The sequence below is a fragment of the Parambassis ranga genome, chromosome 17 (assembly GCF_900634625.1).
Source record: "Parambassis ranga chromosome 17, fParRan2.1, whole genome shotgun sequence".
Lineage (NCBI taxonomy): Eukaryota > Metazoa > Chordata > Actinopteri > Ambassidae > Parambassis > Parambassis ranga.
Window position 1 is genome coordinate 20,118,774 of NC_041037.1, and position 72,089 is coordinate 20,190,862.

A 72,089-nucleotide genomic window follows, 5' to 3' on the forward strand; every position below is an offset into this window, starting at 1 on the left:
CACACTGACAGACTCTGCAGTGAATAATGAGTGTGTACTCCTGTTCATACCAAAGTCACAGCAAAAGTCTTTAGGGTGACATTTTTGAAACATCTTCCATAGAAAATACATTACAGTCATTCAGCATACATAGATCTATATAAAACATTATATAAAATATTTACAATAGTAATAATAATAATAATCAAATAGAGGAATATATAAGGTATGTACAAAATACAATAATTGTGCCAAAATTTGAAAAACGAAACCATGTGCAAAATTTGTTACAAAAATCTGTTCATTCTGTTACCAAGATGAGTCTAAATGCTTGAAGCAGGAAAGATTAGACAAAAAGCTGTCTAATCCTTTTGGAACAGGCGCTTCGTTGTCTGTCTTTTTTTATTTGTTTTTTGACATATTCTGTTTTCTCCTATCCATTTTTTGTTGTTAATGCACCACTGACGTGAAAAGGCACAGCAAGTGGTTTGTGTGAACTGTTGCTCAGTCAAATAAGTCCTGGGTCACTGATCTGATCATGAAACCTTTCAAGAGGGTTTGGTTGCAGCTGCAAATCTTGTTTGTACCAAATTCTTTCAATTTATTTGAAAATTTGAATTGTGTGTGTGTGACAGCTTTTAGCTGCTGGAGATAGAGTAATTTTGTCCTTCTTCACCCAAACAGACTCACTCCTCAACCTCTTTAACCTCTAAACAAACACCACCCTCATAAGAAGATGAAAACACCCCTCCTCTGTTCTTTCTCCTACAAGATGACGGCCATAAACACCACTGAAGTCTGGATTATACTCCCTAAAAATCTTTGAGGGTGCTAGCTGGTTGGCGGGGTTCAGTGTAGGCAGGGTAATTAAATCGTCTGTTGCTGGCTCTAATTGTTTTGGGCATTAATCTGGTGGCTTCAGACCAAGAGCCAGGCTAATAGTTGTGGAGACTGGAGAAAGTCCAGCTCTGCCCGGGGGCTGTTGATGGCTGCAGGGAGGATTGGAGAAGATTAACCAAGATGCGTCCTGCAGGAACAAATCAACTAAACCATTTGTCTCCTTGTCTGTCAAAAAGATAGGGTCAGGGTCTGGGGAAAGTCCTATCTGTGTCTTATAATTGTAATACAGGTGCTATGGTATACTTGTTGTTTATGTGGTTTGTGAAAGCTACAGACTTCCAGTGATAATTCTTTAAGGTCTCCAAACATCCTTCAGTGATTCACACATATAGGTCTTTGCCAGAATTTTAACTGAGGACAAAGGTTTTGACAGTCTTTAAATTGGGTTTTATTTTTTTTATTAAATCATTTTTAAACTTAAAAAACAAAACATTATTAACAATATTATTCTTATTTTCATTAACTCTCTTTATGTTATACATGCCACCTTTCAAAAAAATTGGAACTGCTTGTTGGACAATTACCATGTTATTTTAATGTAGACGTCATCATGCTTCATTTCTGATTATACTACTTTTCTATGCTTTCCAGCTCTTCTGTGGTGCATAGATCCCTCTGGAGGACAGTCAGTGTTAATCCTCCTGCAGACCAAAGCATACTCACAGCACTTGCACTCAGTGCTGCTGCCACCATGTGATCACAGGGGGGAACATAGATGCAGGGTGCACAGTGATGGCTGCATCTTATCCTCCTGGGATGTTATGCCATACGTGATAATAATAATTATTATTTATTTTTTGAAGGAACATTATCATAAATAATTAATAATATATCATACACGAAATTTCCATTTGGAATAAATAAGTCACATTTAGAATATAATGGATATCAAAATACAATGTGTGTTTCTTTAATAGAATCCGAATGTATATCTATCCAGCTGGTCATGCCGGTCACATCTACCACCTCTCTTCACTGTGTGTGTCACTCATTGGTAGTACTACTCTTAGTACTACTCTCCTCTGCTTGCAGCACGAGGATGAAGATGTCAACACATGTTCAACATCTGATTGTGATGTCAATTGCTGATTGATGTTGATGTCAGTCTGTGTGTGCAAAGTTCAGACCTTTCAACAATTCAATTCAATTCAATTCAATTCAATTCAATTCAATTCAATTCAATTGTTGTTCAATTTATACTGAAGCCTGAACCCCCTTAAGAGCAACAGCGGCAAGGAAAAACTCCCTTTAACAGGAAGAAACCTTGAACAGGACCTGGCTCATAAGGAGAACCTTCCTGCTGACAGTCGGCCGGGTAGAGGAGGAGAAGAAGAGGTAGACAGGACAGAGAGGATGAAGGAGAGAGAGAGGAACAAACATGCAGCAAACATCACAGAGCACAAACATGTTGATGTTGGCAAGCAAGCTGAAACAGTGATTATAATATAATGGATATCTATATATATCATCAGTCTATAAATTGTAATAGTAATTGAATAGTAATTAAGACAAAGATGAGCAGCAGATACTGGCATAGTCAATGAGCACTGGAATATTCAGGGGCCGGACTGCAGGTCAGCATGCAGGTCTGGAGGCAGAGAGACCTGCAAAGAGAGAGAGAGAGAGAGGCACAGAGCTACGAGGAAGAGCGCAAACACAGTTTATGACATAAATCACTAGTATGAACCAGACTAATGAGAATAGAGGAGAGGTAAGATTGTAAGAGGGGGATTTGAGGGGACAGGAAACTGCTCAGTGGATCATGTTTGTGTCCCCTGACAGTGTAGGTCTATAGCAGCATAGCTGTGCGGTGCCTGGTAGCTAAAGGCTCGTCCTCCCGTTCTACTTTTATGAATCCTAAGAACTACAAGTAAACCTGCACTCAGAGATCTGAGTGTCCTATTAGGAACGTACGGTACTATCAGGTCCTGCAGATATAATGGAGCTAGTCCATGTAGAGCCTTGTAGGTTAGAAGAAGGATTTTGAAGTTTATTCTTGACCCCACTGGGATGTATTTTTGACCCCACCATGTTGAATGTCTTTCTGCAGCTGTGTCCAAAAGCCCCTTCACATGTGTAGGGTGTTGAACAGCAACCATGTGATCATGAGACAATCCTGAGCACAAACACCGACCATTGAAGAAGACTTGATAGTAATTTTATTATGAGCTGATCAATAGTGATGGACATATAATTATTTTTCTTTACAATACAACATAAGATTAAAAGAGCATGACAGACCACTTCAACAGAATCCCATAGTTTATAAAATCAATAAATAAGAGCATAAATAAACCAGATACATCTTTTTAAACTGAGATATAGATTCATAAGTACTAATATTGTGTCTGCATGCTTCATAAAACACCCTTATCATTGTCTGTACAAACACAAGAGATCGGTCGCAGGTACCAGTGGAGAGTTAATATACAGAATGACTCTAAGAGGCTACTAGACCGTACTGAGGAAAGGCCCAACATAGAAAACAAGGGACTCAGGAAGCACTTTAAAGAGACTTCACACACTCATACACTCACTCCCTCACTCACTCACACTGCATCATTCAAATGGCGATATATATATATACATATGAAACTCATACAAACATTAATGTCTGGGAGACCCTGATTTTATAGACTACATTTCCCATCTTTTCCTGAGGAAAATAAAAGCACACAGAGCCAGCTCAAGCACACCACTGGAGGGGCCTTTAGCAGCATTACATCAAGGTTGTCATCTGTGAATGTCCTGGACTGCCGATATTATACAAAGACATAATTACAGCCAGTAACATGAATCCGAGCTCCTGTCATATAGCATTCATCAGTTCTTGTCAAAATTTGAGAAGTCCTAGTGCAGTTTGATGTTGACATATAAAATGATAATATAAATGATAAAATATGCAAAGTTGCCCTTTTTATAATACTTTAGCAATTGGACATCATGTAGAACTACATCTTACACAAATTTGATATACTTAACTTCCTTTGCAGATTATGAAAATGGTTTTGTCACACATACACAAAGAAATGACTGCAGGATGTTCATTAAATATTCAAATCTCTAAAGCAATTTATATTCATTTATATGAAGTGCAGTTTCTGAATATAACTGAAATTGGAATTTAATGTTAAATGTTAATTTTGTTACAAATCTAAAACATGACATTTGTAGTTATATTGGCAGTCCTACTCTTCACAGATCCTACCATTTGGTGTCTCTCACTTTTGATACCATGAGCCAGAATTACTAATGCTTTGCCCCAGCACAGTGTTCTAGCAGGGTGGTCTCATGGCCATATACATGAAGCTAAGGTAGAAGTTGGTTATCAGTTCTTTTATATATATATATATATACTATAACTGAGAACAAAGCATGAATGTGAGACCACCACTACCTTCTGCCTCTGTGGACTTTGTGGAGGTCGTCTGGTGACCTCTCATGGACAAGAATAAGCACTATTGATTGTGTCAAAGACTGATGTGAAGTGCTACCTTCAGTTTCCCACTGCTGTCACAGCAGCAGGTTGGATACTTTTAACAGCCTTTTTAAGAGATTTTGTACTCACAGTATCCTGCTTATGTTCTGTGACTGTGAGCAGTTGATCCTGGTTGTATGCTATAGGAAGTCCTCTAAAAGGAAACCAGATGCTGGTGCATTAACCAAGTTCTCTTAATTAAATTATTATTATTACAGCTATTTATTTTTTGTTTAATTGTGGCAGCTTATTGGTAAATCTGGACCCATGGTTTTAAAGTTGGAGGTCAGCGTCTCCACTCTAATGTGACCTAATGTCATAATGTCTGTAAGAGTTAAGATTTTAAGTCTAAATACAAGACTAAATATTCACCTTGTGCGTATCTTCCTGTGTCATGTTGTTCCTGCTCTACACTACCTCCCATACTGACAGACACCAAGCTTGCTACTAGAACACATAAGATCCAGTAAATGGTTGCACATACAAAACGTACCCATTCAAAAACTGCATGGCCCTTTCCTCTTGATAAAAAGGTTATTTCACATTGAATATGGCTCACTGTCATTGTCACTATCATTGTCATTTAAACACAGAGGTAATCCTGTACAAAATTACACCCCTTCCTCACACACGCACACAACTAATCTTCACAAAAGAAGAAAATAAATACAGAATACTTTCATCAACAACACCACATCATCATCATCATCATCATCATCATCATCTAATCCTACTTTCCAGGCTGTTGCTCTGGAGTAATGAATGGCAGTTATAAAGGAGGTCTTCACAATATATATTGGCATTATTAGCACAGATAAGGAACATAAAGCGGCTCTTGGCCTCGAACGTGTTTTCTTTGTCAATGTTGAAACAGGTGTGGATTATGAAACCCTGGTGGATTTGGAATGTCTTCTAATGGCACTTTAATTCAGTCATCAGGTTCTGTACTGAGTGTTCAATCACCTCTGTGAAGAGAGTGTTGTCCTATAGTAAGAGCACAGAATGTGATGAATCTGCTGTGCTCTTCATTTGTTTTTACCAGTATATGGTTCCAGCAGTTACTCAAGCTCACAGAAGGCATTTTTGCAAAAGTCAGTGTAGCAGGTTTTAGTGCTCAATTTGATTTGTTTGGCTGTTCATAGTATTTCTTTAAATGTGGCCAGCATCAGTTTCTAATGTGAACTGTTCATTATCCTGAACTGACCTGTGTGTGCAAATATTTTATTATGGCTTTTTTTATGGAGCAAAGGCTGCAACTCCAATACAAAGATGTGTATTTCGAAAACATCCACAATTTAAGGAGGTCTGACTCCAGCTAGCACACACAGAGCTCACATTACCAACATTCCAACATGTGGAATTGACAACCTGCATTGGATTTGCGAGTATGACAAAAAAAAGTCATGCTGTTACTTAAAATCAATATGTTGGCACATAGGAGCAAAAAGGCAGATCCCATTAGCAGACGCTGTTATTTGTACCCAGAAAAAAGGCTTTCTGATCATCATGTAAGAGTCCATTTTAACACAAACCATCATCTTGACCACAGTGTAATGAAGTAAAGATAATTACACAGATATGAAGATGAAAAGTAAACACTGAATCTCTTGGAGAGAGTCCAGTTGCACACTCATATCTACCACAACCCCCACACTTTGTCTCTCCTGAAAGCCTTTCTCCCAGAGAGCCTTTCAGGGTATGCAGCGGGTAATAATATGTCCGACATCATCATATTGCCAGTGATGACTCACTGTATGGTTCAAAGATGCAGTATAGATTAAAAAGCTGTCCTTCTTTCACTCCTGCTGAGAATAAATTATATATATATATATATATATATATATATATATATATATACACACACACATGTATAGAGAAAAAGATGAATGCTTTCTCATTTGCCTGAAATAAGGTTTGTGCTTAACACCAGCTTGCAAGGTCACACTGTGTGAGCTAGTCATGTGCATGTGTTACACATTGTTGTACGTCCCCCACTAACAAGATGAGATTATGAGGTTGACCTAATCTAAGATAGAAAGGATTTTTCTCTTCTCAGAGTATTAACTACCAAGTGAGTATTTATTTATTTATTTTACATTTGACCCCAATATGCCAGGAAGTTTTTGACAGTCAATTGATTCCTACTAAATGCTGAAATAATAACCTTTGTCTTAAAGTAAAGAGCCAAAAGACATCTTCATGTGCATGTGTTACTACCAGATTCAAAGTGATTTAAACCTATAGAATGTAGGCTTGTATGCCTATAATTTATCAAAAGAAAAAAATTGGAAAAGATAAACACAACCACACAAGACTACACTGCATCTTTGGACTCCATTTGGTATAATGAATGACAAGGTCTTGTGTTTTATCTCGTAGCACTTCCATACAAGTCATTATTCCCACTAAATATTGCTTCAGTCTAAATAAATTTGTAAAATACAACAAGGAGAAGGGATGTAAGGGGGAGAGAATGTGTGACCTGTGCACAACATCCATATCAGTTCATTTACAACATTATTAGGCATTGTTTGAATTGCTGAAATGCTATAAGAAAGGTGAGGTGACAAATTTCAAAATCTGTCTGACAGCTCCTGTTTGCAGTGACCTAATAACAGCTGGTAAACCAGTGTGTAAAAATGACTACAAGAAAAAAAATATGACTCCAGAATTATAAAAATACATCTACGTTTGTAAAACAACAGAAATGTTCTTTAAAATGTCTCCCGTTTTCAAAGGGCTCACACTTGGAGGAGGAAAATATTAGCTGAGAGTTACACAAAGTTCCATAAAGAACTAATGTATTGTCAAGTGGAGATGGAGCGGAGGATGAAAGATAAACAGTGATCATGGCATTCTCTTCTGCAGTGGGAAAAGAGACTCCCATTCTATAATACAGCAGTCTGCCAGAGCTGAAAGCATTGAAGTATCAATGTCAACATAAACTACTGAATGGAGTGTTTTCATATAATACAGTTATTCTTGTGTTTGTGTAAGATTGTCCATCACTTGTACTGTACGCATGTTTGTCAAACCATGTCCTGTAAGAGCTGACCAGTTCTGCAGTGCTGTACAGATTTACGTGGACCTCTGACATTACATCAGTGTGCAACTGAAGTTAAAGTGCTTAAAGCAGTTCTGGATGTTTCTTCCTACTCTTCAATGTGGTTATTCATAGTGTAACATATAATAATTCATAAATAAGTAAATAGCATGTTCCCCTTGTTTTAGCTTTTTAATTCAAATAAAATATTACCAACAAAATTATTATAGTCTATGTATTGCATTCCAGAGATATTTTCTAAAATGCTAAACAGCTGCGGCCCTATCCTTGTGTAATCTCACTTTGTAACACTAGATGGTATCATGAGTGTGTAGGAGAAGAAACAGACTGAAGTACAGTGAGAGGCAGATAGCACAGCTATTGATAAGGCAATGCTATAGGATGCAATGACAGCTGAAGCATCGAGCAAGTGATCGGTATTGGCTACAACTCACAACCCGGAAAACAAAAACACAGTCTAGGGCTGAAAAAAGAAATGATAAAGCTAGATCAAAACAGAGAGTAAATAAAATAAACTATAGCGTGCTTTCTACAGCCTTTAGCATACTGTAAACTGTAACCAGCACAGATTCAGTGTAAAGTGAAGGATACAGGCTGCATTTACTGAGTGACCACTAAGAACGGTGGTGGTAGTGCAGCTCCAGGTGGAGAGGTGGAAACATAACTTTTAGTTGAAGTGCTGCCAATACTGTTGATATTTAGTATTCATTCTGACTACATAATTCACATTCACACAAATGTTGCAACACTAAATAGAAGTTACTAAAAGTGACTGTGTTTGATTGCAAAAGGTTGTGAATGTATTTTTTACAAAACAGATCCTTGGTGGCCCACTTGTAGTCCAGTCATCTGGGAGGAGCCCCTTACTTTTATCTTTAATAATCTCACCATATGGTCAGGTAATGCATTTAAGTTTTTAAATGTAAGAATCAGAAAGTCCCAGACTGTAAGAATATACAGTCAAATCTGATGTGACCAGAGCCATGTGTAGGAGGCCCCATCATGTTGGCAGTATCTGTGCCCTAATGTGGTCCTGGTTAGTTGAAATACAGTCAAAGAGGTGGAGCTAATGTAGGCAGGCAGTCAGAAAAAAAGTGGTCACACATCATTTTGCAAAGTCTTAACAAAATTAAACCCTAACCTGAACTGTCAGACAGCTTGTAGATTTGCTGTCCTCTGAATTCTACTCAACACAAAGGCATTATTGTTTCATGTAACTCATTTTAATTATATTGAGACTTAATTAAGACAGTAGGGCTGTGGGCGCCCATCCCTCTCTCTGCTACATTCACGCTTCACCTCTTCTTATTAACTAGGAGTTTAGGCCAACATGGCAACAGTTGGAGCATCTTACACATCAGAACTCTTTCACAGAAACTGTGTGTCATGGAAGATTCATCCATATTTCTATGCAGTCTATGGCATTAACACACACATGGATATCTAGTGGTTTACTGCTGCACTGTGCTCTGGCTTCACTCATTTGAATGTCGTATATATCATATTCTTTATATGATGAAGTTAAATTGAACATTATGAAATAAACATTCGATAAGCACTAAGATAAGTGCTGGTTTAGCAGCTCTTACAGGTCATGGTCAACTGATGCTACCCACTGCAAGGTAGAGTATTTAAAGTATTTAGAGTACTCAACTGCATGTAATTTTGAAGGGATGTAAACACTATAAAGTGTCTTGGTAGGGGTTGAGTTTAGGATTCATTTTTAGGCTGTGCTGATCCACGAAGGAAGCTAACAGAGGATCAGAAAGATGATGACCCATTGTAAGAACATCTTCAGATGTCTGTGAAGTCTCCATGGTCATTACTGTTTAAATGAACTTGTGATTGGTTTGTGATGTTTAGACTGCAAGTCTAAGATCTATTCTATATTGTATTATATGCTCATATTTGGTTAAACATCTATACTTTAGTGTGGACAACCTTACATTTTATTGTTTTCCATAGTGTGTGTATTTGTATACTGCATGTTCACGTCTCTGTTAGTGTCCTCATAGCCTTGTCTGTGCCTCAGGGATGTAGATTTCGATGCTGTCAGCGCTCTCTGTGGCTGAGTTCTGTCGTACGGACGCCGCTCGCTTGGCAGCCATCAGTCGCTTCCTGGCCTCCTGCCGATGTTTCTCTGAGCTCTCCAGTGAGCGGTCTCTGGCCAGAGGTGGGTGGTGGTGGGGGCCCTTGGGTGGCTTTTTTGGCACTGGAGGTGGGAGCCGCCTCTCCTGGAGGGAGAGGGTGGCAGTAAGGGGTGGGGGTGGGGTGGGGTAGGGGGACATTTCAGGAAACAGACCTGTATTTGTGCCTGTGTATATGTGCCTATGACGGCCATCTTTATTTTGGCTGGTCTGCGGGTTTTCTACAGCTAATCTGCAGTAAAGTGAAAAAGTTGTTTGTAGAGATTGTAAAATGCACATCGCTAAATATCTATAACATGTGGAGCTCTCACTCCTACTACTACACGTGGGCATATTACATCATTTTGCCCAAACTGATTCCACTTTATTTACATGTTTGTAGAATCAATACTCAGTAAAACGAAGAAAACATTGGTTAATTTTTTAGGGTACATGTCTGTAAGTGAGTTGTATTGTGAGTTGTCACTACTTTAAGCCTACTTTAATGTGAGATGTGAGGCTATATGTGTGGAGACAAAGTGACACATACTACATACTACAGTCAAGTGTCTAAGGCTTTTACATGCATGCAAGATATTTTAGTTTTATAATATGTCATTTTACTTATATGCGTGTCTATCTTGTGGCAGGGTTTAGCTCTTTACATTTTTGTAACAGAATTCAGCAGCTGAGAAAAGCTGCTATCATGGAGCTTGGGGCCTGCCTTCTATGCATTGTGGTTTCAGCTGGATTACTGTGTCAGTGGTTTAACATGGTTGCTGAATTGGTTGTTATAGCAACATATCTATAACCCAAATGGAAGCAGCTTTCTTCTGACATTATTTCAGGAAAACCACCCAATAACAGCAACAGTACTTAATGCAAGAGAGTGAATTGTGTAATTGCTAAGATCCTTAAATGATTTGTTGTTTAGCTGTACACCTTTGTGGTTTGTTTCTTTTTTCTGTGTCAATTTACAGTGCTTGTTAGATAAACAAAATACTAACCAGATATGCCAGATAGTCTGATACACGGATCCCTCTTGAAACCTGGTAAAACGGATCACACCAACATTTATTTTAATCATATCTGCCAAGCGGGAACAAACCACTAAAGTGTTAATGCTGTAGGTAAGAGAGAGTATCTGAAGACGTTTTGGTGTTATTTTCTAAGAGCTAAGTTTTGATACAAATGTTGACTGATTTTTTTATCCTTTCTACTACAGTTACCTGTTTAACAGTATAAGCTACAGCTGCAGCTCTCTGACCTTGGATTAGAGCTGTGAGACGGATCAGAAGATTACTTCATGTAGTAATATTGTGATCCTGCATGATGTCTGTCAATTTGTTGAGCTCTATTTGCCTCCTAATTTCTTGTTAATTGGTGTTTTATGTTGGCTATTGGTGTGTGTGTGTGATTTTATCTAATGTAAAATGTTGTGTGAATGGTATATGTGGTGATATTAGCCACATACTCTGTCTTTCTATCTTGACATTGGCAGGTATAACATACAAACACAGAGCCACACATGCTGAGGAGGCTGCAGGCAGCAGAAGGAAGCATGGACAGATGGATGGAAAGACAGACATGATGGATCCACGGAGGCCCAGAAGGGTCAAGGCCCTGTGGTGTTGTTGGCATTGCTGTTATGCTGAATGATGCGTGGCTGTTTGCAAGCACCTTCACTGTCAACACAAAAGAAGCACAAGAAAGAAAAAGACATTGAGAGCAAATGAGGAAGCCAGCAGACATTTAGTAAGCACAAAGATGCAGAGAAACAGCAGGTACTGCTAACGGAGCAGACCAAACAAGAGAATCTGAATCACCATATAGACTGACCCAAGCGCCATGCAAAACTGCACCATGAGAAAATAGCTGAGTGACCCTGCAAACTAAAAAATAAGGCTGTCTTGGCTTTTGTCATGGTCATGTATTTGGGGTATGTAGTGCATGTCTCATTAAATGTTTTAAAGTGAAGAACAATCTCTGAATAAACATTTTATATTCACTTACATTCAAACTTTAAATTCTTTAAATTCTACATCACTAAGTAGCCTATCGATAGAGCTGAGGCAGAAGCCGATCAGTGTGTTGACACAGACTGAGCATCACAACACTGCCATTCCTGAGCAAGCGTGAGGAACTGGACACGTTGTGCATGTACAGCAATTGGTTGAAGATGGTTAAAGCCATTTTTACACATTAACCATTTCTGTGCTAACAAGTTATTCTTGTGCAGGCTGGAGTGACTCCATTATAATTAGTCTTAGATTAACATTATGTTAGTATAGCAGAGCTTTGTGAATGCTTGCAGATTAAAGTTTTTATATAATAGACTCTAAAAACACAAATGTATTTATATACTTTGTTTTTTTATCTAGACCTGAAAATTACTCAAATCAAGTTCTGCATGTTTCCATACTTGTAGCAACCTCATATAACCCTCACAGTGCAAAGAAGTGTACCATGGACAAAAGCCATTTGTTTCCAAATGAGACATTCATATAATGAGTCACATTCATAATGGCCACAGAGTGATTATTTTAGCACAGTAACCCAGCTTTTGAGGTAATGGTTTAGAGCTTACCGGCTGATGTAAGGTAGGTCTGATGACTTATTGAAGCCTAAATGTGTGTGTACCTACAGTCTATGCTGAGTACCTTTCTGTCAGGAGGTTCCATGGGTCTCCAGTTGTTGGCCCTGAGCTGGTGAAGCTCATCAAACTTGAGGCTTATGTTTTCGATCGACAGCTGGAGCATATCCCAGAAACCTGCCAGGTCTGAGGCCACAGGACGAGGGTGAGCATTGGGGTTCTGTGACAGGAGCAAAGGAGAAGAAACAGTTGTGGGGAGGAGCAGCAAGATTTAGATAGGCTATCATTGAGACTGTGTTTTATAAAAATATAGAAAGAAAAGGTAATGGAACAATACAAAATGACTATATAAACCTCTATATACGATGTACGTTTTTCAGTCATTATTTAAAATCACCACTGGTGGAAATGACATGAGTCCTTCTGAGACTGTCAAAGTTCAACTGCTCATTGTTATTTTATAGACATGGCATTATTTACTATTTACATATTATAATATATTTTTTCTAATCATTCAGTCAAAATGAGTTCATCATGGTTTACAAGTTATCATTGCAGACAGTAATCCTAATCCAATAGTTACCAATTTAACATATTGAAATTGTATTTCTGTAATGGTTATATGGTTACATTTTTATAAAATGAGCTAATATAGATAAATACAAGTCCATTTTAGAGTCTTATGTAAAAAAATAAACACACACAACAATAAAAGAGGATGTGGTGGGTCATATTACCAGAAAAAAATATTATTTTTTTCTTAGATTTAAGTCATAAATTTAAATTATAATTCACACATTTGTGGAAGTGCAAAAGTGTGGAACATAACAAGAGAACAGATGTTGATGCAGATATACTGAGTCCGACTGACAAAAATCCCATTGGTTAGTATAATATCGACTGGCGTATCCATTCGCTATATCCTTTACAGGGCCATGGGGTTAATGCCAGTTTTCAGCGGGCAAGAGGCAAGGTACACCCCGGACAGGATGCCAGTCTACTGCACTGCTAACACACAGTGGCAGACAACCACACTCACACCTAAAGCCAAATTAGTGTCAACACTTAACCTAACATGTCTTTGGTCTGTAGGAGAAGCCAGAGAAAACCCACGCACATCCTGCAGCAGTAATATCCAGTTAGCGGCTGCTGGGTTTCACCTTCACCTTGCAGAATTGGGGGAAGAATGAAGTTCTTTTTCTTGAAAACTTATAGATCAATCTTTTTTGTAACAATCACCACTAATACACTGATGTAGATAAAGGACACCAAAAAGAATATGTTTGATACATTTGTAAAATGTATTATTTAAAGGCACATGGTGTTTCAGACTCACCAGATTCTCCTCACACAGCTCCCTGAACTGCTGAAACTTCTGGGACATCAGCAGCTGAGCGCTTCCTACCGCACTCCTCATTTTCCCAAGGACTTTGAGCAGAGACACACAGATTAGAGACAGACATAGCTACAGCACACCTATCTGTTCTTTAGAAAAATCTAAATGTATCTAACGTCTAAATGTTATGCTGATAAAGACCAGTCATCCAGGTCATTTTCATTCAGAAGCTTGAATCAAGGCATCTGTAGAGTTTTCTTGAAAAAAAAACATCTTCAAAAAAACATCTTCAGAAAACTCTACAAGTCCAGATGCATTGCTTAAGCCTTCTGAACTGCGAGTCACTTGACAAAATCGTTTATCTAGGCATTGATTCTGCCCCAATAAACACTGCTGAGGCTCCTGAAGCTGCACTCTGAAGCCCAGCCCTCTGTGTATGTGGACCAGTACAAGATGTCATACACAACCTAAACAATGTGTCATTTACCAGAGGCCAAGAGAAAAATACTTCATGAGGATAAGATGTAAAATACAATGTGGATCAGGTTGTTATGTTGTGCTTACTTCATGTCAATTTTTCTTTATTATCACAACTTCATGAATATAATCACTTACTGACAATGGTATGGATGGTATGTTATCTCTGCTGTGTGTTTTATTTTACAAAGCACTACTATACTTCTGTGCTATCCTGTAAAACTTAAACACAACACATGTAAGTACATAGTGTACAATGTGTAACATAAATATCCCAATCGAAGGATCCAAAACCAGACACAGGACACCAGTTTACCTTGTAAAGATGATATTCTGCATAGTGACACACACACACAAACACACACACAGACGTACTGTCTTCAGGCAGGTCATTTTCCTGCTGGTCGAGCTCCATCTGTCGACACCAGCCCTCCATGCGATCAGTCTCGGCCTGTAGCAGCTTCAGAAACCAGCGTCCGTCTCTTTGACACACTGATCGCTGCACCACCTGCCGTTCAAATATTCAGAATTTCACACATTTATACTGGGGATTCACGTCTTAAAAGAAACAAACCGTACTGTTATGTTACATAACACAAATGCAACTCAACTTTGTATTTAATTTTTTATACATAGGAACGTTATTCTTAAGTTTAAGAAAAATTGTTTTGAATTGTGTTGTAAGTTCTTGGCCTGAAATTACACACACACACACACACACACACACACACCTACCTCCAGAATAGCAGAGCTGTTAAAGTTGACATCGAGTGGGTCGTCCATTACACTGTCTATCCAGGGGTCTGGAGGAGGGAGGATGGATGGGTCAAAGCCCACATCTTCGTATTCGTCTGAGGCACAGGCATGGTAGTGGTTCCCTGAGCCCTGGATGCTGACAGTGGAGGTGGCGGCATCGCGGGAATATTGTCGAGAAATGGCACCAGATGACAGGACTTCCATGTCAGTCTCTGGAGAGTCTAGAGGCGTGTCCAGTAGGTCTGGCATGTCAAGATCTGCCTGCATGGAATAATGACTACTTCTCAATAACTTTCATATACAAGCATTTGGTGTTCCATTCCACATGTTTTTCATTCATATAGATGAGTTTATGCTTTTCATGAGCTATAGGTCATATTAAAAATATTCTTAAAGATCTGGGATCCAAATCCACCTCAAAAACTAGTTGGAGACACACTCACAGGGAGCTGTGTGACAATGGCTCAGCTTACCTGTACAGCTGCTGTCACACTGTTAGACCGCTGGAAGCGACGATACCTGACCACCAGAGGGAGACAAACAATCACTAAACATCATTAAATCTAAACACCAAGGGCCCGTTTCAAAGAGCAGGTTCAGTGGTAAGTTCGGGTATGTTGAACCTGAAATGAAGGAAAGTTTTCTGTTTCAGAAAGGCAGGAAACTCAAACTTAAAAAAGGGGTAAATCAAGCCTATTTCAGAGACCTAACTGACCAGTTACTGTGGTTACTTAGTCTGTAAGCATAACCTGGTTGGGCACCTGATAATACCTCCAGGTGGCAATCATTCAATTATTCAATAGTTCTATGCACAATGTGTGACCAACAGTTTAGTTTGAAGAGAAGAGTGTTTGTAAAGCCTGTGACAATGCAAAAACACAGTACATAGTATCTATGGCTTGAGGAACCATACTTTTGCTATTGCTATAAAATTTGGGCACTTAGAAATAAGCTGTATACACTGATTAATTTATATTAGAACAGGACTAGAGCCTTTCTTTGCTGCATAAGTCACTAAATTGAACTGCTTACTGCTTTTATATTTTGCAAGGCATGTTATGTGTTTGGAGTTTTTGTAGAGGTCGACCTTGAACGTGAGTATGTTGGTGTTTGTTTGTGACCACAAAAATATAATCAGACAGGAACTGGATGTGAATCAGTGAGACTTCCAAATGGACTTTTTATCACATTCTGAAGAAAGAGGCACCACATGAAGCATGTTAAGAAGAATGTGTGGCTCACCCTCTGTCATCCTCCACCTGCACACCTACAGAGGTGAACTTGGATGGGTCCTCCGGATCCGGAATCTCCTCTGGTCCATCCACCTACGAGATCATCATACTCTTTATTACTACAACTCTATTCATTAAGCAAGGAGTCTCTGAAGCGCTCTCTCTCTCTGTGTGTGTAGACTGGGTGAATCAACAAAAGTTCATCCAATATGGTTCACATAATGTAAAAAGTGGTGTGTGAAGTCAAATTTGGTACATTTTTTACAGCAAATAGCAAGTTGTTCTGATGAGGTGCAGCAATGTCCTTGTGATCTCAAGGTTGGATAAACAAGTGGGAACAAAAGGCAGTTTTTAACTGCAGCTGTTGGATTTTAGATGTTGTGCTGTTTATGTGAAAGTAACGAACAAACAAACACAGCAATTACATTTAAAATATTAGCAATGGCTGCTTAAGAATGAGTATATGCATGCATGCCAGCATGCAAGTTATAACTGTGGTCAAAGTAGGGCTGGGTGGTATGACCAAAATTCTATATCAGGGTATTTTTATATTATTATTATAACGGGTTCCGGTATTTGGCGGTATTTTTCCTCCTCATGCATGACGTGTTAACTGCATTGATTGTGAGAAGAATTATTAATCTATTCCACAGTCATGAGAATTGTACAAAAAAAATCTACATTAGTATAACATGTAATACAGTAGGGCTGTGGGTTATTATTTAATATCCAGTAGCATCGTGATTACTGAGGCTTATTTCCTCAATTACGATTAATAAACAATCATTTTTATTGTTTTAAAAATAATTACAAATGATGTGTGTGTGTGGGGTGAGGGGTGGGTAAAGTTACGGTATATGCAGCTTCACTCGTGGCTTTGAGTGAACGCAGACTAGATGAAGGAGGCGGAGTGACATAAGCTTGTTAAATACTCCACGAGGACAGAGAAATCTGTTTGTGTTCCTGAGGTGGCAGAAATAAGAACAAGCTCCGTTTGGACCAGACTTTTTTTATACTTCATGAGAAACAAGTGTGTAGAACTGCTCGTACGGCTCTCACTGCAGCGCATGCAGTGTCACACACAGTGGGAGAGCCGTGTGTACCGCCGCGCTGAGTTCCGGACATTTTAGGCCATTTAAACTGGTGTTGCCAGTATGAAAAATTCATATCATAGCGCAAACAAAACACCGGTTTTCGGTAAGAACTGGTATACCGTCCGGCCCTAGGTCAAAGCAGCCATGCCAAGTTAGTCAACTTGAGATCATAGAAGGGTTCTGGTTGTCCCAAACGTCTTCCATTTAAGGATTATGGAGACCAATGTGCTCTTAGGAACATTAAGTGCAGCAGAATGTTTTTGTAACCTTGGTCAGATCTGTGCCTTTCCACAATTCTGTCTCTGAGCTCTTCAGTCAGTTTGACCTTTGACCTCATGATCCTCATGTGCTCTAACATGCACTGTGAGCTGTAAGGTCTTATACAGACAGGTGTGTGGCTTTCTTTAATCAAGTCCAATCAGTATCATCAAACACAGCTGGACTCAGATGAAGGTGTAGAACCATCTGAAGGATGATCAGGAGAAATGGACGCACCTGAGTTCAATATAGAGTATGATACCATGTGATATTTCACTTTTTCTTTTTTCATAAAAAGTGGAAACTCCATTGTGTCCCTGACTTGTACCTCATGTACCTCCGGTGTATCAGCTACCATGGTAACTGCACTGAACCGTAGGGACTTTTCTTACCATGGCATGGTTTAGAACAACAATTTAGAAGAACTTTAAGTTAACAAGAGAAATTCTGATTATACATTAGTTTGTTAGACAGATGCTTTTCAAGTTTTTTTTTTTTACTTGGACAGCTAATTGAATTCAATGAGATAACCATTATCTGTTGGTTGAGTAGAAATAAACAAACAGTTAGTAACTGTTGCCTCATGATTACCTGAATGCCTATTGAGAGACATTTGCCTTTCCTGAGTGCTTCTTTCCTGTAATCATCTTGGTGTTCTCCAACAATGGGCCCTCTGCACAGAACAGGGTGAGGGGGGGTGCTGACTGTCATGGTGCTGTTACTGACATGTTGACTGGCTGGTCCATGAACCTATACAGAGAAAACATCTGTCATACAAATGGTATGTTCACAAACAGAGAGGAGATGCTAACTGACTAACCTGAGCATTAGCAGCTTCTATGGCAGCTGTCAAGGCTTTCATGCTGTCAATGCTTTCTGTTGAGTTGCTGAGCCCTGATTGGATGGTCATATCACCTCTGGGTCCTTCCTCTTCCATGTATGCATCCTGGTAGGTTGATAAAGAAAGATAAAGTGTGAATCTAAGCAGTATTCTCACAAAGCATCTCATCTCTACCTTTCCAAAAAAGGGAAAGGTGAATAAGTATAGGCTTTTCAAATACCATAGTGCAACAGCGTGAAGTTAATGCAGTACAGATATATAGTGAACAGGGCAAAGTACCTGTGCAGACTCTGTACTGCTCTGGGCTGTGATGGAGATGTATGGCTTGGAGGCTGTGGAGCAGGTGGAGGTTCGCGGTGGAACTGGTGGAGGGGTTTTCTTGTAGGTGGTGATGCAGGATGAAACTACAAAGAGAAGAAACAAGAGAATTAATGATTGATAGAATGATTTGCTAAAATTTGACTAGCTGACCTTAAAGCTGATGTATCAGTGACCAGGCAGCTACTGTTCTTAGATATAATATCAACACTGAAGTGACAGAGAAGCTCTTATGAGAGTTCTCTGACAGGCGTCTGCTTGGCAGAACGTTAGGATGTAAGAATGAATAGGAGGTGTGTAAAGCTGGATTTTAGTCAAAAGATGGGAAAACAGAACTCATGTGCACACCTGTGCACATCTTTTCACACACACGCACAAGTTTCCACCAAGAAAATGTTGACGAGTGGATAGATCTGATGAATAATAAAGTCATTTGTTCACCTTTGTTAGTATTTGTAGACATATATTTTTACATGGCAACTCCACATACTGCTGTTCCACACCACCCTCTTGCTAACATGTGCTTGTTATGTCTCACAGTCATCCTATGGCACTGATTATTGCCTGTCTTGTGTAGGTTCTTTTTCAGAAAGACAGACATTGTAAAAGGCATTTTAACTCCGTCTCATAAAAACAGGTAAAGGTAAAGGACTGCTTGATGTTAGAAAAGGATGCAGCAGCAATGTTTTGTACAGAGATCTTTATTGTTTTTTCCCTACAGTCAAGGAACTGAAGTGACACCATGAAAACAGGCACTGAGCACTAGGACCCTGTGGAAGTTAAAGTATTAGCATTTCTGCCGGGTCCATCTATGAACACACAGAAGCTTGGTGACAGCTGAGTAACATCTACTGACAAAGACCTTGAGGTGTGTTCAGGACTGTGCTTCTACCACCACTATATATTGTATGAGGCACTATTCTGGTCCTTAAGTCTTTGCACAAACCTGTCTTGAATGTGTACACATTGCTCATCTGCTGCCTAGCTACCTCAAACTATGACCAATGGTTTTTATACGTCTCTGTCTGGAGAAGTAGAAGTGAATATGAAAGAACAAAATCCAACACCGAAGTCAGTCCACATTAGGTATTCCTCTTAGATGAGTAGAACACATGCCCCAATTTCTTGTGTATTTCTTGTTTTAATAAAAAGGATTTTATTCATGTTAAAAAAAATCAAATTCCATACAGATTAAGGAGTACAGATTGAGTTTAATCCACATTTAGAAGGGAATAAGTGAAAAAACTTAAGACTTCAATTGCTTTTTAACTGGTGTCCTTTTTTCATGTGGCTATGCATGATACATAGCATTGTATCCATATTTTTGTGTATGTTTAGCTACGCTTTGTATTTAGCCGGTGGCTCCAAAAAATCTAAATATAGACATGAAATGACATTTATGCATGCTTGTTTCATAAATCAAATACAGCCCAAGGGAAGGAATAAACCAAGCTATGCAGCTAGGTGCTGATACCACATGTGTAACTATCTATGCTCTGCTGAGCAGGAGACAGCTGGCAAAAAGGACGGGACCACAGAATGCAGCAAAGCACACACAAAGCCTAAACTCTCTCACACACACACACAAATATCAATTCTTTACATAAACAACTGAGAACAAATGTTTTAGAGGAATCACACACCTTGACCTGGAGCTAAAATGTTCTTATTAGAAAGGCAAACTATAGCTGAAGGCTAGTGCTATTTTAATGTCACATGAGTTATAGTGCCAGTTTTACCAGTTGCAGGGTGATGGTGACAGAGTGCAGAGCAACATTTTTAAATGAGACTCTCCCTATTCCAACTTTGCCTACATCGTCAATAAACTGCCCATGAAATCTTAAAATGCAGCCCATACTAATTTTTCCCTGAGGGCTTTTTACCTGCTTCACACCTTGTTTATGATCTGTTCAGTATAGTATGGTTATTTATTATTCCTTAAGCATTTTCTTCCCTGCACTAATGATAGCCTTTATGTTTGCTACACAATTTAATTTTTGTAAGCACTTAATGAGAACGTATAGCCTGGCCAGCCATTCTAATTCTTTTAAAATTAGTTCGTTAAGCAGCAAGTAATTGCACAAAGCAAACAGTTATGATTGGTGCATTTTGTATTAAGTAGAACTGACTGGAGAGAGTGGGAAATGCTGGCCAGGTTAGAGACCATTCCACAAGCCTTTTTGGGTTGAACCCTGGACTGTAATCCACTTTTAAAAAGTTAGAGTTAGAGTTAGAAAATACTTACGTAAATCAGTGACTTTAAACACAAGAGGAAAGGAGACATCCTTTAAATAAAGGAAGGGGGCATTTCAAAATGCAACCGGTACTTGATAGCAAAAATGTAACTAGTGCAACTGTGCAAAAAAAAAAAAAAAAACACAAACAAAAACAAAAAAACAATCATCAAGTATAACTTTATACATTGAGCATTTAGAGTGCATATAAGAACCTTACACTGTACAGGTGTTAATGTTTAGTCTGTCCTCACCAGAATGTGAGAGAGGTCGATCATTTCACACCACTCAAACCACCTGTGCACAAACATCTTGTCCTACTTAAATAAATTGCTCCAACTAATTACATGATTTAACTAATATTACACACAATGCAGTTGAGAAATGTAGACTCCCCATTTAAGTGTTTGGCCCTGAAAGGATGAATAGGACCTTTAGCTACTCTGAAATAGAAATATAATAAAATAATATGGATGAGGGCTTGCAAATCTTTCCATGAGCCACCATAATCTTTAATCTAATATTCATAGAAATGTAAATCTCTGCACTTTAACTTAAAAACAAAAGTTGAGGTAAATGTTAGCGCAGATTATTAATTGTTGCCACAGTAACTGTCCCCAGCTCTTCCATCTCTGTCCCTGGAGTACATTTGCAGAAATGTGCAGAATGCACTTCAAGTGTTGGCTGTGATGATGCCTTAGAGCCAAACATGAAATGTGAAGATAATACTTATATTGGGAGGAAAAGCATTTCCTCTTTCCTGCCAATGTGGAATCAGCCTTCCACAGTGATGAGTCTCCTCTCCCCTGCTTGTCTCTATTCAGAGCAGGCCTGTCGCAATTCAAGTGTTTCAGCAGAATATTCTGGTTGCTTTTGGACAGGGTCAGGGCAACACATCACCTGCTTTTTGATGCATCAGCAGAATGCTATCGCTTCACTGGTAGTTTTAAAAGAGGGATCTTTCGCCTCTTGCTCTTAGAGATTAGCTTCTTTGACTGACACATAATGTATGGAGAAACTACTTGCCTGTTTTATTGTCTTAACGAAGACACGACATGGGCTGAGAAAAGAAGCCCATGCAGATGTCTTAAAAACTGCAATTCATCCTGCAGCCTCTAGACACTGGCTCCATAAGAAGGTCAATCCACATAGACACTGATGTTAAATACATGAATGGATAAATGTCCAACTTTACAGCACCAACATTTACAGCCTGGTGACAACTATACAGGGGCTAATAACATACTTGTTTTAATTATATCACAACTTAAATACAACCATGCATAATTATGGGTGCTGAGTGACAGGTGGGTGCTAAATCACAAATGATTCTGCCACTGCATGCCTGCCTCAGCTCCACTCGTGGTCACCTCCGTGTTTGGAAGCAGACTGTATTGTTGCAGACATGGCAGTGGTCAGAGCCTCCCACAGAGACTAACAACCCCTTTTTAGAAAATTAAAAGTAAAGGGATATGAATACCCAGATTAAACACCATCTACTGGATTATGTGTAAAGTATTGCTTTAACATTTGACCACAACCCCGTAAATAGCAGCTAAAATCAAAGCTAATTTCATTCAATGTCAAATTATGCCAGAACTGTTTTCTTGTTCTTATACTTGTATGAGTCTCACTGCTATGAACATGACCTTGAACAAGTGGGCAGCTACACTTCCTGGTCTCTGTACTGTTTGGCTAAGTGCCATCAGCTCAACCAGCCTGCATGACTATGGTATCAATGTCAGGTCAAGGTCAGTTGCACTGCCACCACCTCCTGTGAATAATGGAGACATCATTAAGAAGCAAAAGGTTTTATCAATGAATCTGTGGTGAGGTAAACATCTTCAGTGACCTGTTATAGGTTTGTCTTAGGGATGGACTGTAGCTGATAACCTACCCCTCGGGTACAGTGCCCTGCTGTATGTGCAGAATCCTTCCCATCTACTGATACTTGGAATAGAGTTTGCAAATGTGAAGCAGAAGCAGGATGCCACTGGCAGATATCCAACTCCCTTTCCAGAAAAGGAAAGTATTCTGAATTTACTGTTATGTTGATAATTTGTTATCTGAAAACATTATTACTAACTACAGATCTTAGCTGCAATTTCAAAATCTGAAATGAAATATTTATGGTCTGCTTTATTTAGCTTTATCACTGTCTATATTGTTCCCTCTCAATGAATGGCAACCTAGCCTAACTAGCAGCAACCTCTCTATGACTAACTAAAAATGCAGGGGTCCAGCATTACATTGAAATTAAAAAAAGCTGCACTTGAGCCTACTGAGCATGCTCACATGGAACTGTGAATAATGCTTGTCAGGTTGTGGAGAAAGTGTAAGGGCTGATTTTTTAGAGGGGGTTGGACATCACTATACACTATATGTGTGATGGACAGAAGAGGAAAGGCAGCATAGCAGGATGTGGCGTCAGCAGCATAAAGACGGTCAGGTGACGGACGCTGAAATGTTTAATGCTGAACAAGTAGGGTGCAGCCACATTTTGTACTGATCACTCTTCCCGAAGGACTTGTCTTTGTATCAGTCAAATAAAATTACCAACTGAAAACAACAGTGCAATGGACTCTTCTCTTCTGCATGCTGCAAATATTAAATTATGCCCCAGGTTGTCAGTTTTTTAGGCACATCTAGTTTGGATTAAAATTATACTATTACAGTAAAAATACCTATCAGTTGTGATGCAAAACTGCAGCCAAGGAATCTCCACACAGGTTGAATATGCATGCAAAAACTCACAGACAGCTGGAGCTGTACAAAACACAGAGACTGGAAGGAGTTCAAGCATATGTAACAAAAATCAGATATCCCACCGAGAAAGCACTCCAAACAGAAGAAACATTTTCGTGCTTATAAAGTTATGTGGCTGATGTCAAGTGCTCCTTCAGCAGCTGAGCACAGAGAGGCTTGCTGGGAAAGTTAGATCTGTGAGAAAGCACAAAGAGGAGGTGATTAACTGGGCTTACATAGCTCATGAGCCAGCTCTGCTTCTTAATTCACACTGACCTCATTAAGTTGCATTATACTACTGAAGCGTCTTTCTCACTTATTCTGTCACACTTATATTCAGCACACCTTCTCTATGCAGTCAGTGCAGTTTGTATCCTCCATGTCCTGTTCTCTGTAAGGCCAGTCTGAATTCACTCCTACTCATTAATCACAGACACTGTGATGCTTCAGTTATCACACTGCTCTCTCCTGTCAGGAACAACCATTCCTTAAAATGCACAGTGACACTGGCTCCACTGATTTAATGGGATCCTCTGTCATCAGTCCATTTAATCATCCAATTTAAAGTTACAATTTGCTTTAACATCTGGTCTCTCAACTGGATATGCTTGGACAATTCTGTTCCTCATTCCTGTCTGATTTGTTAAGGCAGGGTGATTAGTTAGAAGATGAGCTTGAACTGAAGACATTAATAACCATCCTATGATTAAGATTGATGTTTTTTATTCTAGAATTGCAGGCATTTTGCTAGCTGTAGTTGGCATGTAGTAGTAGTTGTTCAGTAGCCATGGCAGCCCAGTACATCTTCCTGTGCACAGCAGTCTTGGAGTGATGTAGACAAAGCTAAACTAAATGTTTTACACTTGGAAGTGTTTACAGTTCTGACTGAAAAATTGGAAGAAAAGGAAGGTCTAAGGCATTCTTTCTATATATTTTAGCACTGTAGTTGTACACAGTGTACAGTACATCTGGATATTCACAGCTCATTCTGCTCATTCTCTTTTTTTTCATGTACTACATGTATGTAGACACAATATGGTCTGGATAATATCCTAAAATGTGACAAAGCCGTTGAGGGGACCATCTACTGTACTGTGTGACTGCAACTGAAAATGACACACGTGTGTGTGTGTGTCCGTGAATCCTCTTGGTTAACTATGCAAGAACTCCCGGAGGAGCATTAAATGTAGGTCATCTCCAGTTGAGCACTTTGAAAATAAAGACAATCCTAATACCAAACAGCCGCCATTAAGTCCCCTGTGGCATTCACTCTGGCATGTTCTCATCTGAATACCACGCATGAGGACAGACTTTTTTTTGGCTTCTACAAGATTATCATTGTGATATTTCTGGTTCATTGTTGCCTCAGTACTAGATTGCACAACAGCATGAACAGCTCTGTTATGCATGTAACTGCATCCTGAAGTGTTTTATAATTCTTCTGTCTGCTCTGTGTGTAACTGCATGATGTGGTAAGATGCCTCTGAGCACACCAGATAGTAGATAAACCAGTGTAAACATGGAGAAAGCTGCTGAACTAAACCATCCAAGCTCTTCTAAACATGTGTAGTATGGTGTTTTATGACAATGGTGCAATCAACAAATTGTTCAATGTGCTGTATTACCACATTTGGAGTGTAGTATAGGCTATATAATTATTAATCTAGCTATCAATAATTTAAAAAAGTTACGTTTTATCTAAAGTGAATCTCTGCAGTAAGCTGTTTATCTAACGTAATCCAACAAACTGTGCAGAGAGAAACAATATTCAGAATCCAGTACAAAATGCTGACAATACTTTTCTCTAGAATAAACTATTGCAGAGATTACAGTAGCAAAGTGCCACAGGAATGGGATGCAACTATGGAATGTGATGTGATGTAACTAACAGAGTATCTCATGAGACTATGCAGAAAGAAGTCACTTGAAAATGGAGGTCAGATAATTGTCAGCTTTCCTGGGAGAACCGCTGAGCTGATTTGTTTTATCACATTATCACACATATGAATAGTACTGCCACACTAAAGCAGCAGCATGGTTGTTACTCACAGTGCACCAGCCAGCCAGTAATCATACAAGCAAAGAGGGGGATGTGAGAAACCAGGAGAAGTGAGAATTGAGTAATAATTTGCATCCTATAGTCTTGTGAGACCATACAGATGTAGCTTTTATAAATATTCCAAATGTGCCACTACCGTGGGATAGGTAACCTCAGCAACACTTTACAAAGATTGCTTCACCAGATGACATGATACATTATGTCAAACTATGTGAATTTCATCCAGAAATAAAAAGAAAATAAGAAAACTACAGAAGTTTAGACAGACATCAGGAACTGTCTGTTGTCTCCTCCTGCTGATGATGTGGACTCACAGTCTGCAGGGGGACTGCGCTGTCTGTCTGTAGTTTTGACATGACAAACTACGCAAGCTAACTAACTAGCCTGCTGTGCTAATATAACATATATGGTGAGAGATAGGACTATATAAAATGTTGTGATGCATCTTATTAGCTTATTAACTCCAAGACAAAGCAGAAAGAGAGAAACAACAGAATACTATATATGAATAAATGACCCTGATTATAAGATGACTGCCCATGATTTTATTTCAATATTGCATATTTTTGAATATTTTAAAATGATAATGATTTCTGCGATGTAGAACAGAACAGAACAGAACAGAACTACTTTATTTTTTCCAAGCTGGGAAATTTCGCTATATGTACTGCTAACCCATTATGCTGCATTATGCTGCTAGTTATAGGTAGCCTTTCTTTTCTTTTAGCTATGTAGTGACTGACATCTGTTCTTTAAAACAGCCTTTTTAAGGACTGTGGTTTTTCATTTCTTTGAATGTTGTGTGTTTGCCTTCTGATATTACTCTCTGTCGCACCTTATTTCTTGGCACCCTGGGAGTTGCTCTCGCCATAAGCTTAGAGTTTGCATCATACCTTCTGGTGCCACATATTGTTGCGATATACTAGTCCAGACCCCGAAGATAACCACAACATTTTTTTTCAAAAAAAAAAAAAATCAAGAAAGTTTTCTACTAGCTTAACTTAGCTCTGTAGAACAGATTGGACTGTTATAAAATATCTTTGGCTGATAATTTGCAAATTATAAACTAGGCAATTTACACAGCAGATCATCGTCTTGTGTTTCAGCTGTAACTATGTACATGACATCTACAACACATATGCAACACAACAACTGTAAGTCAATGACTACCATTCTCAAACACAGAAACATGAGCAACAAGATACTAACTGCATTAATCATACTCAAGTGTTCAATCCATAGTCTCTTGAGATAAGAACTCTGCTCCAGAAGCATGAAAAGTTTCTTCCCTACCTGTGCTGCTCTGAATTGTCCTGACAGTGGTGGCAGATGTTCGTGGTGGGGACGATGGAAGCAGGAGCAGTGGCCTCCCTCCCTCTCCTTCCTCATCCCCAGAACAACCCTGGTCAATCGCCCTCACATAGCTGTGGCTCCGCATCCGGAAACATCCCGGCATAGGCAGGGTGTCCATTGTGTCCATGCTGTCCATGGCTGCCTCCATGGCTTGAGCCTGCATCTCACTGTAGACCTGCTCACATACCTGTTCGATCTGCCCATTCACTTCCACCTCACTCAGCTGCAGGAGAAGAAGACAGCTGATGAGGAGCAAGCAGAGGACTGGGCACATAGGAAAGCAAAAGCATGTGTTGTATTAGATTTGTATTGTTTGGTAAGCTCCAAACTGGCTTGCTGTCATTACTTAAGGAACTGTGGAAATTAGGCCTGAATTGATGAGGATGCTATTTCAGCAGTTTATTCAAATGCAGCTTGCCAGCAAAAGCAATATTCTGTTCTCTGGGATGCAGCATGCTTCGGGCGAATCCTTCAAAGGATATCGCAGGGTTTAATGATGTTTCTCTTTACAGTACAACGGACTCTACAGATAAACTCTAATGGCCAAAGGCTAAACTTTTTAATGCTAGTATCTACTGTAGGTTGCTAGACAACATGGCCAGCATAATAAACATTCTTCCACAGAGTAGTTGGTCCCATTTAACAAACATTCTTTCAAGGTCTACAAAGGTCTCTGTAGGCCTCTGAATACTGCATCCTTTGAAGGACTTCTGAACAGCTACAGTGTTGGGACAGAGACAGGACCATGTTACTGTGTTAACAGCCTGAACCTCAAGCTGTTTTTGGGTGTTTTCTTTCATCACTCCACACAAGCCTGCAGATCATTTTACCATGTGGCTGCCAGTTACAAGTAAGGCTGACTACACATTAGAGGACTTTCAATTCAGAGACAGAGACGGAAACCCATGACAGTCTTTAAATTTTGCCTGTTTTTAGGGTTAATTTCTATACTGGGTTCCATGGATAGAGCCATGCAGAGAAGGAATGGATAATAGAGGTCATTTAGTATGGTAATGGTGATTAGGGACGGGGTCAGGATAAGAATACAAGGTAAGGTTAAGGTAGGAAATGAAGGCTTTTTGGGCACGGCTTTATTCACTTAAACAGAAGCCAAAAAATTAATTTATTACAGAGACAGTAGGAAGGAGGCACTCACAACTGCCACAGCAAAGGTAAGAAAAAAAGCTTTAAGTTATCAAAAAGCGGAAACGTATCTTACCTCAAAACATGATTGACATCATTTGCATTATAATAGTTGATGCTTTCTGGTTATTTTGTATTTTTACTGTCAACATCTTCCACAAAACACTCTCTTTATACTGCCTTGTATTTGGATTTATTTTATATATCATTACATTTCTTTGCTCGCCAATGCATAGTTCAAATCTGAGGTTTTTTCCAAGTCCAAGTCAAGTCTCAAGTCTTTGTAGTCAAGTCCAAGTCAAGTCTCAAGTCTTTGTAGTCAAGTCTAAACGAAGTCTTAAGTCTTTGAGGGCAAGTCCAAGTCAAGTCTCAAGTCTCAAGAATATTCTCTCATTAGATTGAAAGCATTCTGCACCATTATCAATAACCTGCTCATTTTGGTTTTCCTTCAATAGTCTATTGGCTTCAGGCATTGCGCTTGCAGATGAGGAGTGGGCAAATGAGAGGGAGAGAGAGAGAGTTCAGCGGAGTTGAATGAACAGAATGATAGTTCTATCGTAAAATCATGTTGGGGGAACATGGAATCAGTTTGTGGTAGTGGGTGAAGTGGTCTATGTATCGGACCCACTAAATAAACATTGCTCACAATTCACAACACCCAAGTCCAAGTCAAGTCTCAAGTGATTTTAAGTCATATTGTTTTATTGTTTTGTTCGACTGTTTGATTTTATGGATTTCTTTGGTTTTTCTTATTTCATTATTTTTAGGTTGTACTTCCATTTCCTCAATGTCTCCTCACATTGCATAACTTGCTGTAATGACGGAATGTCCTTGGTCTGTATATTTTATCCTGTTCTTAGTGTGTATGTAAGTGTGTATGTGCGTGGGTGCGTGTGTGTGGTGCGAATTCTGGGTGTGTGTGTTTGGGGGTCTTAACCTATTTTATTGCTGGAAAGCAGTTTGTGTTACAACACTCTGTATGAAAGATGCTATATAAATAAATTTGATTTGATGTTCAATGGTTTTATGGAAGCTGACTCAAATAGCACAAAACAACACATTGCAGATTAATTCATATTTAGTTCACTGATCAGTGTTTCTCACATCAAATATATTGACTGATTCAGAATGGCATAGGCATAGCAAGGAGTATCAAAAAGTATTTATATTTTTTTATAATTTTTGTGACACTGTGCAAGATACTTGTTGACAGAAAGAAAAATACAAAATAAATATAGGATATTGCCAGACTTGAAAAAAAAATCTTGAGCCTCAGCATTTCACAGGTGATACTGTAATGCAAATTATTTGAATGGAGGATATCTCTTCAAACAGTGGCAGGTCTCTCTGAGCCTTTGTGTATCTGTGATGGAATGACTCAATGGGGCATAAAAGGCAGCAGTACTGGCAACCAACCTGACTGATGGTGCTCATGGCCCTCATGTAGCTTTCATTGCGTGATCGGTATTGGGGTGAGGACAGCAGCGATTTGGGGTCGAGCAGGGTTTTGGGATCCAGGGTATCCAGGCTTCTATTGATTGAAACCTCACTCACCGCACGCAGGTAACTGTGGCTCCTGATCTGCAGCTTGGGGGAGTGCTCCGTCGAAATCCTGCCAGAGGAACAAAAGGTATGTGAACAGCCTTAAAACTGGTTAAATGCAGTAAGTTCAGCTGCCTTACTTGGCAATGTTATGTATGTGGATATGAGTGGATATGATACTTGGCTACCATGAGATATTAAATTTACACAACCCTTTTGTAAATGACTGTGGTCATGAAGAAGTAATATGTATATATAAGATGTGTGGGATTTTATTATACATACTATTATCCTCATTGCAGGTTTAAAACTTTCCCCACACACATTTTTAGGAGAACTCTGCTGTTTAGTATCACTGTAAAATCATTTGTAGTTTCACCCAGGTCTTTCTAAGCAGCAACAGTGTGATGACAAACACATCTGTATTTTATGGCAGACATGTTATTCTTTGACATCGTAGAGCAGATTGAAGCAAGGCGTCTGGACTTGTAGAGTTTCCAGTCCAGACGCCTTGCTTCAATCTTCTCTACGTATGATGACCTGGATGACTGAGAATCTTCATCAACATTCTTTGACATCATTTAAGAGGTGTACAGTAATTTTAAATTGTATTACTGATATGAAAAGGTTTTGACCGCAAGCTAAAAGCGTGATTTCCTATTTTACATGTCTATTTGCCATATGGACATAACAACGCAATATTGTCTACGAGGGAATAAACCATCATTCTGTGCTACTAAGAGGAGTTTCACAGCTTTATTGAAACAACTAGTAAGCTGGTAGCAAGTCCTGGGTCATTCCTAGGCTTCAGTCACATCAGTAGCTCGGTATTAGACTAAACTCCTTTAACAGAAATAGATATGACATGTTTCCTCATTGTACGCACACTAATAAAAAAACTCTTCACTATAGTCGTATCTCTACCCTAGGATCATTCTACCAGGGTTTACTTCAAACTTCCCTCTAAAGTCAGTGGTTTTCACAGAATTCATTTTTACTCAAGGTTAGGATTAGGTATGAAACATAACTGGTTCAGCTTAGGCATTAAAAACTGAGTAAGGTTGTACACAAGGTCTGTTGTTTACAAATCATGTTGACTGTCACAAAAATCATTCAAGTCTGTTTACACAAAACAATAAATTAAATTACATGACTTTTTCAAAACAATATGCTGCAGGAAATTCCAATAGAAATGCATTTACACTCCCTGTCACCAAAACAAAACTTGTGTCAATGTGCATGAAACAATGTATTTAAAACTACATGTTTCATATTATATGATGACATGGGGTTTGAATCGCACAGTGCTTTAGATGGATATCCAACTTGTGTCAGAATGTGTGCTTTGAAAAGAATGGAGGCCAGAGACAAAGTGAGCATAACACAAAGAACAGAGGCAACAGAAACAGCACTGCAGCCAGCCCTTCCACTGCTCGCTGTAATTATGCCTGCTATTTAGAGAGCAGTGAAAGCTTCATTAGACAAAGGTGATATTTCTGGCCTCCTGCTGGGGAGATTAAACCTCCGAGGCAGACAGCCCACCTTTAGCTGGAGCTTCAAGACTGTACATTCCTTCCACAGAGTTTTACTTAAATATGTAGGTCTTCAATGTCAGACCTGAATCTATCTATCTATCTATCTATCTATCTATCTATCTATCTATCTATCTATCTATCTATCTATCTATCTATCTATCTATCTATCTATCTAGCAAGGGAGAAAGAGAATTAAATAGCTGTATACTGAAAGTGATAAAGAAAGGGTCTTTGGATTAATGGTAAACCAAAATAGACAGTCTATACAAAATAAATACAGTCTAAGTCTTACTGTAATGTGGTCATCTCTGTCAGTGATGGCTGGGTGGCTTTCAGGTAGCTGGCCCGGCGTGCTTGAATCTTGGGTGAAGGTTTGGGACTCCCATCGGAGTCTCCACTGTCATCCTCAGCCATGGCTTTGACGTAGCTCCCACTCCTCATTCTTCGACAGGGGATATCGTCCTCTTTCCCGAGGGGAGAGAAGCCGCTCCATTCATCCTGAGGTACCTGATGACAGGGCGAAGAGGATACAGACACACTGTCAGGATGGTCTGCTCCACTGCTGTCTGAGTCCCAGCCACCAAACTGGCTAACTAAACTGTCCTGGTGATACATGGAATCTACACCAACATAGCTAGCATACAATGCAACAACAACTGCAAGAAAGACAGACTGATGGCTAGCATTTTTCTTGATCCATCCCTCTCTCACACACATACATCCATACACACTGCAGTCTGTTAGCTAATTAGCGCAGAATGGTACGTGTAGGGGCTGCTCTGAAATTTCTCTCTGGCTAATTCATGCATCTGCTTTCCAGGAGTCACATTAGTTCATACACACAAACTGTGCAATCTGTCTTTATACATGCTTGACCAGAGGGTTTGCTTGTTAGGTGAGAAAGACATATATTTACTAGTCATTAAAACTACTTGGTCAGGTTTAGTCATTAAAACTACTTGGCTGTGTTTTGACATTTGACATAATACTTTACATGGAGGTTCATGTATGTGACAGGGGAGTGAGAATCCCCCACCGCCAGGTGGTACAAAGGTTTGTATAGACAGCTGTTTAACAATATAATACCTATTTGCTACATACTTTACAATATCTATTGTAAAGTAATAAAACAGCAGTGAAGGGATCCAGGATATATGGTGATATTGCAATGTCTAATACTCAGGTCTGAGACTGAAAGAAATGATTTGTTTTTTCCTGATTAAAGCTGCATAAATAAACTGCCATAGGCTTAATGTAGTGAATGATTACATGATAATGTACCACACTGGCAACTAACTACTATTAGTGCATTGTTTTTGTCAGCCCTCATTAACATTTCACATTAGAACAAAACAATAAACTGTAATAGTTCTACCAATAATTCCTCATCTGTGTTGGAGTAAGTAGATTATACCCATAAAATAATGCTTACAAAATCATGTGGCTAGCATATCAACTCATAACAGTGTGAAATACCCCCTCCTACAAGAGTAATGTTCCTGTAAACTACACTGTATTGCTTCAAAGAAGGGGTAATGTGCCATGGCTAAGCCATTCTTTCTCATTCTCATTTAAATACTTTGATACTAAAAAGTTGGACTATTGCATGGCTTTACACAGTGACATCACTGTTAGTAACACAACATTGTAGCTATGGCTAATTTTGGCTTAAAGGGGTGGTGTCAGATTTACTAGACTTCTTTGTCCTTCCAGATAACAGCAGTTATTTCTCCACAGAGGTGCTTTGTTTATCGGAAATATGGCAAATGTCATGATTGACCCATTATAGTCGAGTACTTAATACACCAGTGTAATAATAGATGTTAATGCTTTCAGACTAATGTGACATCTAATGCAGTTTTTAGTATGTGAGGTGAAAATGTCATTATGTACTCACTTACAGATTGATCCTAGTCTTATTCCAAAGTGCTTGTTGCAACATCAGTTCTTTGCTAGTTTCTATGCTGATAAATAAGAAGGCAAACCATGGCAGCTCCTGCTTTTTACTTCCACAAACCCCTGCATGGTCTCATCTACATTAAAGCTTCATCTAATACAAGTACAGTGTGTTCAGAAGCAGTGCAACTGATATGAGTATATAGCTGATACATAGAGTAACTAATTAATTTCATTAAATACACCTTTTAAGTGCCAGCTGAAGCCAGTCCAGTGTCAAACTTATGAGCATTTGCCGCCCTCAGACTGGAGGCCAGAGTGTGAGAATTTGACAGACAATAACAGAGACAGCAGGAGAATTGCACCACTACTCTGACTAATTATATATGAATCACCAAGGGAAAGAGGCTGAGCAGATCTGCTGGGCTGAATCTACCTCGCTCTCTCTCTCTCTCTCTGTATGTGTGTGACGTCAAATAGACACAAATGAGCAGTTTGGCTATAAAAAGAGAATGCGGGGAAAGGACCAGCTGCAGTAGCATCAGCAGTGCCTCTCACCCACGCACAGGCCTCACATCCACTGCAGCTCCACACTCACTTTACTGTTCTAGCATTGCTGCTGTCTGCACCTCACACTGTCATTATTACAGAGGCTGTATGTTAGAGATTTTATGCAGTACAATGCAACCACTAATCTATGTGTCCATTTATGTTTGAAGAATTAAGTGCATGTGACATTTACTGTGTATACACTATGTCTTAAGCATCAACTGTGGATTATTCACTACAGAATGTAGTTTCCTTGGCAACACCATCTTGATGGCTTAAGGCGGCAGCATTATAAAATAGGTAGTGTAACAGTCCAGCCAGCAGCCATGCTGGGGAGATGCTGAAGACAATAATAATAATTAGCAAATTTAACATATGGAGCCAAGGGGAGTGTGTCCTAATGACATGACAGATAAAGCCAATCTGACGTTACTGCTATTAATCACACTCACTTAAAAAGACAATGTACTTTTTCCTCAGCTGTCAATTTCAGTGTTTTTTGTTACATGTTTTTGTGCTTCATGTTTATAGTATTTTAGAAGTTTTGTAAATAATCTCCCCCTAATAATATTGTCTCCAACTGTAGGTTAGGATACACTCCCTTTAATTTGCTGGATTCATGTATATCAATTTTAATACCCTAATTCAATATAAACCACAACATCAATACAAAAACTGAACAAAGAACTGAATTTTATTTAGTTAGTATTTTAGTTAGTTTTGTTCAGTTTTGTACATATAGGCTGAACAAAACCTTTCTGCGTTCACTTCTGTCCTGAAATGATTCTCTTTTTTAATTTAATCAATGCCTGTATCACACTACCATTAATGTTACAGTTTGTTTACTTCTTCCTACTGGAAGGCCTACTGGATCCTAAAAACACTTTTTTAATGATTAAAAAAAAACTTTGTTTGTTTGTGTGTTGTGTACTATCAGTATTATTATGAGGCAGCCTACAGGATATTTTTCACCAGACGGTTAGTCTTCAGGGAATTCAGATTTTTCTCTCACTACATAAATATGTATCGAGTTTTTGGGAATGCTTACTCTTATGTTGGTAATTGTGATGTACCACATAATGTGACCACTCAGCAACTCAATCACTCATACACAATAACTCTCAATATTTGCATGTTTAGATAACAAACAACAACACAAGCAGGTGCTGGGGAGGCTATTTAACTTTACTGGTTACTATACACTGGAACCTGAGGGTTGAATATACTTCATTGCATTCCTACATCACCTGGACTCTGGATTCACTAAGGAGTCGTTGAATTAAAGAAATTGTACACAATTGATAGAATAGTGTTGCTTTTTCAAATAAACTATCTTTGGCTGTGTATTTTATTTTATGTTTTTAAGAATGCACCTCAAACCCAACGATGGGGTTCTGATATACAAGCAGTTATATTAAACAATCAGGAACCAGAGCTTTTAGCTGAGTTTATTTGGTTGGCAATAGTAAAAAAAAAAGATTCTGAGAAAAGCGGAGCACAGCAGAAAAAGTTTTTTTTCTTTTTAAATTTAGGGTATTTAGAGTTTTTATTTAGTGGTAGCATCAATGCGTGACTGCCAGGCTCTACTTTATGTCAATTATCTAGTTAAATGCCTTCCCAACATCTTAGCTCAACACAGCACTTCAAAGAACAACACAGCAAAGCAAAAAACAATCAGGACAAAGTGAGAAAAGGTAAGGTAACTGGTACAGAGGCAGAGAGGTAGGTACTACTAAATTAAAAATGAGGTCTACAAACAGGAAAGGATGTCGTTCTTCATGAGTTCATGTCATTACCTAGCATTCAGAGAGTAAGGCTGCTACTGGCTCTGCACTTACTTCTCTCTTCAACTCAAAAGGAGGAAAGAGGAGGAAGAGAAGGAAGAGGGAGGCTTTCCAAACCAAGAGGAAGTAAAGGAAGTGGGGTTGGTGAGGTAGCAAGATGCTGGGTGGATAACAAGAGTGAGGGTGAGTTAGTTGAGTGGAGGAGAGGCAGAGGTGAGTGGGGGGGAGGGGGTTGGTGGAGAAGAGAGGGCAGGTAGCAGTGAAATTCTTGGGAAATCAGAATAATAGGCTGGTGGTAGGGAGCAATGTTCCGCTCAGGATGTGGGCACACTACAACATTTTCAACATTGTCTGACTCAAATCAAGGGCCCTGCCAAGAATTAGGGTACATTTTCTTACAGCGGTACTACTGGTCAAAATCAAAGCTTATTGCAAGGTAGCTAAATGTTTGGGTTGTCAATTGTCACTCAGCATCCATTTTAGTCTTCCAGGCTGGCAACATGTCCTGGCAGGTAACCCTAACCCTCGTATGTTTCCAGATAAGTTAATTTTATGGAGAACTACAAGGCCAAATATGCTTCACTCACCTGAACATTATCATCTACTGAGATTTGTCAAATACAGCTTTCAGATATTTTATTTTAAAAATCAATCTTTTTGTTTTAATTTTTTCGATATATATATTCAGCCTATATGTACACTTTTGTACATATAGGCTGAACAAAACCTTTCTGCTTTCACTTCTGTCCTGAAATGATTCTCTTTTTTAATTTAATCAATGCCTGTATCACACTACCATTAATGTTACATTTTGTTTACTTCTTCCTACTGGAAGGCCTACTGGATCCTAAAAACGCTTTTTTAATGATTAAAAAAAAAACTTTGTTTGTTTGTGTGTTGTGTACTATCAGTATTATTATGAGGCAGCCTACAGGATATTTTTCACCAGACGGTTAGTCTTCAGGGAATTCAGATTTTTCTCTCACTACATAAATATGTATTTAAAAAATGTATTTTAAATTTTGTTCATCCGTTTTACCTGTTAATAGATAAGAGCAAAGTAAGAAATTGGTGCAGTAATTGTTTTTACATTTAGATTATAAGGAACAGTTAAGTCAAAACTGCAGAAGTGTCTTACACCTGACTGTGTAAGCCAGTATTGATTGCAAGATCTAAATACAAGATCTAATTTTAATTTTATTATAATCCTTGCTTGCTGAAGTCAAGCTAAAGTGTGTTTTTTGTTTGGGACACACAAATATTGAAGAGGTAAATTAAAAATGTTGATGAAGATTCTCAGTCATCCAGGTCATCATACGTAGAGAAGATTGAAGCAAGGCGTCTGGACTTGTAGAGTTTTCTTGAAGACGTTTCGCTGCTCATCCAAGCAGCTTCATCAGTTCTAACTGTTTGGTGGGGAAACATGGTGCTATTGTTTTTAAGTTTTTTTAAGTTTTTTTTTTACCCAGACCCACCCACCCACATAGGTCTGTAACCACATATAAACCATGTTTCCCCACCAAACAGTTAGAACTGATGAAGCTGCTTGGATGAGCAGCGAAACGTCTTCTAGAAAACTCTACAAGTCCAGACGCCTTGCTTCAATCTTCTCTACGTAAATTAAAAATATTTTTCATATACTCACATTTATGTATTAACTCTGTTAAGCTGTGCTCTTTCAGGACTATTTTATTAACAGATAAAAAAGCGTTATTTTCACTAGATTCACCAAATGTCTATCTTGTGATTCAGTTAAAAAACAGTTAAAAATTTTGTCTTCTATAAAAGTTCACTCAATTACATCACTGGTACAATGCCAGATCTTATCTACATTTCTCACACAAAAATCCTGCTCTAATTCGTATCTCATGTATTGGGTCTATTACCACTTGTAGTGTGCCCCCAGCCTTAGCCAATGATGTCCACATATACTTTGTAAACATATAAATCCAAACATGTCAGCCCAACCAAACACTACAGTGAAAATCAGCAGGCCTATGATCCGCATGAGCCCTCTCAAACTAGGAAACTAATATTGGATTAGATTTCAGAACATGCAGAGCTGCACTTATAAAAAAGCAATTTATAAATAAAACAAAAATTATGCAAAGTAGGCCCCTGCTGAATAGACAGCTGCACCAACCTAGAAAGAAAGTTGTGGTCAATATGGAGCTATGAGGAATCCATGCTGTTGACCTCCCCTCCACAGAAATTTAGGTCCCCTGACAACCCCTGGGCAACAATAGCAGTCTGCCTACTGTCATTTACCCTAGGAGTGAACTTCTCTCATACTTCCAATTCCATCTAAAAAATATAAAATAAATCTGCTGGGCAACAGCAAAATATCCACTGAAAACCACAGCAACAACCTGAATAATAGGAACAGACAGACCTTGCAGCACCTCATCTCAACTCATGCTAAAGAAAGTGCCAGCTTGTCTTGTACAAGTAGGAGCATCCAGCTGTTTAGGCTGATTTAAATCTCTTAGCTTATTTGGATTTATTATTTAGACAATTTTTAGCAGTCATAAATTGTTCAGTATCTTGTCTCGCTGCCCCACCTGTGACTTACCCAGATTTTTTCTTTTATTTGAACAATCAATACATCTACATTTGTCCTGCTTTTCCTAAACAACTATCTTACTAACTGAATATGAATCATTTTTTAGGACTGATTGACAGAATTCACCAAAACTTGCAGGGCAGCTCTCCTCTTTTGTAATGGATTGTAGTAAATGATCTTCCCTTTTTAGACTGAAACTCTAGGCTGTAGTGTTTGGTAGGACTGAAAACCCAGTCAGGACCGGACACCACTGACTTAAAGGAAACATTGGTGAGAAAAGTAAGTTGTGGAAAAAAGTGTCACAGAGGGGAGAGGGGTGAGAGACTGGATTTGAATGGGAGGTGGGGAGTATTATTTACCTGTAAGAAATGGCAAGAGCGCTCCTGCTGCTGACTGCCCTTAGATTTGACTAGAGCTCTATCTAGGTTTAGGTTACCGGATCCTGCGCTGGCTCGAAGCTGGTTGTGGCTGCTGTTGTTGGTGTAGACCTCTCGGGCCCTGCTCACCGTTAGGCTTGACGACCACGCCCCTTTCTTCACAAGGGGCCCGTCCACATGACCCAGTGGCAGCAAGGGGCCACTTCCTCCACCGATACCGCCAGCGCTGTTATTGCTGCTACCACTAACTGGCACACATGCCGACGATGCTGCATACTTCACATCGTTGTTGCTCCGGGAGGCTTTGAGTGCAGAATGGTGGTGTGTGTGGCCATGGTGTGCATGGGTGTGTGTGTGCTCATTGAGTGTGCCATATGGGTCCATCATGAAGTACTGCTGGGACTGCGAGGAGGAGAGACTGGGGAGGGGAGTCTGGGGGAACTTGTCAGGGTTGTTGCCGGGGTACCGGCCCATTGTCATGGCAATTGGTGAGGGGGAAATGGAGGGACAAGGTGAGGGTGGAGGTTGGTGGTGGTGGGGGTGGTAGAGACACAGCTCCCGTTCCAGGTTGTCATCTGAGCTCCAATATCCGGAGCCCGGAGCAGATGCTGAGCCGTGGAGCTGGTGGTGGTGGTGGTGGTGGCTGCGATGCTTGGGCTCTGCTGATCGACAGCGTTCACGGCTCTTGCTGCGTTTCCGGTGGCGCACTCCCACTGGTGGAGTTTCACCTTCTGGGCTGGCCCTTGAACCACCACCACCACCTCCTCCACCACCACCACCACCACCATTAACACTCCCATTATTGGCCCCCTTGGAGGACTGTGTGTGATGTGGCCCCTCCAATGAATGCGACTTGGTGAAGAGTTTCTGGACTGAATGGACCAGATGGCGAATTCTCCCTGGACTGTCATTATTGTTGTTGTTGGCCCCCATCCCCCCACTTTGGGCCTGTACTCCTCGTTTGTACTGCAGTGTATGGTAGCCATCTCTGGAAAATGATGGCTGACGCTCAAACGGGTCCGCAAAGTTTGCTGGTACCCGAGTGGGTGTTTTACCCCCATAGCCTACTCCACCTCCTCCACCTCCTCCTACTCCTCCTACATATGGTACCATGGCCATGCACTCATCCTTTACCTCAGGATGGTGAGATGAGGAGGTGGAGTGGCACCTCCTTGGAAAGGTTCCATATGGGACGATGCTGTTGCTGTCAGAGGGGTACGAGGAACGCTGAGCATTGTAGTAGGGCAACTCAGCAGGATGTGGCATGGGAATGGGCACAGGCATGTCCATTTGGCTAATCAAATATGGCTTGCGGTCAACATGGTGACCCAGTGGATCATATGATGGTTCGTAGGAAACCACATGATGGTGACTCCGACTACTGGAAAGGCCTTTCATGACGGGAGGAAAGATGAGTGAATGAAAAGAGGAATGATGTGGATGAAAAATGCCAAGCAGGCCTGTGGTCAGAGGAGGGATGCAGAAGACTGTCCCTGAGAGAAGAGCTGCAGACTCTGAAAGACAGAGGGGGAAGCAAGAAAACATCAGTTAAAAATCAGTTAATTCAAGCAATGTACAACATTGTTAAGAGTACTGAGTGAGAATGTAATACACCTTTGGTATATATTAGTGTTGGAAGGTTAAAACTTCTCAACTTTTAAACTTTTAATTGTAGTATATAATGCTGCGCACTGATATAGTTCGGGTGGGTGAGATGTGCACCGTAATATGCTTTAATAATGGCCCTAGTTGGGAAACATTGTGTGTTGCTATGGTGCTTGGACGTTGGGCTGTGAATAAAGGACATGAACGGAGAGCCGCTGGCTGACCTTTATTTGGGGACTCCACGGTCAAGATAAGCAATTATTACAAAATGTCAGAAGTCGGTCTAATTAGTTATCTTGCCTAAAGTAATTAAACGCTAGAGGTTTCCTCGCAGAGGAAGCTGACGCTTAACAGGTAACAGTGACGACAGGAGAGCATTAGCTGAGAAAAAAGCTTGCTAACAATGGAACAGTTCGAACTGACGTAGCCACTGGTATTAACAGGCAACCTGGGAGAAAATTGGCGACGATGGGAACAGCTCTTCCAGATATACATGACCATAAGTGGTGCGGAGGATATTGATGAAAAGATCAAAGTGGGTATTATATTGCATGCACCAGGTGAAGAGGTACTGGAGCTATTTAAAACAGTGTTGATCGGGATGACGATAGTAATAACACAGTCAATGGAATAATAACATCTTCAGAGCATACTGTCTGCCTAAGAAAAACACAGTATTCATCAGAACATATCAGTTCTGTGCCCATCCTATGGTGGAAAACATATCAGAGAAATATGTGACAGAACAGAGGCAGAAAAAGACTGTAAATTTGGCACTTTAGAAAATGACATGATCAGAGACATGATTGTCTTCAGTTTGAGCGACCAGCAGAGACTTTTGAGAGAACCTAATCTTACATTGGAGAAAGTCATTTATACATGTCGTGTTGCTGATACAGTGAAGGCTCAGATACAAGCAATGGGTGCATCTAAACAGGAAAGAGTTGTGCATACACAGAATAAAATAAAGCAGCTGCCTCCACAGTGCACTCATAGCAAAGAACAAAGCAATATATATAATATATATATACACACACATTTTGCTATATTTAGCAGAAGCTAATAGCAACCAACTGTAACAGGCTGTTGTGTATCCAGAGGCCTGATCATATCGATCTCCACATATGTCTACAGTAAAAGTGTTTCCAAGAGTGTCATCGTTATCCATTAAACACAACACAATGCTTCACCACCTGAAGGTTACATCAGCAACTTTGAGACAGCTGCTGAGCAAGGACAGTGTGTGCACAGACACGATGCTGCTGTAAAGAAAATGAAATCGGCCCTCACAAATGCACCAGTGCTCAAGTTGTTTGATCCATAGAAACAGCTTGTCATACAAGCCGATGCATTTAAGGACTGTCTAGGAGCATGTCTACTTCAACAAAAATAGCCAATAGCCTATGCATAAAGAATGCTGACAGAAGCTGAAAGATTTATGCTCGAATAGAAAAGGAGCTATTGGCCATTGTGTTTGCGGTCAGAAAGTTTCATCAGTATACATGTGGTGTGAGAGCTGATGTCCAATCAGCGCCAACGCAGAGGAAACAGATGTTTTTGTGGCTGTATCTCCCACATACTTCATCCTATGTTGATGAAACTTTACAGTCATGATGAACATCTGACTCTGCACGATATGATATGCTGATATACTAGAGTCACTGCGCCACCTACTGGCAGGAGGACCTGTCTTTTGTATATGTGTGTTTTGGTGTCCTCTTCAGCCCTGCAGACCACAGCTCGTGCCAGTAGCGGAGGAGAGAGGACGTGGGACGATAGGGGAGGCGGCGACTGCTGGTCCCATGTACCGCAAGGAGTGCGAGGGCCCATCATCACTGCTTGCAGCTTTAATTTCTTTTTGGAATTATACCATTTTAAATACCATTTTTATTGTCTTATTTTGAAAATATGCTGTGCACCTTTAAAATATTAAATATATAGGCCTATCTTTACCAATCTGGGTCAGAAAGGCGGACACTGCCTTCACCTTTAAGACTAGGCTTAAAACCTTTCTGCTTAGTAAAGTGTATAGTTAGCCTAAAACATAGTGTGTAGAGCTGATAGGTGACATTGACATGGCCTCAGCCACAGGTATAACAGGTATCATAGGGTAGATAAAATCAGCTGTCTTCCTCATAGTTTTGTGCCCCTCGCTTGCTCTCTCTCTCTCTCTCTCTCTCTCCTTGCAGGTCTCCAGACCTGCATGCTGACCCCTTAATATTCCTGTTGTCATTGACTTCACCAGCCTCTGCTGCTCATCTTTGTTTTAATTACTATTACTTACTAAAAAGTTAGAACTGATGAAGCTGCTTGGATGAGCAGCGAAACGTCTTTAAGAAAACATTACAAGTCCAGGCGCCTTGCTTCAATCTTCTCTACGTCTTGAATAATCCATTACTGTTACAAAACGTAATTACCTGCTTAGCCACTATCTTTTCTAGGACCTTAGCTAGGAATGGCAACTTTGAAATGGGTCTATAATGCTCAATCCTAATTGGGACCAGAGAAGGTTTTATCAAGAGTGGTTGGATTATGGGGGTTTTGAAGTCGTCTAGGCCTGTACCAGTTAAAAGATAACTATTGAATAAAACTGTATATATGGACTGACAGATCCATATATTTCTTGCATGGCATGATGTCTAGGGAGCAGTGGGACCTTACATTACATAAAATAGACTTGCGGCAGAATTCGACAAAATTCGGCAGAATTAGACAAAATTCGAATGCTAAAATACAACGCCCTTAATAGCCAATCTCCAATAAACCTCCAGGAACCTCCACTCCCATCATTCCCAAAAAACACTCCAATCCCAGAGTGGAGATCTGCTTGTAGTTCCCAGAATTCATAAAATAGAATGGGAGGAGGAACCTTTAGGTATCAGGCACCCATAATATGGAACCAGCTCCCAATTTGGGGTTGAGCCAGACACCACCTCCACCTTTGAGACCAGACTTAAAATCTTTCTGTTGACAAAGCCTATAACTAGAGTAAGCCATTGTCCAAAAACTTAAACAAAAAACAAGCAATGGTGTAATGGTGAATGTCAGGGTAAAGTGCAATCAATCTTCATGCCTAAGTACAGGTGATATTCAGTAAGAAATACACTCTAGAGAGTGTACAACATTATCCACTTTTATTACAGGTGAGCAGCCATGCTAGGCCACACGGTTGATGTATGCTGCTGTGTGTTTATGTATGTTACCTTTGTCTTACTTGAGCTTAACACAACATGACATCTCCACCAGTAGAATAGCCTCTAACAAGCTCAACTAAATCTCAGAGAGCTGAAATGCACACACACACACCTAGATATCAACATCCACTCTTCCTCTGCAGTTCCATAAGCAATCACCAAGAAGAGTGGGGTTTACATACTTTACTTTACTTTACATACTGTTTGAAAAAACACATTTTTTAAAATCCTTATTATTATTACCAGGCAGGATTTTGCAAGAACAGAGTAGTACTAGAGACAAATGTTGTTTCAAATTATTGTGAGATTCATAAGCATGTGATTGTAAAACAATCAAGGTATGCATTTGAGGTTAAACACACAAATTAAATAATAAAAACAAAAATCAAGAAACCTCTGAGTGTTTGTGTGTGTGTGTGTGTGGGGGGGGGGTGTCTAAGGAAATCACAGCTGACTGCTGGCCTACCAGAAACAACTTTATTATATAAGTGTCAGTTTAACACATCACAACTGGGTATTTGTGTACTAGTGTATTTAATAAGCACAGTTTGTCATTGCAATTTACAGGGATTACAGTTACTTATTTGTTTGTTATACCATTACCATCACTAGCAGTCATCTACTGTCAGGTTGCAGCTAAATTAATATATTTATATTTAAAAGATGTAATATTGATTCACTACTGTTGTCAAAAAATGACAAGCGTGGCCTCAGGGTATAGGCTACGTATATGTTCAGTGTCTAGACTTCTGTAATAAGTCGTGTAATTCAACCATAATTATTTTCTCCTCTTTGAATGTGTCCTTGGATTAAACACTAGATGTCTGTCCCATGGATAATAATGGGTAGGAAGTCCTGAATTACTATGTCTCACTGAAAAGACATTCTACTCACCACACTGTGTCTAAAAATACCACTGAGGGAGGAAGTGATTCACTTGAAATGGTGTGTTAGTGAAGTCAAACATTAATGCGTAACAACCTATATTACAGGCTTAAATAAGCAGCACTCGATTTCTTTGCACTGCAAGCATATGCAGAGTACATCATGATTATATCCAACATGACCCAATATAGCCAATAAAGACTTGAAAGGTCCAGTGTACAGGAGTAATGGTAATCTATTACTCGCTATAGTTCTCAATATAATAAACAGTCAGACCAGGATTGATGATGTTTGAGCAAGCCAATGACATCCCGCAAAAAATGTAGTCTGTAAGTGTTCATGGTGGGTTAAAGAAAAGAGCAAGATCATACCTGCTAAGCTGATCTGTCATTTTTATGGTCTTTTGTCCAATGGCATTTTATCATGTGAAAATATTTTTAAATAGGAAACAATTATTTTGAGAAGACAGTTAAATGGTTGATTACTTTCACTACTCACACTATGATTTTGTCTCACATACAGTGTTATGCAAAAGTGTGGGCACCCCTTAGGAAAATCACAGCATCAGTTTTTCACTTGCAGAGCTTTTGAAGCAGCAACTTCATTTTAATATATGTTATACCTAATGGAAACAGAAACATTTCAGTAGTGGAATAACTTTTATTGGCCCAACAGAAACATTTGTATGTGCATTTAAACAAAATAGGCATGTGCATTAATTTGGGCACCCTTTTGATCACATTCATTGACTGCTTGATTGGCTCGTTAGATCTTCAGTTACAAAGACAGGTGGAATCAATCATGAAAAAGCCTACTGCTGGCTGTGCTTGTCCTAGGTTCTTTCTTAGAGAGTGGAAACATGGGGCCTCTAAACAGCTCTCCACTGACCTAAAAACTAAGATAATTCATTATTATGAATTAGGAGAAGGATACAAGAAATTATCGGGAAGATTTCGTCTGTCTATCTCCACTGTCAGAAATGTAGTGCAGAAATGAAAGAGCACAGGAACAGTCACTTAAAGGAAAGATGTGGTAGACTGAAACAAATACAGGAAAGGCACAATTCAATTGAATTCACTTCAATTCAACTAATTTTATTTAAATCGCACTTTTTACAATCAGCATTGTCTCTAGGCGCTTTACAGAAACCCAGAGCCTGAACCCCCAAGCAAGCAGACAGTGGCAAGGAAAAACTCCCTGTTAACAGGAAGAAACCTTGAACAGGACCTGACACAAAACTACAAGGAAGACTGGACACACAGGTAATGACATAAAATAATCATTGTTCATGTCGATCATATGTCGGCCTGTAGGGGAGAGGAGGGGAGAAGAAGAAGAGAGAAGGTGGAGGAATAGAGGTGGTGTTGAGAAGGTGGGGGAACTGCTTGATGGATCATGTTTTTTTCCCCCGGCAGCATAGGCATAGAGCAGCTTAGCTATGATAACTTTTAAAGACTTAAGAGTTTAAAGATTACAAGTTAGTCAGCCTGTTCTATCTGTGGTTTGATATCAAGAAGTGACTGTAACTATACCTATCAGCCCTACACACTTTGTTTGAGGCTAACTATGTGCTTTACTAAACAGAGAGGTTTTAAGTCTAGTCTTAAAGGTGGAGGTGGTGTCTGCCTCTTGGATCCAGATTGGTAACTGGTTCCAGTAGCGGTGCCTGATAGCTAAAGGCTCATCCTCCCATTTTACTTTTATGAATTCTAGGAACTACAAGTAAACCTGCACTCTGAGATCTGAGTGTTTTATTAGGAACATATGGTTCTATCAGGTCTTGCAGATATAATGGAGTTAGTCCATGTAGAGCCTTGCAGGTTAGAAGAAGGACTTTGAAGTCTATTCTGAATTTTACTGGGAGCCAGTGAAGAGAAGACAGGAGCGATATGATCCCTTTTGCTGATTCCTGTCATAACTCTAGCTGCTGTGTTCTGGATCAGCTGCAGGCCGTTAATGGAGTAATGTGGACATCCTGATAATATTTCCAAGAGTTTAAATCGAGGCAACTGGACTCAAGGATTGTTTTTTGAAGATGTTTTGCCACTCCCCCACACAGACGCATATCTTAATTCTCCAACATCATTTTCCTACACAATGGCAGCCTTGAATGATAAGTTTGGCCAACTACATCAGATTGCACTGAGGCGTATTGTTGCTTTACTGGACTCACCAGACATTAGGCGAGGGGATGTGGTTGCGAGAAGTCTGCACTCCAAGTACAGTCACTGGTGAAGATGTTGAGAACCCTTGGCTCTGAGGGAGGCGCAGAATTACAGTGCAGTACAGTTACATGTTGCTCGCTTGTTAAGCAAGCTACCACCTAAGCAGAGAGCTGAGTTTCGTCTCTGTATTTTCCAACGAGGTATCCAAACTCCCACCTTAACTGATCTGTCAGAGTGGCTGAAGTATGAGTCCTGGTCTAAGGATTCCGAAGGACAGTTAGCTGTGAAAGGGACTAAGGAAAAGTTAGCATTCACACGTGATGGTCCACAGGGTAACCGCCCCACTACTGTACTTCATGGGGGGAATGATACAGATAGGGAACCAGAAGCTCCAACAGCCGGGAACTCTTTTACGGTGAATAAGAGCAAGCCCTACTGTCCATACTGTAACGATGATGAGCACTCAGTGCAGCAGTGACCAGGCTTACCAAAGATCAGCTAATGGCTTGGATAAGAAGCAATATGACATGATGGTGTTGTGGCCTTGGAGATAGAATTAGGTTTTCTGCCACAGGTCACCTTTACAGTCTGCATAGAGAAGTACATATATTCTGGGATGCCTCTGAAGAAGCATATGGCTCGGTGGCATACCTTTGGTCCACTGACAGACATGGTGGAGTTCACCTCTCTTTCCTGATAGCTCGCTCCTGAGTCACTCCCAAGCGGTCGCACTCACTGCCCCGACTAGAACTTTGTGCTGCTCTTACCGGAGCCCAGCTCAAGCAGGTACTGAAAAGAGAACTCACATTCCACATCGACCAGATAATCCTGTGGTATGACTCGACAAGAGTGACGTGGTTGAAGTCTGAATCCTGCCGATTCAAGGTCTTTGTCTGCGCCCGTGTGGCTAAAATTCAGGAGCTGACCAATGGATGCGTATGGAGATATGTTGATTCAGCAAGGAACCCCACCGATGACATGACCAGAGGATTAGAGGGCTAAGAGAGCTGGTCAAGCACAACAGATGGAGTCATGGGCAATTCTTTTCACCTGCGGAGTTCAGTCTCATGGCCAGAAGATCCTATGCTTGATCAAGTACAAGATGGAGCAGAGCTGTGCAAGAGTGCCTTCTGTGGGGTCACCGTAGTTGACCTGCTGCTGAAGTTTCACCCTGCTGCTGAGGACTACTGCCATGCTGAGCGGTTGATCATCCAGAGAGCTCAGAGGGATTCTTTCCCACAAAAGTACAGTTTACTGAGAGTGGGCAAACCCATCTCAAGAAGCAGCCGACTTCTCACCTTGTCACTTGAAATGGATGAGAGTGGAGAGCTCATCCAGGTTGGAGGATGGCTGCGTCATACAGCAGATATAGAACCCACAGCCCTTCATCCAGTCATTCTAGACCTAAGCCATCCAGCAACTAAGCTTCTGATACAAGACTTCCAGCTCTGTCACCCCAACCCAGAATGTGTGTTTGCTGCTCTTTAGCTTTCTTTCTGGATCCTGCGGGGATGTAAAGCTGCCTGGCGTCACCAATACAGCTGTGCTGATTGTCAGCGAGGAGGGCTAAACCAGTGATACCAAAAATCACAGACCTGCCAGCATTCTGCTGGCGATGAGAAAAGAGGTGGGGGATCATATTCAAGTGCCTCACTACCTGGGAACTTGGATCTCCTTACTGCTATTGATACAGATGCCTTCTTGATGACACTCCGTCGGTTTATCGCCCGCACAGGTGCTGAGCTGTATTCTGACCAGGGTACAAACTTCAAGGGAGGAGACCAAGAACTCCAGGAGGCTTTCTCTTAGATATCTCCTGAATTTTATTTTTTTTTGTTTTTATTTTAGATACTTTAATAATCCCAGAGGGAAATTGTTTTAAGGCTGCTGCCAAGCAGTGTCATACAATGACCAGCAAGGCGCCCCACTGAATTGCAACCACTCCTCACCCCTCACCCCACAGAAGATCGTCTGTCTTCTCATGGGGCAGCCAGATGTATCCTTACCCCAGGTGGTCTACCCAGGAAATGAGCTCATTTGTCGCTGCTGCTGGAAGCACTCCCAAGTTCTGGCTGACCACTTCTGGGCCTGTTTCATCAGGCTGTATCTGCCAAGTCTGCAAGGTCACCAGAAATGGCAGGCCAACCCAGCTGACCTCGTTCAGGATTGTGTGGTGATGATCACTGATCCACTAGAGCCCTATGGCTCATAGGGACAGTAATCAAGACTCATCATAGCCCTGATGGACATGTCAGATCTGCTGACGTGAAGGTGAAGGGAAGAGTTTACACCCGACCAGTCGCCAAGCTGGTTGTCCTTTCTGCACTTCCGTCTGGAGAAGATAGGGACGACGCCATTCCTATAACCTCAATCCAACCATAGAACTGTGTTGCCTTTATTGATGAGCAAATGTATTACATACATTTGGGGGAGGCTGTAGAAAAGGACTCAAGCAGTGAGTGTACTGGTGTATTGTGTGATGACATGTTGTTGTTGTAGTGCCGATCAGCCTATCTGAGATGGTTCCCTCTGTTGGTGACATAAGGTAACTGACCTAACCTTTTTCAGTTGCATGTACCTGCAGAGTGGAGGTGTCGGCAGAGTAAAATGCAGCTAGCAGCCAGCAGTGCACGGCAAGTGGTCTATGCGTAGGTGAAATGTAAGTATGTATATATGTATATATGTTGTTAATCTGCTGTATTTACGTTTCTACTACCTTACATTGTTCTGTTAGTTTTGGTGTTTAACTATAGCAATTGCTATGTGAGCACAAGTTAAGCTAGGTGAAGCAGTTAGCTCACTCCCTTTGCTCGAGTGTTCGCAATGCCATGCTATATTTATTGTTGACATTCAAGGTTATTAGTGGAGGATTTCCATGTAACTGTTACCATATGATGTGGTATGTGTGTTAGTGTGCCGTGAAGATGTAGTTCAAGTACTCCTTTGTGTAGTTTGTTGAGCAGTAAGAGATTTAATTCCATTTATCTTTGTTTTGGTTTTACTGTAGAAAACCACATGACCACACAACATTATTGACTGTCAACGACAAAATAAATCATCTGAGTTATCCAGCAACTGCCTACAGAAACTGATACCTCAGGAAGTTCAGCCTAAAGTTAGTGTTCTGGCCGACACACCCGGTGTAAATGTAGTGATACACTGAACTAACATCACGAGTAACAGACACCTTGTATCCCCCCTACACTGTGCTGTATCCCAATAGTAAAATAAACCATTCATTAAGGAATATGATGTGCATTTTTTAGTCAGTGTATAAACAATATTCAGCTTTTATTCTTAAAAACCCTATTCAAATTGAGGCTTTCAGGAAACTTGCTACTCATCAATTAATTGTTAATCGATCATTTAGGACATTTTACTAATGATTAATTAATTAATCAATAATTTGCATCCCTAGGTACTGTTGCTTTTAATTTCTGTATTGTATGCTTGCATCCTTGTGGATCCTATTTATTATCAATTCTCCTTGTTGTAAATTCTGTCTTTAAGCGGTTTGTGGGTACGTGTCTCTCTGTGGTGATATTGTGAATTTGTTGTGATTGCTTGTGTTTCCAATGCCAGCCTCTGGTTTAACATGGCAAAACAAATCTACCTATGGGTCCTTATAAAGTCAAATGAACTGAACTGGAGATACTTTACACTAATAGCAGCTGAATGAAAAAATATATAAAGACAGGTGAGAAAACAGACACCATGAAAGAAATTAAGCAGAACAGATGCAAAGGGCGGATGGAAACAAACTCTACAAGATTATGAAGAAGGGATAAGAAACAGATGAAAGATTGACAGCTATATCCCCCCACTCGTCTTTTACCACCACCTCCTGCTGCAATTTTTCAAAGAGTCATATGTGCCAGGCAGGCTAGGTTGATGCTGTGTGTGGGTGGGAGGAGAAATGAAAATAGGGCTGAGATCAAGTTATTTTGGGCTAAATGGAAGCTGGCAAACAAAAAGCCTTTGAGTCACCCTCTGAGGGTGGATACCAGAACTGAAGGCAGACAGGATACTCATTTGATCTAGCCTGATGGGCATGTACTTCCATACCAGAGTTGTTGATCTGCCTAAACTGCAAAGAGTATTCATCAGTGAGAAAAGCTGTGCATACATGCAGGTGATGTAGTTCTGTAGCCACTGTCTTATCTAGAAACACTGATGTAATAAAATTAGCTTACAATTAATATGTCTGAGTCACCATACACAGATAACTGATCAAGGTCAATGGCAGATACAACATCACATCACAATGTACTGGGAATGCACTGGCAGCACTTATAAAAACTGTAGAGATAAGTCGTGGAATACAGAAAGAGGACCCCTATTATCTAAAACCAAAACTTGGATTGAAAAACCAAACTACATATACATATAAAGAGTAGATATTTCCAAGAATGCAAGCAGCTGCATAGTCAATGTGGTCAGGTTAATAATTCTGGTCACTGACTGTCACATGGACCAGAGCAAACAGTCAGGTGGCTAATCAAATACTTAATTGTTATGTCTCTATGAGCCAAAGAGTGTCATTAGACAGCAATAGTAGCACCTTGTTAGCACCTTAAAAAGTGAAGCACACTTTTATCGCAATATATCACACATATCACATATCTGTCCTGTTGAATTTCCGTTATTTAAATATGCAGGGTCTAAACGTATTATATGTAAGCTATAGGTATAATAAACATGAATCCATTATCAAGGTTGCAATTCAATTCAAATTCTAAGCTGAGTTTATTCAATATACAGAGGTGGTTATGAAAGATTTTCACAAAAATAACTACAAAAATGGAGCTCTTTTTAAAAATCTTGTTTACTTTTTTGACCACAAAGCAGTTCCACAATTACACTAATTTGAACAGCAGTGGGCTTAACACAATCCAAGCAGCAGGCTGAAGCCTGACAGTTGAAGAGAACTACTCTCAATAGGTAAATAAAACCAAGGAGACAGTGCAGCCACAAACACCTAATATCACTATACCTAAATTCTTCAGGAAAGCATGTTCAAAGAGAAAATATTTATTAATAAGCTGACCAGTAAAACTGCAGTATATTCAAAATAGTGCCAGGTTCTTGCACAGCATTTTGAAAACCACCTTCTGAAACGTAAACATTAGTACCTGTATACTCCAAGACTGGGGTCCCAGTAACCTTTGAAATTATGCCAAAAAAATGATGTTTCTTTAGTGATATTATCAAAAACTGCTTTATTTCCTGGAAGATGTTTCTGCATCAAAAACTCTTTTGCAGCTCTTTTGCAGCTCTTTTGAGCAGTAATCATGTTACCAGCAGTTGAGAAAACCCTTTGGTTCCAGGGATACGAAGGTAGTGCTTTGCCAGGCAAGCCAGAAGGTCGGTGGATTTCGAAAGAGAACAGCTGTTATTTTCTTATATCTGTTGATTTCTTCCTGTTCCCGGTCAGCTTGAGTGTTCTGTGGTGCTGCAGCTTTTTGGTGTGTAGGCTGGCCCAAGGTGAGTCATCAGTGCAGAAGATTCCTTTCACCTCTTTGAGGAAGGGGCAGCATTATCCACTTCAACTGGATCAAGGGGGGCTTTTTTCTGCTGCACAAACATAGTTTCCTCAAGGCCATCAACAGGTTAAATAGTTAACTCCACTTGCTCCCTAACAGCAGCTCCCTTCAGTCATTAGCCTGAGGAGGCCTCAGACAAGAAAGTCAGGGCTTTGAAGATGCAACTTAATGCTACATACAGCTTGTCCTTCACAGTCATTTGTCTTAAAAAGAAAACTATAAATCACTTTTATGCCATAGCATTGTGTAAAATGTCACAATACCTTGAAATTAAAGTTATTGTGTACAGCAGTCTTGGGGTCCTTAATCACTATAGAGTTGTTTCATGTCATCCAGCAGCTGTGCATGCAGAGGCACAGTGATGGACAAAGTTAGAGGCATCTCTTCAGACATTACTAGAATTGCTTTCATTACTGTGCAGTTCAGGTAACAGCAGAGCTTCAGAGATCAGAAAGCATTCTAGCACTTCAAGCCACCTGTCCCACCAGGTCACTACATCAATCACTAGCAGCAGCATCTTTTGCTTCCCTTTGAGCCACTAGCTTGCTATACTACTCTGAGGAAAACATGAAGTTATTCATCTCACTTGACTAAGCAAGCACACAACAGCTGAAGCTAGAGAGCTGCTTGTGAAGTTAACCTCAGTGTGTGAGCAAAACAGCCAATGTGCAAAAGCCCCAGACGGCGTCCACTGCAGTGTCCAATACAATGGCCAAGTCTTGTTTGTCTCTCAAACAATGTGAGTACCTCAGTCAAGAGTTCAGCTAGATTATTCACTGTTGAGGGTTTCAATGGCCTTGTTCTGCAGAATATCAGAAGCTAGTTTTCATTTACTGTGAGTATAGTAACAAGTGACAGTCAGGTATGAATCTGTTCGCTTGAAAGTCCAGGTGCTGTGAATACATGTTATAACAATGCATTCACTCATATGTTTGCGAGTAGGCAATACAGGGTGGTTCCAGTAATAATAGGAAATAATAAAAGGAATAATACTTTTTAAAACATCCTTGATCAGTTTTTTTTTCCTGTCATTTTCTAAAGTGAAGATTAATCACTAACACATTAAAACTGTGAAGGAACCCATTTGTAATTATGTAATAAAAAAGAGTTGGACAAACCAGAATATATTTTGAATTTAGAATATTCAAAGTAGCCACCTTGTGCTCATATTATTATTTTTATTAATAAATGTATTCAAACATTTCAAAGATAAAGCGACTGAATTTATACCACTTACCATTTACACCAAGTCAGACACAGGGAAGACTTCCCCATCACTAGAGACCTAGTGTAAAATGTTAAAAATACCCCTCTGTTAAATGGTGATGGTTTTATTATATCAACAGCTGAGATCCCTGGTAGAGGGACTGCCCACACAGAGCTCAGTATTTTCAATTAGCTTTGCTTTCTCAGTCTGGTTACTGCATGCTTCCTACATAATACTGCTGTGTTTTCTGTCCGAACATGCTTGTGTCCCACACCACTGTGATACACAATGTGTTAATTTTACAGGCATTTAAATAATAAAACACCTGTAATAATAATAAGTGTAATAAGTGGAAACATGACTGCATGTGTGTGACATTTACTCTCTCTCCTTCTTGCCTTACACATTACAAAAAGAGAAAGGATGTGTTACTATAGTAACCACAGTAGTATGAGCAACAGAAAGCAGTAAAAACTTCGGATCAAAAAATGGTCACTCTGCCGTCCGCATTCCACATCATTTAGTGTCACGCTTCCAGTTACAGTCACATGGACACACACACAAACACACACACTGCGTTTGGATGCTAAAAATATACAGTACATTCAACCAGCATCATATAATGCTGTGTCTGTAAGCAGCATAGACAGGAGGCCTTCTGTGTTGCAGCCTGACACTGTGTTGCAGCATGATGTTTTTGATGATGATTATGAACCAACGATACTGATGTAGTTTTTATTTTATATGATAAACACAGCTGTTATATACAGGGGGACGCACATTCTCTGCAGCTGTTAACCTGTGTAACAGAGGTGGTTGGAGATAAACAAGAGTTTTCCATTGTCCAGTACTTAAGTAAGAGAGAAAGAGAGATGCTTTGATTAGTATTTTAACACGGTTTATGTTCTCTCAGGACTGTACAACAAACCTCACATCAATAAATGATGGACTGATGTATGGCAGAATGCTTTTCTCTGCAGTGACTAATCACTAGTGCACTGACTCTTGCTCTTGTTTTCTCTGTCCTCTACGTTTACCTCCTCTGGTAAAGCACATGGCCGCCCACCGTCTGCTTCTGTCTGAGGTTTCTTCCTGTTAACAGGTAGAGAAAGCTCTCTGCTGTCACTATGGTCTACTTCAGGAGGAATTGTTGAATTTCACTCTACTAAACAAATGAAATTATTTAGCTTTAAATTGGATGCTTGATAGACCGTGATGATGACATACATGTCAAACTCAATGCCTGTAGGCTAAATCCAGCCTGCTGGCCCATTCTCTCTGTCCTGCACCCGATGTCCAAAACATATATAATTATTTTTGGTAAATATAGGATTTTTATTTTTAATATAAATAGAACACTGAATTAAACAAAAATAATATATTTGCAGCAAAAATATTGGCAAAAAACAAAGGTAGGTGCTCATACTCTTGTTGGCATGATTACTCGACTGAATACAGAGAACAGAAGGATCAGGGAGGTGAGAGGAAAAATGAGGCACACATACAGAGAAGGCTAAGACCAATATCAGCAAAGTGTTATCCATACAGTCAACAAGATGCTTATGCAGCAGTGAAGTAAGCAGTTGAAGTGAGCAGGTCACCAAAAGCGGTCATAGAACAGGGCAGCGATAGTGGGGACATGTCCTTATCATATCCAGGCTCCCCCTTGTACCAACTAATAATAGTGAGTGACAAGTGTGACTTCAAGGAGCTAAAGAGGGGATTAATCAGAATCTACCAGTACATGATGTACAGACTACCCAAGGGGGGAAGCGAGAGAGTCACAGCGGCGAACCCCCCACAGTCTAATACAGTAGTTGCCACGGCAGCAACTTGCTGTGAACACATGTTTTAATAGCTTTTGTAGTGTTAGCCAGAAGGTAGAAAATAAATGATGAGAGTTGACAAATGTTTTACACTGGAAGATCCAACTAGTGAAACAGCAGTCTGTACTGACGACAAGGCTGACAGTGACAAATTTTCAATCTCTTAATTTTGACTTATTCCAGTTTTTAGGCCAGAAATATATGATCTAGGTATATTTTCGTATATATGTATATTTCATTTATACTATACGTGAAGCTATTACTACTACTACTCTGAGTTGTGTCACCTCCAGAAGTACTCCGATGACACAGCCATAGTCGGGTGTGTGGAGAACCTTGTGGAGTGTTTTGACGGGTGGTGTGGGGAGAATCACCTGCAGCAGAATGTAGCCAAGACGAAGGAGATGGTGGTGGACTACAGCAGGAGTAAGCCTCTCTACTGGACAAACTGGTGGTCAACAAAGTTGGACTAAAGCTTCATCACAGGTGCACTTCAAACTCCTCAGTTGCATTACGTTGGGCGGTATCCAAATTGTGATACCGTAAAACACCCTCCATATTTTATCCTGGTATACGGAAATATCGTGCCCTTGCGTGATCCCGTCTCCAGTGTGCATGCTGAGAGAGAGGTGTGTCTGCAGAAGCACGTCAAAACAGCAGCTGATACTAATACGCGTTGCAAGTTGCAGAGACAATCTACTTTTCAATAAAAAGATTCTAATTGATAAGCTTTTATATCATTCTTATATATCCTGTATATCATTGATCAGTTTAAGCTCCATAAATTCTGATAATAAAAACATTTATCCGGTAAACTGAAAACCTGCCGGTCATGTTTTCCGCTGCCAGGTTTTCTAATGGAAACAATGAATTAAAGTTATAAATGTAGGCTCAGACGGGGGCATACCGCCGGTATACCTTAATACCGCCCAACCCTAGTGTGTACGTATTAGTTTTTCCCTGTATATATTGCATTTATTGTTCGTTGATATTTTATTGTTGTTCGTTGCTACTACAACTTAATTTCCCTACAGGGATTAATAAAGTAAATCTTAATCTCAATATTATGAGAAAACATATCACATTGCAAAAGGTTAAGCACATGCCATCATGCATTTGGCATTTAATAGAATATTTTTTTCTACTATTGGAAACAGTTACATAACATTAATACATACTAGAAAAATACTGTACATACTGATTGAAGATTTAAAATATAATATAATTTATATATTTATTATCTGTCTTTCCAAGTGTTATAATCCACAAGGTCATGTTTAAATTCTGTCTATTTGTTTTGATGGAACACAGTGAAATGTAAAATGCAGCAGGTAATACTATTCACATTCATAAAACTCTAAAACCAAACCTCCCTTCTCCTCAGATAAACTTGGTGTGATTGAATTAAATCCGATTTGCACTTACTGCATTTACTTTGCACTGCTGCTTCTCTTATAAACAGCTGCACTAATAAATGCATCTTTTTCTGTGTCAAACTGAATTGAGGACATTATTTCTGCCTCTAAAGTCAGTGTAACCTGCTGCATGTGTTGGTGCAGTGAGTTCTCTTCAGCTGCTCTCAGATATTTATATCACTGCATCTCTCACAGGGTCTGAACATAGTGTGTGCACATCTCTGCCATAATCTACAGTTTAAACAGTGCACAAAACAGAATTGCAAGCAGAACACAGCCCACAAAATTATTCAGTATAAAATCCCTTGTAGCGCGCGAAAATAGGTATTGCGTGTGCACACAGTGACGAGCGCACCCTTGATCCTCCAATAATGCGCACAGGCTCTCTCTCACACCGAGTTTTGCATTAGAGAGGCGGGAACAGTCGCTGATGAATCTGCTCATTTGATTGGTCACTTTCAATACCTAGTTTGTTCCCCACATCCAGTTGCCTCCTGGCAACCCATACTTGCATTTAAATGATCAACAGAACCTAATTAATTGGTGTGATTACGATGTGCTAGCTTTGTTAGCATTCTACTTAATGCTACTCTACTCAAACTTATTTTCGTCGTCATTGAATCAAGTTAAAGAGTTAAGGAGAAATATTCACACTTATGTAAGCAGTGGATAAATCCAGTAAACATAGTGTAAATACTGATAAAATACATTTTATTATAAATAATTATAATTTCATTTTCTATTTTTTTACCCTAGAAAGCCACTTGTGTATGTGTTTGAACAAGGGAATAGTTTTTTTTATTAAATAATATTAACATTACAGTATTTGTGGGTCTTGTGATGAGTCATTCTTTTGAATGATTTATATAAAATGGGCTGCTGATAGAGAAAACCCTCAATGATCATGTGGAACAAATATGAAGGAGCTGGACTACTGTCAACATGGTCAAATATGGCTTTGAGCACATTTTTGTAAAAATTGTAAAAGATGACATAGGAAAATACTACCTGTGACATTTCTTTGCAAGATATAAATATACTGGTGGTATTTCCTGGTAGAGACATATTACCACTGTAACTGTACCAAATATCAACTCTCCATCTTGTATGTTTACAGACCAGTGATGCATAAACTGCGTTTATTGGTTTTTGGTCATTTTTAGGCATTTATCACGCCCAAGCTACTCGAGATTTGATTACATTTTCTGATTCTATGGGAAAAGTTAGCCCTACATGCTACATAGGTCATGCAGTAAAAGCTTGAACTTGGCTAAAGACAAATCCACCAAAAACTAAGAAAAACAACTACAATTTCAAAGAGCTGTATTTTGCAAATGGTTACACTGACAGGCCTGAAACTCTGGATTTCTCCATAATATTGATAGATATACATCAGTGGTTTTTTAAAAAATATCTGAGGGGGTCGTCCGGCTGATCAGCCTGACACTGGATGATTTCACTTGGAATGACCTAGATACAATAAACATAACTGATATCTGCTAGGGATATTTAGATTGCTAAACAAGTGCACAATGCTGACCACAAAAAAACAAAATTGACTCAATCAGAATCGGTGATCAGTTGTAATCAAAAACTGTAAACTGCATGATTTATGGCAGAGATTAAACCCCACAGAAGAAGCCTGAAAGGTACGGTGGATTATCACTTCTACGTCTCACACTGAATAGCAGTAAATGAAGCTGCATTATGCAACGTGTCTATAAAAATACTCGAAGCCTCATTCAAAGTACAGTGCTGGTCAATCTAAATATGCACTCAGTGACTATTCTGTCTCAACTGCATTTAATTAAACTGCTGAAAGAACTGCAGAGTAAACACCACAGAATACTGAACAACACCCTGTCGGTGAGTTGGGAGGAAATCTGCACTTTTGTAAGTGACGTAACTGTCTGCTCTAGCACTCCACACGTGTGCTCAGACTCGTGTCATCTCTCCACTTCTTTAAAATTTGTCAATGTATTGGTAGATGGCACAATGCCTGCTGTTACTTAAGCTGATAACAACCAACAATCAACCTAAGTCAGGTGAGATTTATCACTTATCACTCCAGGGTTTTACATATTTGATAGGTAAAGATGTCTTAGTAGGACAAACAGATGTAAGAGACATTTATGAATGTTGCTGCATACAGCCCACTGTGTCAGTCTATATACTGATGGTATGGTAATGGAAATCAAAACAAGCAGCATTGTGGGGCATTGGTAATGTTTTGTTGCTGGCCTATAAATCTAACTTTATTTGCTCATACAAAGTTGTTTCAACTCCAATTGTTACTAAAAGATGAGAGATAAAATTAATCTTTGTCCACAAGGGCATTTTTCTGTTACTTTTCCCCAGAGAAAACAAATCTGGCAACCTGAGTTATCTTTTACTGCATTCTGATGTGAGCAATGTAAAGCTTTACTGCAGAAGAATGAAGAACCATTTACTAGAAACAGTTATTTCCTTGATGCTAGGTATTTCTGAATTCCATTCCTGCACTAAAAAAAAAAAAAAGTTGTGTCAATTCCATCCAGCTGAATAGGTTTTATGAGAAGACACAACTCCCATAGAGAGAGGAAGAGACTAAGAATTGCTTGAGGCTATTAACAACTCCCTCTCCATCACTTTCTCTCTTCCCTTTCTCGACTAGTGATGTACGTCAGAATCTGTGTGGAAAGGATTTTTTTCGCCCACTGACTGAATGATTCAACTCAACCTTTGAAGAGGGAGAAGAAGAGAAGAGAAGCCCACTCTCTTCTCTAAGAGGGTGGGCTTAGCGTCCTTTTCCTTGTCTATCTCTTCCTCTCGCTGCCTGCTTAATTTTTGTGCAGACCTACAGAGCTGCTCTCTTGCTCACTCTCCAGCAGTACTTAATTCCGTGCCTGCCTATGAAGCCTACAATAGATAGGCAGATAGAAAGGAACAGCTCAGTGGTGGGATGTGTGAAGGAGGTGGGGACGAATACAACCAGCTGACTGTGAAAGAAGCGTGAATCATATCTTTAACACCTATCTTCTTCCTGTCATTTTTCTTATAAACTATATAGACTGATAATTTTAGTCTGCATGTTCAAAGCATTTTTTACAGCGTTTTTTGCACTGATAGATGATTCGCCCAGGAGCAACATGTGTCTCAGATTTACCAATATTTATCCACAGCCAAATAAATTGCTCTGTAGAAAGAATATAGAACAACATTAGCAACAGTTTTTAGTTTTAGTTTTTTTGGTGCACCCACATGGTCTGATTCCAATCGAGTCTGAAACCATGTAACCGATTTCCAATCACGTGATCGGGACATCCCTGCCATCTATCATGAGATGATCCTTTTCTAGCAACAAATGAAATTGTAGAAGAGCAAGAGTGATAACCATGATGATGCTGTTTATAAATCAAATCCATCTCTTTTTTAAAACTTAAATTGTCCAGGGATCACTGCAGGTATTGACATCCCATAGGAGGGCCACGTCATTGTTTGCATACTACAGGAAAATGTTGTTCTTCTTAAACCCACAAAATTGCAGAATGCAAATCACTTGCAGCTGTGATGCCATACATGCATCTAAATAAATTTACTCTATATAGTACTCTATATGGCTGTGACTGTTTCATTCCTTTTGTTATGCTGATGCTTTCACACTGTTCTCTATGTTTAGCTGATTGATAACACTCGTTTCTTTGGACTGTGACTTCATCCAGGGAACTCCAGGGTTCCGTTTTATCAAAGAGGTTCAACAAACTCTGAGTTTATTTACACCCTGCGATGAAAAGAGTTTCTGATTTCAGTACAGCTGATCTACTTATTTTTTTTAATCAAGTCTGAGCCGACTCTGGGTTAAGCGTGTGCACCATGACTATTAACAAGCCCTTATCAACGGAGCCCCGATGCCTCGATTCACCATGGCTAAAGTGAAGCACAGAGGCCCACCTACTTTTCTCTTGAAATGCAGTCATAGAGTGAGTTGGTACCACAGGTTTGCAGCTGCGTTACAACAAAAGTAAAACAGCTGCAGCAACGATTAATGAGGTGATCTGGGAGCAATTTTATTTTCCAGACAGTTGATTTAATTACTCTTAAAAATACCACAGGTAAAAAAGGGTGTAATGTTGAACTTAAATTTCATTTTCATGTACAGTGCTCAGCATAAATGAGTACACCACACTACATTTGTCAAAAAACCTTTAGTTTCCTTTCAGAATCACCATTTTCTATGAGATACTGTACTACAAAATACTCCCAAAAATGTAGGCCATTGATTGCAAACAAGATTTGGTAATTTGCACACACAAAAAGTGATTTTACTAACAAATTAATTCAAACCCACGTTGCAAAAATGAGTACACCCCACAACAAAGACTACTGCATCTAGTATTTTGTATGAGCACTATGACTTTTAAGGACAGCACCAAGTCTTCTAGGCATGGAATGAACAAGTTGGCGACATATTGCGACATCGATCTTTTTCCATTCTTCAAGAATAACCTCTTTTAGAGCCTGGGTGCTGGATGGAGAGTGATGCTTAACTTGTCGCTACAGAATTCCCCACAGGTGTTCGAAAAAGTGCACAACGACCAAGTGCAGGGAGTGATGGCAGAATCTTCTCCTTCAGTATAGAGCAGTACATTTTTGAGTTCATGATACCATCAATGAAATGCAGCTCCCCAACACCAGCAGCACTCATGCAGCCCCATGCATTTTTCTTTGAAATCCTCACCTTTATGATGCCATACAGTTTTAAAACCCATTAGTTCCAAAAACAGTGATCTCATCACTCCAGAGTATAGAGTCTCAGTAGTCTTCATCTTTTTCAGCATGGGCCCTTGCAAATTCTAGGCATGCTTTTTGTGCATGGGCTTTGGGAGAGGCTTCCTTTGTGGATGATACTCATGCATGCCATTCCTCTGCAGTGTGCGCCGCATGGTGTCACAGGAAATAGTCACTCCGGTTTGGCTTTCTACCGCTTTAGCTAACTGCATTGAACTTGCATGGGAACTTTCTTCAACCCTTCTCATCTGAAGATGCTCCTGTCAAGTTAACTTCCGTGGATGGCCTAGACGTCTCTGTAAGATGGTTGCACTTCCATCTTTCCTAAATGTTTGGATCACTTTTGCTACAGTATTTTGACTGATATGTAAAGATTTGCTGATCTTTTTGTAGCCCTCACCTTTTTGTGTAAAGAAATTATTTCCTTTCTCAGATTTTGTGACATTTCGCTTCCATGGGGAGCCTTTGCTGACAGCATGAAATGAGAAGGGCTTTTCTTTGTTAAGTAATGCCCTTTTATAGTCACCTGTCTGCTGGCCACCTCTTGAATGAATCATTAGACTCACCTGTGGTTGAATTCCTGTTATTAGAATTATGTAGTCTTAAATGTGGCTTTTCTCCTAAGACTATAATTGGGGTGTACTCATTATGCCGAGCACTGTAGGTGCAGCTCCCGCAGGTGAAAGACAGATGTGAAAACAGCTAAAAATTAAATATAAAAAATATAATTAAATCAGTTAGGCATAATGTTATTGTACATGATTTTAATAACATTTGACAAACATTATGCATAAATGTCCTCTTGTATAGTGTATAGTTGGTGGATTAGATCAATTATTGGAACACTATAAAAGACAGATGGTGGCAGCCTAATATCTTCCATGACGTAAATGTAACTTCCAGTAAAAGTAATTCAGCCTCCTCATCTGCAGAATCTTCGATAAAAGAACATGTCCGCCGCTTGTAATTCACTCTGACAGTCTCTGAAAAATGTGCCTGATGAGGACTAAATGAATGAATGAATGAATGAATGAACAAGTGAAACAGCTTGTCTCTAATGCAGAGGAGATGGAGACAAACTCGAGGTTTCTTGAAGAAAGCCTGCTTCTGACCATGTTATGTTCACAGACAAAGTTACCATGGTAACAGACTCTGAGTATAAGTTATCCTGATTCATGAAATGGATTTAACTTACTCCTCTCTCTCAGGGTAATGTAGCTCCCTTATTGAAACGGTTAACTCGAAGTCTCCCTCATTTTAGGCTTAACATACTTTGAGTTTTCACTTAACCTGCTACATGAAACAGGACCCAGGGCATCATGTGCAGCAAGGATGAAGAAAGGTGTGATCTCACAAGAATCTAGTTGCTTTACACAGGAATAGATCACTATTACATCTTTGGAATTACATTGCATTCCATAGCATATGCATGTGCAGCAGACACACACGTCACTGAATGAAAGGAAAAGCAGCTAATATTTGCATGTCAACCTAAGTGTCAGATGACAATGTAAGTAGTAAAAGTCTTTGAAAGAAGCATCAATGGAGTAGAATGTTGTAGAACATTTAGACAGTTAAAATAGGTGATGTTTACCTACCTTTAATTTTCCATCATTGTGAAGTTGTTGCTAACTGGAAGGGAGTGACATCTCTGTATAACCTGTCTCACATTAACTTCAATGATCTAGGAGAGAGACAGACACAACATAAACATTTTTTGTTATTACTGTTCCCCTTACTGTCACACAGAAGAGTAATAAAAATATTAAGTCCCTTAGTAGTGATATGGCATTTTATTTTATTAGTTCCTGCTAGCAACTAACTGTTATGGTATATTTTATGTGCTACAATTTTTGTTGTGTTTTTATTTAGAAACTAATATATTTGCATGTGAATGTTGATATGGCTCTTGTGGTTCTGAATTACCGACATTATATTTGTCCAGAAAGTTACAGCTGCCAGATCAGGACAGCAACATGGCTTAAAGCCCTGCCATCTCAATGAGCAGTACACATAAGTGGTTACCTGTAGAGTTTAATGCCTCACATTTAGTTTTATCATGCTTCAGGCTGCAGCTGTGACGCTGATTGTACTCTTTGTTGAACTGTCAGTGTTTTACAACCCATCTTAGTATTTTTTTTGTTCATTTATTTATATCATAACCATGTGTTATGTCTGCTGTCAGTCCTCCCCACTCACAGTCCCTGTTTACAGGAGGAACACAGGGTGCACTCATAATCTCTCTGCTGCACATAGCTGACTGCTAGTGGATTCTCCAAACATTTTTGTATTGGGTATTTTCCATATTGAAAGCAAAAAAGCGGCAGGTGAAGTTTTAGAATAGACAGCTAAAGTTGTTGAAAGAAAAGTAGTAGTTGTAGGAAGCAGTAGTTGTGACAGTGTCACACGCTCCAACTCTCCAACATATCTCACTCAGACTAACCCTGAGTTCACACCAAGAGTGTCATTCACTCTCTATGGGCAAGAGTTAGCAACTGGAGCGACTAAAAAAAAAGTTGAAGAGCGCTTAACTTTATGCAAATTAGCAGTGGTGCCAAAGGTACTCACATTCATTGCTTGAGGTATAGAGTATAGATACCAGGGTTTAAAAAGACTTCTTTAGAAGTAAGTAAGTAGAATTAAGTATCATCTCAAGCTTTTTACTCAAGTTAAAGTGTAAAAGTACTGGTTTCAAAACTACTTAAAGTAAAAAGTAAAAGTAACATGTGTTTTTGTTGTATTTTTTAACGGCCATAGTGATTATAATATTAATTAAATTTGGGAAGCACTATAGGCTACCCGTTTAAGCTACATACTGTACATGGCAGTTGAAAAAGAATGCATTTTAGTACAATGCAAATACGTCATGTGCAGGTGCGACCAACCAATAGGGTGTCAGAATGGTATGTTTATACTTCTCATCCAACCACAATCAAATTTGCTCCATCCGGATTTATCCTGATGTTTTTTTTTTTTTTTTTTTTAAATGAAAAGCCGTATAGCGACTTCCTCAATCCTTCAAAGTCGCCAGAAGAGAAGAAGGATGGGCCCTACCTCTCTCCTCCTAACCCCCGTGCAGGTGAGCGAGTGACGCAAATATTCCCATTACCATGACAACCAGACTAACAAAACGACTCAGTAGTACGTACGATCACATATGGCTCCTACAAGCCGCAATAAAAAAGGAGTAACAAGTCTATTTTGAAAATGTAAGGAGTAGAAAGTACAGTTAATTGTGTGAAAATGTAAGGAGTAGAAGTAAAAAGGCGGCTGAAAAATATTTACTCCAGTAAAGTAGATACCCAAAATTTCTACTCAAGGTAAGGTAATGAAGTATTTGTACTTTGTTACTTGACACCTCTGCAAATTAGCTATGATGCGTTTTGGCAACCAATCAGGATGTAGATGCTCTTCTCTTACGTGGATCTAAGGGAACATACTCGGAAACTGTGGTTCCTACTGTACTTTAGTTCTTATCAAAATGACATGTGAGAAGTTGATCAATGCCATCGCTGGGCACCCGGTGTTGTACGATCCTACTCTGTTTTGCTTTTGCCTGGGACGAGGTTTCACGGGTGGTTGGTTGGTCTGGTGAGTTGATGAAATGTGTGAGAGTATTTTAAAGTAGGAGGCATGATACTTCCCAGCCACAAGCTCCTAGCATGCTAGTCTTCCTTGCTAATTAATTTTCTGTTCCCTGTTGGGAAAATGTGTGTCTGTGAGGGAGCTGTAGCCTTTCCCTTATTAATTGAGGTCCCTTTACATATTTATTTATTTAATTAAATGATGATTTGTCTGAATCTGGATTCATTGGTTTGTTGGTTTTACATGGGTTTAATGTGATTGTTTCTGACCCCACTCGTTCTCTCTCTGAGGTGTTCTGACATCAGCCCCCATGAGTGTGCTGATAAGGCCCTGATGGAGGTCTGGTTTGGATGATCAGCCTTGTTGGGAACCGAGTGGACTGGAGAGAGAGAGGAGGCTGGAAGGGGTTTATTTGTTTCTTTCTTTTTTATGTTGGGATAAATTAACAATTTGAATAATTACTTGCTACTTTTACTAAACAGATCCTCCATTACTTAATGGAGCCTGACCTAAAACATGCATGTTTATTTAAATGAGCATACGTTTGTTGATACCAAATAACCGCTGTGTTTTCTGTTGTCTGTTCAAAAGATAAGGTGCCACAAAAAGTGGACGCAAAGTCCTGGCATACGGTGTCAAGCTGTCTGTAAAAGCATACGGCTCTTTTAAATGGATTAGTAAAATCGAACGTTTGAATTTCTCACGTCATGAGCGATTTGAGCAACAAAAGCGAAAAGAACTTTTTAAGCAGCTATACTTTATGAGCGACTCAGTGGATTAAGGGTGATATCTTTCACATTAAAAGTTGGTGCTATTTTTTCAGTTATTCCTTATGATGGTGTAGTAGCCATGGTGTAGCCGTGTTTCTTCTTTGTACAACAAAACTGCCACTTGTTCTACTTGTCCTAATTGTAAAACTCAGAGTGGATTATGTTATCAAACAAGACGTGCTTGATAGGTTAATTGGTCACTCCAAATTGCCTGTAGGTGTGTGTGTGTGTATGGTTGTCTGTCTGTATTTTGCCCTGTGATGGACTGGTGACCTGTCCAAGGTGGACCCCGCCTCTCCTCCCCTGGGATAGACCCCAGCCCCCTGTGACCCTGCACTGCAGGAGGAAGCAGGTTAATAGATAATGGATGGATGGATGGATTATGTTATTAACCAACCGTGGTAGTAGCTACTTGCTGACTCACAAACACACACACACCGGGTGTCTAATTGTCTAAAAATAAGCAATTTCTAGTTCCTGTGTTTCACAGATTATTTTGTTAACTACCTCTGATTTTCTCACAGCTGATGATGGGAAACACCCAGACGTCTTATTATTTTTTTTTCTTGGTGGAAACCTGATAAACATAATGAATTTGTTGCCTGGAAACAGACAGATTAAAACGTGGCTTTTCAATGAACAGCCATGGCCTGTCTGTGTCTAAAACACCCTCGATGTTTAGGCATAGGTACTCGAGCAAAATATCTCTGCCTTAAGTAGGACTTAAAAACTCTAAAAGCTACAGCACTTTGACTCTGTCTCATTTTCTCTAAAACAAGCTCTCATGGCGTAGTATGTACATAGCGGTGACCTTGGCTCCAGCTGTTGTTGTTTTGCAGTGTAGCAGAGTGGAATCTGCTTCAGACTGAGAACACAGATTCTGTGTTATTTATGAGGATCAGAGCACTTCTGTGCTTTTGGGAGCTAATTCTGAATGGTTGGAATTGATAATCCATTAAAACATTTTAATCCCTGCCCTCAGCCAAAATATCAATAAAAAGAAAATGCAACAAAATATTCAGCTCAACTGTTCCAAATACAAATGTCAAAAATACAGTCAACATGTGAGGTACAAAAGATTTTTAAGGTATAGTCTCTGATCTATCTATCTACCTATCATCTATATACCTATTCAACTATCACTGTGAAATGTAAAACCCATTATGAAAACTGGCAAAAATGTACTAGTGCATGAAACAAGCGTTAGAAAATAGGGGCTCTCATTATCACCATGTTGGCAGCATCACAGCCAGCCTAATTCCTACAGGCAAAGACGTGGAGTGCATATGGAGCTGGTGTGCTATTATTGAAGAAATTCACTCAACATTTTACTCTAACTTTGCTGTAATAGGTTGTTTTAATGACATACCAGTATATGGTGGACATACAATGACTTAGAAGATAAGCTGACCCAGAGCAGTGGGAAGCTACCACACGGAGATGAAAACGGTCATATTACAGCACACAAACATATTGTGTGCATGAGCCAGCCTCTAAAAGTTGCAGGGTGAACTGTAATTTTTAACACTTTCACATGGGCTTCATTTCACAGCCCTGTAGGTTGGTGCTTTATCAAACAACAATAGAAGACACCAAGGAGAAAGAAATTGTGGTACAGTTGGTTGAATTTGAAATACAGGACTACTCCGTAGTCTGCTCTGTACTGATACAAAGCCCAACTGCATTCCAGACCTGTCATAATATGTTCATTTTCACATACCCTACCAGTTCACCATCATCCCAGACACAAACCAGGAGATTAATCTATCCATTTTCTTAACCTCCTTGTCCTGGACAGAGTCACAGGGACACACTGGGGCTTATTCAAGTTGTAAATCGATGGAGGCAGGGTACTCGCTGGACAGTCTATCGCAGGGCTAACATAAGTTAACCAATTAACAAGCATGTCTTTGGTATGTGTGAGGAAGTTGAAAAACAAACCCACATAGGCACTGGAAGAACTCCACTCATAAAAGCCCCTAACAGGATTCTTCTTGTTGTGAGACAGTGGTGGCACCTAGGCGCAGGTGTCATGACGGATAGTGGAGTCGGTCTTTGGGGTTTATGCAGAGTGTGGCAGGAAGCGGGGCTCAAACACACACTTTCTGAAGCTGCTTTCAGTTACACACCTGTATGCATTTATTTAAGTATAAGTTTTATTTAAGAATTTGTGCAGTGAGATAAGCGAGAGTGTGTGTGTGTACGAGAGAGAGGTCCGGTGCCTGTTGGTGGTTGTTTGTTAGCGGCAAGAATTAAATGTACAGTACAGAGTAAATTCATTAGTGGAGCAGATTAGTGTAAACATCTTTCAGTTTGTGATACAAGCACCAAATTTGACACAAATGTGCATCAGAACCTCCTTTTTCAAAAAATGCCTGATTGCATTATCCAATTTTAGTGATCTTTGGGTCAAAATATATGTTTTCAAATTTGATTCTACATGTAGAAAAGGAAGTTATTTAATGGGTTAAAGCAATTTTCGCTAAAAACAAACATTTACATTTATATTTTTCTTGGGACATTGGAGTTTGCAAAATACTACAAAAAATTAGACTGTCTCTGCTTGAGAACTCTTTTAAAACCACTTAATGAGATCCCTGATGATGGTACATGAAGTTTGGATGGCAAATGGGTCATAAGCCTGTATGAATTGATTTAAGGGCTGGGCGGTATGACCAAAATAATAAAAAAAAACAGATAGCATTTGGGACACTAAACTACACTACCACTATGATAGGCAGACTACTAGCCAACACAAGCCCATGCTGAGTCTCACCAGTGTGCCTTGGTTGTGCTGACCTCGCTCCCGTTTGTATTACAGTAATGTGGACTCTGTAGAGTGACTATAATATTTTAACTGTACCACAGTCAGACTATTGAACAACTTTAGACCATAAATTAGGCATGTATTTTTCATAAAAATGGCTAGCAGCATTAAAACTCAGTCATTTTAAAATTGTTATTGTAGAATGGAATTTCTAATGTCAGAAAAAAGTGTTGACAAATCTTCAGGAGTTTTTTGGTGCTTGCATCGCAAACTGAAAGATTCAGTGGAGCAGGCGAATCAGCTGTCAGTGTGTGCATACATCCATGCATGTGTGTGTGTGAACGCGAATAACAGGGAAAGAGAGAGAGTTGAAGTGGAGTTGAATGAACAGAATGATAGTTATAATTTAAAATCACATGAAAAAAAACCCAACACAGAATCAATCTGTGGCAGGGCTGTTGATTGGTCTATGTATGGGAAACATACTGACCACTGCACCACGTGCCACCCATATTTTAATTACTATAGTTAGCTATTATTTTAAAATGTTTTTTATGGTTGTAAATGAATAGGTTTGACTGCTACTATATGAACAATTATTTAATCATTTAATCTGTAAGGGTTTGTATGGTGGAGTGGACACAGGTGCGGAATGCAGAGCGGTTTAAAAATCAAAAAGCAGTCTTTTATTACAGGCCAGGGGTGCAAAACACAATCACAGCATAGATGTCCAAGATGGAATGATTACTGCATTACAGCCAAATTTTACTCTTAGACTCTTAAGATTCACCTTTACAAAGGCAAAGAATGACTTAATAATAAGTGGTACCACCCTTGGATCTAAAAGATCTCATAATCATAAATATTACATTCTTAACAATGTCCTCTCTCATTCGCTTTCAAAGAACACAAAGGAAATACATTGTATGCTGAATTTACTAATTACTAGGGATGGAACTGCCATACTCATACTCCCACTGTCGGACAGTGAACATGTGTTGTTTTGCCCACCATTGCTCACATGCTAGTTGGATAGACTGACCTGTTTGACTACGCTAAGCTAAGCAATGCTAATGGTACTGATCCCTGTGTTTCTTTTTACTTTTGAAATAAACTATACTATTTACATCCTGCTCCATAAGCCATGACGAGACCTGCGGCAGCTTTGGGCACAGTTGGACGCAGAGTGGTGTGGGTCACCTCTCTGCTCTGCCTGCAGCTGAAACTGCTGCGTGAAGCTACAGAGACTGACCGGCTGTGAGTGTTTTGAAGCAGGGGAGGAGCTCACGGTCGCTGCTTGTTCGAGTAGAGTAGCCCGACTGCAGAATGATATGTGCTTTCAGGGTTTGCCGCCAAATGTAGCGAGAGAGATGCCAAGTTGCCAACACTCATCCCTATGCTGTGGTAAAAATGCCTCCATGCATTACTTGATGCGCATGTCCTGAACCGAACAAAACACGCACCCCGAACCCGAACGTGTACCGAACGGTTTGGATTTTTTTCCTAAACCATCCCATGCCTACTAATTACAGTATATGAAAGTCAGGTAAATGAAGTATAGTTACTGGTCACTCAACCCTCAGTAAATTTGGCTACAGAATTCCAGCCTATTGCTAGCCTGTGGCTGTGATGGTGTAATGGCCCTCAGGCAAACCAGAATAAATCTCTGTAGACCACCACAACTGTTGTCCAGTGGACCGTCAAAAACTCCATTAAGTATTAACTGGATCTTACTGTCATGAGGATTGCATGAATGTGTGTATGTTCTAAAACTGGACCCACAGTCGGTGTATGGATGCATCACTGTTATGCCATGTCCAACTTAGCCTTGAAAGTTACAACTAACTATGTATGCATTATAAGACCAGGCACAGCTACAACTGTGGTTAGTTAGACACAGTGCACATGGTGTTAATTTAAATAACAAAGTTGGACATAGCTAACACCAACGTAAGAGTTAGGACCTACTTCTCCTTAACTGGTGTACTCCTCTCCAAAGCACTGAAACCTGGAGAGTGGCAGAACAGAAACACAGCTCAGTGTCTACAACAGGCCCTGACCTTACTGTAAAGTATCGGTGTCTTGATGCCAAAAATATAGCAGTGTGTACTAATACCAACAGTTAAAAAAACTTGGTATATCTGCTCTGTGTATTTTTTCTGTGCTTGTGGGGGTCCCTATTCTTGAGTAAGATTAAAACACCTCCAGGATTTTTCATGGCCAAAAACGGGCCAGAGGCGGTACCATCCGAATCAGGTGCATACACATACAACTACTATGTTTGAACATTTTGTTATTAAAAACCAGTAAAGATACACAGTTACACAGTTAAACACAAAATATGATCAACATCAGTTGCTGTAGTTCATGGGGCCATCTCACAAAACAAGCAGCACATTAGGAGTACGGTGTGGGTGAACACTAGGGGTGGGACGGTTCATAAAATCCATGGTTTAGTTCTGGGTTCTGAGGTCATGGTTTTCGGTTCGGTTCAGTTTAGCATGTTGAGTTTTTTCTATTTTTAACATATAATCTGGAAATACCATAGATCAGCATAAAATACATATTCTAATTATCCAACATTCACCATATTTAAGAATCAGTTCAGTGTTCCCCCTACTATTATATTAGAAGGTCAAGTCATTTTATTTTCTATATAGCGCCAGATCATAACAGAAGTCATTTAAGGTAATTTAAGGAACTGCACAAAATTTGGCGAGAGTCGCTAACTTGGCAACAAATGTGGTAAAAGAAAAAGCCTCCCTGTATCACCTGATGTGCATGTCCTTAACCAAACAGAACACATGCGAAGAACCCGAACCGTGACATGTGTACTGAACGGTTCAGATTGTTTTTCCTGGACCGTCCCATGTCATCCCATCAGACACAAAAAACTCAAAAACTCATCTTGACCGCAAATATTTGTTACCTCATCCTTTTAGTCACTACCAAAGCTCATGGCTATAGGTAAGGGGTTAGAAACCTAGATCAACCAGCTCTCTTCACCACAACGGACCTGAGCAAAGCCCTCATTACTGTGGCCTGTTGATCTTCCGCTCCATTCTCCCTCACTCGCAAACAGTACCCCCAAATTACTTGGGGCAGCATATCATCCCCAACCAGGAGAGGGCATTGCCTGTTTTACCAAATATCTCTGCTTCATACATGTTCACCTGAACTGCTGCTTCTGCTGATGGCAGATTGGCAGAGAAACCGCATAAAAACCTGTATGTGTGTGTGAGCATTGCCTGCGCTGCAGTGGAGAGCCGTATGAGGAGTTCTGCATGTTTCTCATGGAGTGTGAAAAGTCCGGTCCAAATGGATTTTAATCTTATTTCTGCCACCTCAGGAACACGATAGATTTCTCTGTCCTTGTGGAGTATTTAACAAGCTTAAATATAAAATAAAAAAATATGAATAAATAAAAAATAGGATATTAAATAATGACCCACAGCCCTACTGTATTACATGTAATACTAACGTGAATTTTTTTGTACCATTCTCATGACTGTGGAATAGGGTAACCGCTGTACTGCAGTAATTCTTCTCACAATAAATGCATTTAACACGTCATGCATGAGGGGAAAAAATACCGTGAAATACCAGAAACCGTTATAATAACATAAAACTACAGTGATATAGAATTTTGGTCATGCATGGCACGGCACGGTATTTCCGTAAACCGGGGTAAAATGTGGAGGGCGTTTGACGGTCAACGCTTGGATACCGCCCAACCCAAATAGGTACCATACAAATCTGGATTTTTGCAGTTCGGACAATGTGTTTTCACAAATGTGGCTAAATGTATTACCAAACAAGCAAGGCTAACATTAGCAAGCATGATATTGCATACTGTCAGATAACCCCAGATCACACCCAGCTGTCTGAATAGTGGACTAGGCAAGCTGAATGTTCAAACACTAACATTAGAGCAAGTCATTGTACAAGGACTCAGCTTTATTTACATTTGTTTCCCCATGAGATGGGGAGAGGTGATGAATTGTTTTCTGATTGCTCCTTCTTGGATAATAATCCCATTAATATCCTGTGGTGTGTGATGTGCTATTGTTTTCCAGGCTTTTAGATTCACAGTGATACATCCTCATTTGAAAAACAGGATTTTAAAAC

General features: G+C 39.7%; 1 protein-coding gene across 2 annotated transcripts; it reads right to left on the reverse strand.

The window, feature by feature from the left end:
* Positions 1-9,430: 9,430 nt before the first annotated feature.
* Positions 9,431-39,630, reverse strand: LOC114449676 (disks large-associated protein 1-like). 2 transcript variants are annotated; one of them, XM_028427495.1, is made up of 15 exons: positions 38,215-39,630; positions 31,356-31,570; positions 29,403-29,598; positions 26,784-27,066; positions 18,414-18,538; positions 18,114-18,239; positions 17,885-18,043; positions 15,952-16,034; positions 15,183-15,228; positions 14,719-14,970; positions 14,329-14,461; positions 13,477-13,568; positions 12,208-12,360; positions 10,551-10,571; positions 9,431-9,655 (listed from the first exon to the last, which is right to left on the reverse strand). In XM_028427495.1, exons 1-15 carry the CDS (start codon positions 39,628-39,630, stop codon positions 9,431-9,433), a joined length of 3,525 nt encoding a protein of 1,174 aa, XP_028283296.1. The 2 variants fall into 2 exon arrangements, with proteins under 2 accessions (XP_028283296.1, XP_028283295.1); XM_028427494.1 differs by lacking the exon at positions 10,551-10,571.
* Positions 39,631-72,089: the final 32,459 nt, after the last annotated feature.

Coding starts and splice junctions, on each gene's coding strand:
- LOC114449676 (XM_028427495.1), bottom strand. CDS start 39,630: ATGAAAGGCCTTTCCAGTAGTCGGAGTCACCATCATGTGGTTTCCTAC. Junction 16,035..17,884: donor GTCTCTCAATAGGCATTCAG/GTAATCATGAGG, acceptor ATGATCTCGTAG/GTGGATGGACCAGAGGAGAT. Junction 12,361..13,476: donor AGCTGTGTGAGGAGAATCTG/GTGAGTCTGAAA, acceptor CTCCTGTCACAG/AACCCCAATGCTCACCCTCG.